Below are 72,089 nucleotides of genomic sequence, written 5' to 3'. Positions count from 1 at the left end.
CTTATTGAATTATATTTATGAAAGTAAATAACTCGTAATTTCTTGTAATTGTTAATTTTTCACAGAATAATAATTAAACGTTAATTTTTGCAAATTTCTTTAGATTTTTGAAAAAAAATTAAAAGGCCTCCTTATCCGTCTTGGACTCGGGAAATTAGAAAATTAGAATACGCGTTTTATGAGGTGAAAATTAGGTGTCAACATGGATAATATACTTTGTAACAGTAATCGTAGTTTTGAGTTTTTACATAGATTAATCTAATGATCTTACAAAAATATTAATAAATAATAATTAAAGTACATTAATAAAGTAAAAGATTTTAACACCATACCTAAAATTAATTTTAGGAGGGATCTTTATAAGCACATATGAACTCACTAAAAAGGCAAAATATTGGAGGTTTAATAAAAGATTTAGTAAGACCTAATAAAGGCTCCGGTTGTAAAAGACAGTTTGGCACCAAAGTAGGGATTTTAATAGCTCAGTTGGTTAACTACCTGAACTTTCACATTGTTGGTGAGGGTTCGAATTCCCACTTTGTAATCCCCTTCCCCCTTTTCCCTTCACCTACCCCCAAGTAATAAATGTTTTTATAAAGAAAAAAAAACGTTTGGCACTAAAGTTGCTTAAATTTTACCAGAACGTATAAGGACAAATAATATTTCCCTCCGTCTCAAAATATTTGTCACGTTTCGTTTGTGGTAAGGCAATTGACTAATCTTCAAAGCTAAATTTATTAGATTAACTCAATATTTTAAAATAAATTTCGATATTCAAAAATTATATGAAAAATACTATAAATTGAAATTCTCCTATTAATATAGGGAATCTTTTTTCTTTTCTTTTTTTTGAAAAAATCGGTAAATATTTATGATATTTGACCCTCGAGAAGTGAAACGTGATAAATATTTTGAAGTAAAACTTAATTTAATAAGGAACAAAAAAGATTAACAAAAAGTTACCAAGAAGTTACTACGATGATATCAATGCTAACTAATTACAAAGGCCCATAATTTCTTAAGACAGAGAAATTTACTGGGGAAAAGCTTCTTCTTTTTTAATTTGTTTTTTTCAAGGGAAAAACTAAGCAACAGCAAGTCAGCAAACAGAGAAATTTATTCCTGTGGGTCCCCATAAGGCTGTGAGGACGACAAAAGTTAAAGATCCTTAATTATATATAGTACTAATACTAATATACAAAAGATATATATAAGTAAGTATTAGGTAGAGATCAATCAGAAAATAATTTCAGAGAATTACCTTACCAGTTCACTCAAAAGCACTTAGGGTTTATTCGGTATCGAGGAAAATGTTTTCCTAGAAAATATGTTTTTCAAAAATAAGTGAATTTCTGCTTATTTTCTCATGTTCGGTTGGGTAGTGGAAAATAAGTGAATTTCTTATTCATTTTTTCATGTTCGGTTGGTTGGTAGAAAACATTTTTCGAAAAATACCACCGATGCCCCACCAACCTCACCCCAACCCCACTCCCTCCCAAATTTTCTATTTCATATATTTTATTTTACTTTTATAAAATATGGAATAAAAAATTCTTATCCACCCTACCACCAAGCACTATCTCTCACCACCACCCACCCCCACCCCCATCACTCACCCCACACCAAATTTAACCACGCAAACATTTCATTTTTATAAATTTTTTTATAAATGTAAAATTAATTATGAAGTAGAAAATTTGGGAGGGGGTGGGTGGGGTGGGCGTGGGTGTAGAAAATCAAAAAAGAAAAAAAATTCAAAACATCTTGAAAAAAAAAAATTTATTTTGGAGGGGGTGTTGAGTGGGGGGTGGGGATTAAAAAACAATTATCCCCTCTGTCCCAAAAAGATTGGTACTTTTCGAGAGTCAAACTTTTAAATTTTGACCATGAGATTTAACATAGAATCTTTTATTTTTTCGAAATAAAATTTATATATTTGAAACCTACGTAAAAAGTACTATAAGTCACCATAATTAATAATTTAAAATATTTAAAGACGTATGAAAAAATTACCGTCAAAGAACAACTCGTTTGACTCTCGAAAAGCGAAAAGTGTCAATCTTTTTGGGACGGAGGCAGTACTTTTTTCTGGGGGGGGGGGGGGGGGGGGGGGGGTTGTCGTAGAAAACCAAAAAAAAAAAAAAAATGCTTTCGTTTAAAAAAAATAATTTTTTTGGAGGGAGCTTGTTCAAAACCAAAATAAAAATAAAACTTTTCAAAACCTTTTTATTTAAAAAAAAATACTTTTTTTGGAGGGGGTGGTGGGGTGTTGGAGGGCGGGGGGATGGTGTCACGACCCAACCGGAGGGTCATGACGAGCACCCGGTACTAACCCACCCGGGCACCTCTTATCGTACATTCATATTCACATATAGGTGAGCCACATGGCTTACTCATGATTTCCATACACCAATAATACTAATCTCATTGGCAACGACGCATGTATATCATCATCGACAACAACGCCCATATCCATATACACAAGCCGACAAGGCCAACAAAATAATATACAAAATGTGGGCCGACAAGGCCAAAGGACATCTAGCTATACACAACTGTCTACGAGCCTCTAAAGAGAGTATGTAACATCATATAGACGGAACAGGACCCCGCCATGCCCATATGTATGTACACAAAAGAATAGTACCAACAGTTGTAGCTCCGGATGAAGTGGAGCTCCTCTATGCAGTCCCTGAACAGGTAATCTATGGGTCAAGTTTGTCTCCCTGTCCACCTGCGGGCATGACGTAGCGTCCACAAACAAAAGGACGTCAGTATGAATAATGTACTGAGTATGTAAAACATAATCAATAACATAATGAAAGCATAAGCAATATCATAAAATAGACGAGTCATGAAATGAAAGAGCTAGGTATACCTCTAGCGACGTTCATCATATTTACTTACCCTCTTTCTAATGGGAAACTTCCATTTCATACATCCATACATTTAGAAATATCATACCCGACCATGTAGGTTCGGTGTCTTACATACCCGACCATGATAAAGCTCGGTGTTATACATACCTGGCCCTACAAAGGCTCAGTGTTATCCGTACCCAACTGCAGTGGTGTGCGTGCGATAGGTATCGTACCCGGCCATGGAAGCTCGGTGTTACATAATAGCCATACATACTTATACACGTACACTTGCTAGTCCATAAGTATCATCAACGCATCATCACCATCGTTTTCGTTACATCTTTCCTTAGAGGATCGACTCTCATATAAAGGAGGCAATAGCATCGTGAAAATATCTAGAATCATGTGCTTTAGTAATTCCAGGGATGAAGTCATTTGGAAAACAATTTGGAACCCATGAGAAGGTATATAGCAAATTAATCATGCCTTACATACATCATCGTCTTCTTAACTACTTAATGTTCACTGTCGAAACTCGTGAAATCTATATTTAGAAGGATTCATACCATGGTTAAGCCTTAATGATACACTTAATTCCAAACTAGCATAATTCATGATCTAACTAAAATTTGGGCAGCATTTCCCCTATTTCATCAACTTCCACCATATTACAAAACAACTCCCAAACATCCATAATAACATCCACAATATCATAATCAAGTAATCACATTTCATTAAGTCTTCAAAATTCATTCTCATGTTCAACTTATACTAACAACTTCACACCCATACTTAGCACATTTTCATACAATGCTTCGTCATCACTATTATTACCTTCCATAACAAGATTATACCCATATCATACTAAGAATCATGATTCAAGTTGGCTTACTACTCAAAAACATCATCAAAACTATATTTAGATCTCCTTTTCTACTTTCTTTTTCTAGCCAAGTTGTTCAACAACTAAGCATTCTTAATAAAATGAAATAAGCATGAAAATTAACCTTTTATCTCATAATAATGAGCTTTGGAGCAGCTATCTACTCAAACCCTAGCTTCAATACCCAAGAATTTCTTGTAGTCTACTGACCCTAGCAAGAATTCTAACACATGGGTATCTTGATTCTTGCCTCTTGATCTTTGTTTTCTCTTGGGTTAGAGTGGGATATTCTTGGAGAAGGGTTTTGGAGCTCTCAAGACTTTTGGAAATGTGGGAAATGAAATAAAAGAACAAGGGTCATCTATTTATACAAAAATAAAAAAATTGCCCGATAGACTTATACGGACCACTTATACGATCCGTATAATATTATAAGGTCTATATAAGTGGACCGTATAATACCACCAAGAAATTACCCCTCTCTGTAAGGGTCATGTTATACGTAACCCCCTATACGGACCGTATAAGTGGTCGTATAACTCACAATTATCCGAAACCTTTTTTTTTTCTCGTTGATTCGTTTGACTTCCAATCCTTGTGGAACCTTCTTGGCACTTATATAACACTTCATTAACCATACAATAGGCCCTATAACAGCCCCTCAAGATATTTCTAAATAAATATTAGCTCAATTATAGCGGAAACCTTTCCGAACACAACTTACATTTCAATTCCTTCTACAAACTAAACTTCACATATTCGTATGACTCGAAACCTTAAGCTATCACCTTAATTTCACATTAGCCTACTCACAAGGCAACAAATCCTAAGTTTCCGAGATGTAACATTCTCCCCACCTTAGGAACATTCGTCCTCGAATGTTAGATTCTTAGGGATTCTATAAAAATTTCACCAGAGTTTTCCATATAATATAATACTGCCATCCTATCACAGCAACCCAAAATACATCGCCTCACAGGGCTACGACAACAACATCAATAACCATGGCCACAGATGACCAGAAAAACATCAAGGAAAGTACTACATACCTGAGGACAATGGCGTCTCTGCCTGAGTCTCCTCTGGAGGTGAAAATAAATGCGGGTACCGGAATTTCATTTCTTCCTCTGCTTCCCAAGTCATTTCCTCTCTAGTATTATTTCTCCATAAAACTTTAACTGAAGCTTTACATACTCAGTACATTATTCGTACTGACGTTCTTTTGTTTGGGGACGCTGCGTCATGCCCGCAGGTGGACAGGGAGACAGACTTGACCCATAGATTACCTGTTCAGGGACTGTATAGAGGAGCTGCACTTCATCCGGAGCTACAGCTGTTGGTACTATTCTTTTGGGTACATACATATAGGCATGGCGGGGTCCTGTCCCGTCTATATGATGTTACATACTCTCTTTAGAGGCTCGTAGACAGTTGTGTATAGCTAGATGTCCTTTGGCCTTGTCAGCCCACATTTTGTATATTATTTTGTTGGCCTCGTCGGCTTGTGTATATGAATATAGGCGTTGTTGTCGATGATGATATACATGCATCGTTGCCCAATGAGATTAGTATTATTGATGTATGGAAATCATGAGTAGGCCATGTGGCTCACCTATATGTGAATATGAATGTACGATAAGAGGTGCTCGGGTGGGTTAGTACCGGGTGCCCTTCATGACCCTCCGGTTGGTCGTGACAGATGGGTGGTGTAGAAAACGGGTTGGTGGTTAGGGGAGATGCTTGGGCTTGTGGGAGTTGTTGGGGTTTGGTGGTTGGGTGGTCGGTGAAATTCCAATTGTGGACTTGTTTTCCATACTTTGATTAGGAAAGTCATTTTCCCCATTTTTAAGGAATTTGTTTTCCTAAAGAAAATGTCTTCCAAAATTTTTGACCAAATGAACATGAGAAAATTGGAAAACATTTTCCGGAAAATGTTTTCCTTCGTACTGAACGCACCCTTAATATGAAATATTTTTAATTTCTTTTTAAAAAAATACTACAAACTTTGGTACAAGATTCGACAGAAAAGTTGTCAAGTATCTAAATGGAAAAGGGCAATTTGCAGGATTGTCCTTCGCTGGGGGTGGTCTTTAAGTTTTGCCCCTCAAATCAGTGGTCTTTAATTTTTGCTCTTCACTAAAAGCCTCTTGGTTCCGGGTTCGAACCCCCGCTCAGTTAAAAAATTTAAAAAAAAAATCGCAAGGCATGAGTTGGGATTCGCAGGGCATAAGTTGGACCCCAACTTATGCCTGGGTTTCAAACTCAAAAAATTTATTTTGCTGGAATTTTGTAAACCTCTGCATGCCTAATTTTGGGTAAAAGTTTGCTTTAAGGAAAACTTTGCCTTAAGACATAAGTTGGGCTGCTAATCTCAACTTCTGCCCTGCTAATCTCAACTTATGTCTTGCAATTATTTTTTTCTGAGTCTGGGTTCGAACAGACCACCCCAACGCAAGGACAATCCGCGCAAAAAAAAAATGAAGGGAAAAATTCAGAATGATCAAGCCCAATTCATCGCATTTCCTAAAAGTATCCGCCTTAATTTTTACTATTAAAGAAGCATCAGTTTTGAGAGTAGATCGTCGTTAACCTCCTATAAAAAAAATTGAAAAATAATAAGGTGGGGATCCACATGTGTGCTATGGGTCCTACCAAAACTTTCTCTCTCTAAAAATTCCTCACATTTTTTAGGCTCATTGTCACTTATGCCCTTATTTTGTGTTGCTGTTTAATTTTTGTCCCTCAAAAAAAAAATTGTGGGGTATAAATTTATATTTCTGCATCATAATATCTCACAAGTTATGTCCCGCACCATTAAAAACTTATGGACACTAGGCATAAAATTTGGAAAAAATAACAGCCTATGTCTATTTGGAAAAAATATTTACCCGAAATGACTCATATTTTTAATACCCAAAATGACCCTTTTATACATTATTATAACAAAGAAGAGAAATTCAAGAAAAAAGAAATAACGATTCAAATTGAACACAAAAACCGCTAAAGAAGTCATAAAACTAAAAGATTTAAAACTTATACCTTTGGGTAAGGATAAAAATGCACTAATTTTAGACACATACATCTCACACAAATAATGAGGAATAGCATCAAGATGACGAAATATAAACGGTCAAGAAACGTATACACATAATTTCTTAAAATGATGAAGTTGGTCTATACTTAAAAATTTAAGACTACAACAGATGCTAACACATGAAAGCGTTTTTCAGTGTTGTTAAGTAGAAAGAGATGATGGAATGAAACTCGATAGGAGAAGGTGTGTTTCAAATCTTTCAATTGGAGAACCAAACCAGGAAAGTCATATATGGGAGAAGCGGACTAAGTAAAATAATTTATTGATATTTTCAATTAATTGAATTATAATACTTTCTATAATAAAAATTCCATAATTATATTACTAAAAGGTACTCTCTCTGTCCTAATTTATGTAACATAGTTTGACTAGGCACAAAGTATAAAAAAAGAAATGAAAGATCTTTGAAACTTGTGGTCTAAAACAAGTCATAGATATTTATGTGAATTTAAATCATTTTATTAAAGGTAAAAGGGAAAGTTTCAAATTAAATGATTTCTAAACATAAAAATTTATCATTCTTTTTTAGACAGATTAAAAAGAAAAATGTGGCACTATTTTTTGTGTTAGGCCCGTGCTGGCGCGGGCTTTCGTCATCTAGTTATTTACTAAGCATGGCTACCTGATTGTTGGTGGTCACCATTTGAATAATCAATCTGCTCAGTATCATCTTGAACTAATAATGCAAATAAAAGCTTCCAATGAAGAAAAAGACTAAGTCGGCGTTTGGCCATGAATTTTGAAACCATGGTTTCAAACCAGCGTTTGGAAATGCGTTTGAAACCGTGGTTTCAAATTTTTAAAATATAAAATTTAACCCATAAGTTTATATTTTGTAAAAAAAAGACCTATAAGTTATAAAATTTAACCCATAAGTTTACATTTTGTAAAAAAAAAAAAAAAAAAAAAAAAAAAAAAAAAAAAAAAAAAACATAAGTTGGTAGATTTTTTTATTAATTACACCCAACAATCATTTACCAATCTCATTAACTTCCACCAAATTTTATTTATGTCTACCAACCTTTTAATTTTGTTAAAAAAGACCCATAGTTTAATTTTATTTATTGAACTAAAATTTGATCAATTAATGTTGTATTTTTAGAAAGGTCTTCTAGTATTAATTTTGAGCCGGTTGTTATGAATTAATGTATTAATTTTGTTATGAACTATGACTTACTCATTTGGTAAGATTGTATAAGAATTGAGAATACTTTGATAGTTTTCACAACTTGTGGGGTTTTATGTCTATAAGAGAAAATACTCCTTAAAATATTCAAATTACATGTCCAAACATGGTTTCAAACCATGTCCAAACGGGGCCTAAGAAGAAGCAATTAGTTTTTCCTCCAATAGTACATGCATTTCTCAACCTTCCTTAAGATGTTCAGCGGATGATTAGATAAGCACATAATATGCCAGTGCTACTAGGCCTATGAACATATTAGCACTATTGGCATTTCATGACCATATTGGCTCTGTTGTATCTCTCACAAAACTGGGAACTCTAACTATGCCTCCGTATAAGCAGGGGGCAATATCAAATCCAATGAGCTAATCATTTTTCACATAATTATGTGAAGAAACAGTGATATCAAGATAAGGAAAGAATTTCCCCTATCCATTTACTCAATTAGTAAAGTGAGACACACATATTGATTCACTTTATTACTTGGAGATAATATTATAAAAACCGTTGTCCACTCTGTTGGCAATATGGTGCTAATAATACTAAAGAAATATATATTTAAACGAAAAGTTCTGGATAAGAAGATCTATTGGTATCCACCAGGATGTTCTTACAAAGTGCTCGTATTACATCTGGACCGGGTGCAGATGCCGCGCCAAGTGCATTTTAAGTGGCATATGGGCAGCTTATAATGGTGCCTACTTTTCATATGTAAGTTTGAGTTATCCATTAGAAACAGTTAATTAAAGAATTTAACTTCTAAAAAAAGTTTACATACCCAAATTACCTAAAAAAGAGCTACTCTTCTGGTCCCAAAAAAATTGTCTTAGTTTAACTTGACATGGAGTTTAAGAAATAAAAGAACTTTTGAAATGTGTGATTCAAAATAAGTCTTAGATATTTATGTGACTATAAATATCTCATAAAGCTAAATTGTTTCTAAATATAGAAATGTGTCAATTTTTTTGGGACAAACTAATAAAGAAATTAAGACAAGTCTTTTTGGGACGGTGGGAGTACAAATTAAATTACATACTCGTTTCTTCTCAATTATTGTGGAGAGCAGTCATATTCGTAACCTAACTAACGAGAGTGACAACTCTTGAATGAAGATGGTGTTTTACACTCAGCTCCATTAATCTGTAGTACTTGATCATGTGTTATATTGTTCGGAGAGAGGTGTTGTATTGCATATTCTGACAGATGAAGCAATTCTGCAGATTAAAAAAAAACTCTATGCATGAGGTATTGCTAAGAAAGATAATTTTCCGTCTGCATGGCAGCAAAAAGCAGCGCAAACCACGTAGGAGTAATTTGCATAATCAAGCTAATCTTGAATGGATATTAACTTAAATACACTGTAAGTGTAACATTTTACATCACTAGTAGTGTCACTTTTTACATTACTAGTGCAATTTAGTACTCCCTCCGTCCCAATTTATGTGGCACCGTAGGTCCAAAGTTTAAAGAAAAAAGAAGACTTTTGAAATTTACTTAGACACTTGTGTGATTATAAATCATTTCATTAGGGGTAACAGAAAATTTCTAAAGTCAAGTTATTTCTATTTATAAAAAGGAACATTCTGTTTGGGCAGACTAAACAGAAAGTGTGCCACGTAAATTGGAACGCGAGGAGTAATTATTAATTGTAGGAGCCACGAGGATCATGCCATGCATGGTATGACCATTCTACTACCTAAAAGAGTTCGGCGACAAATTGATATCTGTTACTGATATAGTGGAGATATTCATTTGTTGATTGTGAACCCCACCAAAAGAAAATATAGCAATAATAAAGAAAAGAAACAACAAAAATTTGTGGGAGAAAAAGAAGAAATAGTTTGGCATGAATCATGCCGTATGTGTTGTGTGCATGTATATATAAGCATACAAGATTGCGACTCCTTAAGCAATATTCAACGGAAAAAAACCTTTAACATGTAAGCAACTAAGTATATTGGGGAGAAAATGGAAGATTTAGTAGTAGGCAATGCAGTAGACTACAAAGGCTTGCTAGCTATAAGGTCTAAAACTGGGGGTTAGCTCTCCAATGCTCTAATTGTAGGTATGCAGCCTATTAAATATGAGTAGATGAATTTGAAAATCCTTTATATGCCCTTACTTTTTTCAAAGTGCTAGTTAATTACTATATTCCAACTTAGTCTAGCATGCCCATGATGGCATGCATCAACATGCTAAACTACCTTCTACTCAGTGACACTAATAATATTGTTTACCCCAAATTTGGATAATCAATTAAATTTGTGAGTAGGTATAGGATATGTGGTTAAGCCTCAATCTATTTGGTGGAAAAAGATATGTATGGACATGATATGAAAAACGTAATAATGATCAGAGATTCGCTATAGATTTATGTATCTATTACTATATGAGTATTACTTAATTGAACAAATTTAAGAGATGAACACAATGAATCCGGACCAAAATCCGATATTGAGAGAGAGATTTGTATATATTTTCTAGTACAAAATGTTCTTGATATGAGGACGCCAACCCCTCAAAAGTGGGGAAATGACCCCTATTTATAGTATTGCCTCATGGGCTTCATACAACAAGAGGCCCTAAAAAATAAAGAAAAACTTCTGAAATGGATTAGGTTGGTCGTACGGTTTGACACCCGTACGATTGGCAGTTAAACATGGCAGGACGGTATCGATGCGTGGCAATCGCGTAACGGATCTCCCGGACCAACGGCCACGATCAAACGGACTAACGGCCACGATCAACTCGGCTATGGAGAAACCAGACCAAATAATGTTCTTCCCTTTCTTCCTTCGGTCTCTGGTCTTACCGGTTTAACATATATCCAGTTTTTACAGTATACAGATAGTCCCCACACTTTCCGGACCGTAGTTTTATCGGAGTAACGGGAAGTGGATGCATCAAGAAATCGGTGGCTCAATTTATCCGTTGTTATCTTTTCATTTTGGCGGGAACAGTTGTGTCACGTCCCTCCGTCATCGGCCACGTGTTCTCATCCCGGATGGTCAACTCTGACAACCGCCGTAATGCACGTCGCTTCAAGTCATTCCTCATTAATTATGGGACACGTGGCACTACCCGGTTGGCCGAGAACTGTAACCGCCTAGACCCCATGTCTATATAACGTCTTCCAACACTTCATTTTTTCATTTTACGATCCCTTTAATCTCATCTTCAATCCTTCACTTCATTTTCTTACGGCTTCAGTTCTTCATTTCTTCTTCATTTCATCTCCTCACTTACTATCTTCCAATTCACATCTCTCGTTGATTTGTTGCTTATAGTACGTAAAAAAGGAACGATTCTGCCAACTTCACCACCGGTCGTTCTTATGTGTTGCTGGTTCTTCCTTTCGTTCTTCACCATTTTTGAATTCATTGACTGTCCCCTTCACTTTTTAACTTCCTTTTCGAAATCACCCAATCTCTCTTTTCCATATTTTCAAATGTCTGCCAACACCGAAACCACTTCCCACGACGTCCCCTCGGTTTCTTCTCAAGGAACCGAGCCAACTTCTCCAGCCAAGGGGAAGGTCTCCTTCGAACCTACCGCTTCGGACATTGTACCGAACAAACCTAATTTCAACAAAGACTTCGAGGTTGAAAAACCTTCTCCGGTATCCGATAGAGGGTTCGATGTGAGACGATATCCCTCATCCATTACTGAGGATAAGCTTGACTTAGTCCGGGCTGATTGTGGATAGGACAGCCGTTCAGTCCAAGTTGTTTCCCCCGGGCCGGACGAATCAACCACCGACCATTGAGAAGGCTTCTTATACGTTTATACTTACCCTTTCACCCTCAAGCTCGACCCCCCGGTAGATCCGGTCATCTTAGACATGTGTCGGACTTACAACGTGACCTTGGCACAGATTGGTCCAATTGTTTAGAGGGCTGTGGCCTGCCTCCGGCTGTTGGCCAATAATGCAGAAAAGGAATTCACGCTGGCCCACTTAATACGGCTATATTCCCCGAGGTTGTTCCGGGGTGGTGTAAAAAAACTCGCAAAGCGTAGCCGGAATCCAATTTTTTCAAAAATGGACGAAGATAGAGACTGGGGCTGGTTGGAGCGATATGTCCGGGTGCGGACCTCGGACATCATTCCGGACAACTACATGCCTTTCCCGGAAAGGTGGAACAATAAGCGTAAGTCTGAACTCTTTTAATAATCGCTTTTGTATGTTTTGTCAAACTTCAGTCCCACTTTCTCACTAATTGTCCTCTTACTTATATTAGTCGTGGGTTGGATTCCTCCGGTCGTCCGGAATCTCAACGAATGGGTTACTGCTCTCCCCAGCCAACATGCCCACGACGATCGGACGTGGGGTCACCTATCACGTGGACGATGGGTCGCCCAGAACCACGGTAATACTTTGCTTCTATCCGTATTCATTGCATCTTCTACCCTTCTGTAACATCTTCGATTTTCAGGTTTACCTAAAGGCTCGGTGAATCCAAGGCCGGAGTCAGCAGCTGAACCCGCAACGTCGGTACCCGAGTTCGATTCAGCGGGTGCATCTTGCTGCCGCCGCCATGAGAAAAAGGCCCTCGGACAAATGGCAGAAACCGAAGAAAAAGGTGAGGAGTGTCGTTAGGACTTTAAGGGATGAAGCAGAGCCCGAGCTCCTCGGTCGGAGGATCAGTGTTGCCCCTTCCGTGGCATCCATTCCGGAGGGGGGCATTACCGTTTCACCACATCCTTCAGCTGGGGAAGGACCTTCAGCTCCGGCATTATACACAGGTTAGGAAGAAATTCATTACTCGACTCCTCTAAGGTCGATTGAATTCATTGATATTTCAGGCGATGTTTCTTCCGAAGAGACCCCTCTGCAAAGGACAAGAAGACCTGGGGAGGCACCCGCTGCCGAAGCCGGTCAAAGGACTGAGCCGGTCCCGGAGACCGAAGTCCCCATTGATGTGCATCCGATGCCCGACCACGAGGCTGCTGCAGCTTCAGAGATCCCTTCCTTTGGCAAAGCTGCTGAAGTCCTTCCAAGTTCTCCAGCCCCGGCTTCAAGATCGGATGAGTTTGAAGACATGTTTTCGGACACCCCTCCTACTACCGGCGAAGCTGCTGGTTGTGGACATTTCCCGATCCCTCGAGCCACGAGGGCGGCTAGTCGGACCACCGAGCTCGGTGCTAGGGATAGCTTGGTCCACACCTTTCCGGCCCCTAGTGTGGAACCGAGGAGGACAAGATTGGCTGTGATCACCGTTTCCGAGGATTGCAGTTTTCTTTCTCGCCTGGTGGGTGTGGCAAGCTACCTGAGGCTCTTTGTCTCGGACTCGGACAAACGAAAGATGAACGGAGTCCCTTGGCAGTGCCTCATTAACGAGGGTATGCACGCGGGCAATCGAGTAAGTATATCAGCCATCTTCGCATAATTTCATTGAGAATTTTAATCTCGTTTATTCAAGTTTTTGACTTCATTTGCAGAGTGTGATGCTTGTCAACGAAGCCTTTGTCCGTGCTCAGCAAGAGGTGGACGATCTTAAGGGCCAACTGGATGCCCAAGGCCGAGAAACGGAGAAATTTCAGCACCTTCTGCGGGTTAAGGAAGATGAGCTGAACCGAGCAGTTACTCTTTCCAACCTCCAACCCGAGCTCGATGCAACAAGGGCTGAAAACCGTCGATTAAAGGGTGAGCTGGCCGAGATGGTCGAATATAACCGGAGTCTCGAAGCGGACAAGATCGTCCTTAGCCGAGATAACACTCGTCTTTCTTCAAAGCTTGGTGAGCTCGAAACCACCATCTCTCAACTCCGGGAGGAGCTGGACTCTGTCAAGTCCGAAGCTACGAGCATGGCCGAGAGGCATCGGCTGCTCGAATCTGAAAGTGCCCGGTATAAAGAGCGTATGAGGGTGTTTGAGGAGAAAGCGGAGAAGAGGGCCTAGATATGTGATGATCTAAAAACCGAGCTCGCAGAGACGGTTGATGCTAACGATACTCTCAAGTCTGAGCTCGAGTCGGCCACTCAAATGCAAAATGTCCTCGAAGAGGCTCGGGATGTTCTGGTGGCAAAGCTAGCCCAGGCCGAGGCCGATTTGGAAGAAGCTCTAAAGAGCGTAGAGGTCGCCGAGGCTCATACTACTATTGCCGCTGAGTATGAAAAGTGGAAGTCTCGGAGGATCACTCTTGAGCAAGCCGAGCATGGCTTTGCGGATCTTCCGGCCCTGATACTCGAGGCTAAAAGAGTTGAGGAAGAGGCTAAGAGTACCCTCGGGGCTGACTCCGATGACTCCGAGCGGATAGTGTCCGAGCACTCCGGATCCAGCCATACCGGATAGATTAGGGCCTGTACTTAGCCTTTTATTTTTTGTCTTTGCAGTAATCTCTGATGTAAAATCCTTTGTATAAATAGAACGTGCATTTTTCTTGATTCTTTACTTTGTTTGAATGTTTGTTATGACTTCTGCCCGAATTCTCGGTCTGTTTTAATGAGTCATTATTTCTGACTGTGCCTGAATATCGGCTTTTCTCTTCATCCGGTACATTTTGTCCGGGAATTTCTCGGAGTTTTTGCCCGTGGGACTTATCTTATGCTTTGTGAATTCGGACGTCTCCGAATCACGATGGGCATTTTTAGGGCCGGTATTTTTCGGCTATTTTTTAGGGCCGGTATTTTTCGGACACCTGAATCTCAGCCTTAGCTAAATTTTGATGTAATAGTCCCCGTTTTAGGGATTAAAAAATTTGGCTCGGTTCACTATGACCTTGTTGCCTTTGTCGAATTTCGACCGTAGTGCCCGGAATAGGGTATATGAATGAAGTAATGCCGAAATACGGTGATAATAATCGGGGTAGTGTTTTAACAAGAAGACATCCGAGATATCGTTATCCGAACTTTCGATGATTTTTGTATTGCAAGTATTTGTACATACATTATGGGAGTTCTGTTTCCTTCTGCTTTTGCCGTAGCAAATACTAAATGGACAAAATTCATTCTGATCGTTTGGCCCTTACATCGAAACCTACTGCAGAAGGTTCGGTCTTGGTTTTGCCGTAGCAAATATTGAGTGGACACGATTCATTCTGATCGTTTGGTCCTTACATCGAAACCTACTACAGAAGGTCCGGTCTTGGTTTTGTCGTAGCAAATATTGAGTGGACACGATTCATTCTGATCGTTTGGTCCTTACATCGAAACCTATTGTAGAAGGTCCGATTTTGATATGTTGAGCTTCTCCGTTTTCCGTTGACCGGGGTAAACTTCGATATGGGCGTAATAGTCCCCTAGCGCTTATCCGAGCTGTAAGATCGGGTAAGCACTATTAAGTCCCCATTCGTAGGGTGTGACCCCGAGTTTCTGGGCGTTTATCCTTGTCTTCGTCGAGTAACACGTTGTACTTGTCGCCTCATCAAAAACCTTGTCGGAAAACCCATTTTGGGACAAAACCGTACTAAGGAAAAGAGTGCAACACGTGTTTTCAGACCTAGATTCTAACTTTATCCGGTACTTGACCTCCTGCAAAAGAGAAAGGTTAAAACAAAAACACGGGGAGTCCATACCTTAGCAGTAGTATCTTTTCAGATAAGCCACATTCCAGTTATTGCGCAACCGTTGCCCGTCCATGGATTCCAACTGGTACGATCCTTTGCCCGTTATCTCGGTTATCTTGTACGGTCCTTCCCAGTTCGGACCCAGTTTTCCTTCGTTGGGATTCTTAGTGTTCAAGGTAACTTTCCGAAGCACCAAGTCTCCAACGTGGAAATGCCGAAAATTGGCTCTCCGATTGTAGTGTCTTTCCATTCTCTGTTTCTGGGCTGCAATACGGACCAACGCGTTTTCGTGGAGTTCATCCGTGAGGTCGAGTTTTACGGCCATAGCCTCCTCGTTTGACTCCTCGGTGGTATAGCTGAACCAGAGAGTCGGTTCACCAACTTCTACGGGAATAAGGGCTTCGGCCCCGTAGACCAACGAGAAAGGAGTTTCCCCCGTGCTAGATTTTGATGTGGTTCTGTAAGCCCACAATACCTCCGATAATATTTCCCTCCAGTGATGCTTTGATGTTTCGAGTCTTTTCCTCAGATTTTCGATTATTGTTTTGTTCGTGGATTCCGTTGTCCGTTCGCACACTGGTGATATGAAGTTGATACAATTTTCTTGATCTTCAACCCTTCGAGGAAATCGTTAACTTTGCCGCCCACAAACTGGGGACCGTTATCACAAGTTATCTCGGCAGGGATGCCGAAACGACAGATGATGTGGTCCCATATGAAGTCAATGACCTCCTTTTCTCTAATTTTTTCGAAGGCCTGTGCTTCAACCCATTTGGAGAAATAGTCAGATAAACAAAATAAAGCGGGCTTTACCTGGTGCCCATGGCAATGCACCAACCATGTCCATTCCCCACTTCATGAAAGGCCACGGTGACACCACCGAATGCAGCAACTCCCCGGGCTGATGAATCATCGGTGCATGTCTCTGACACCCGTCACATTTCCGGACAAAATTCTTTGAATCTTCCTACATCCGGTTCCAGTAATAACCAGCTCTGATAATCTTTCGGACCAGAGCTTCAGCACCGGAGTGGTTGCCGCAGGTCCCCTCGTGCACCTCTCTCATCACATACTCCGTTTCTCCTGGACCAAACACTTGGCTAGGGGTCCGAAGAAAGACCGTCGATACAGTTGGCAGTCTACCAAGCAGAAACGCGCAGCTTTTGTCCTTAGTGACCGTGATTCTTTTGGATCACTCGGGAGCTTTCCATCTCGCAAGTAATCGATGTACTTGTTGCACCAATCCCAAGTTAAACCCATTGTGTTTATTTCGGCATGTCCGTTCTCTATCGTCGTATTCATCAAGTGCACCGTAGTCCCGGGGTTGATTTCTTCCCCTTCGACTGAAGATCCCAAATTGGCCAATGCATCGGCTTCGCTGTTCTGCTCCCTCGGTATATGCTGCATGGTCCATTCTTTAAACCGGTGTAGTATCACTTGGATTTTTTCCAGGTACCTTTGCATCTGTTCGTCCTTGACCTCGAAGACGCTGTTAACCTGGTTTACGACCAAGAGAGAATCGCACTTCGCCTCGATTATTTCGGCCCCCATACTCCGGGCTAATTCTAAACCTGCAATCATAGCCTCATACTCAGCTTCATTGTTAGTCAATTTAACAGTTCTAATGGACTGTCGAACAACATCCCCGGCTGGGGTCCTAAGGACGATTCCTAGCCCGGAACCTTTGAGGTTCGAGGCTCCGTCCGTGTGTAGCGACCAAATACCCGAGGCTTTCCGCGAGGTTAGCAGAATTTCTTTCTCAACCTCGGGGACCATAGCCGGGGTGAAATCCGCCACAAAATCGGCCAAGATCTGGGACTTGATGGTCGTTTGAGGTTTGTATTCGATATCATATCCGCTAATTTCTACGGCCCATTTAGTTAGTCTATCCGATAATTTCAGTTTATGCATGATGTTTTCTAGAAGCACTTACCAATGCCAATGCCAATTTTTCCAAGTGGGGATAAAGGGTCTCCGCATCCCCCAAAGTTCTACTTACATAATAAATAGGGAATTGCGTACCTGATTCTTCTCGGACCAAAACGCCACTTACCGCTACCTCGGAGACAGCAAGGTAGAGAAAAAGTTGCTCGTCCGCTTTTGGTGTGTGCAACAGCGGTGGGCTGGACAAGTACCGCTTTAATTCTTGTAAAGCTCTTTGACACTCCGGTGTCGAAACGAAATCGTTCTTCTTCCTCAGTAAAGAGAAGAAACGATGATTCTTATCCTAGGACCTCGATATGAAGAGACTCAACGCCGCTATCCTTCTGGTGAGCCTCTGCACTCCTTTGACGTTATTCACTACCTCGATGTCCTCAATAGCCTTGATCTTGTCCGGGTTGATTTCAATCCCCCGATTTGAGACCATGAAACCCAAAAATTTGCCAGACCGGACACCGAAGGCACATTTTTTCGGGTTGAGCTTCATGTTATACTTGCGGAGTACATCGAAGGTTTCCTGCAAATGTTTTAAATGGTCCTCTGTTTCCAGGGACTTGACCACCATGTCGTCAATATAAACTTCTATTGTTTTCCCTATTAGTTCTTCGAACATCCCATTAACTAGGTGTTGGTAAGTTGCACCGGCATTTTTAGTCCAAAAGGCATGACATTATAACAGTAAGTCCCATATCGGGTAATAAAGGATGTTTTCTGTTATATCCCGTATTTTGCGCATTCGGATAATTTAAGATAATTGCGGGAAGTTAAGAGCAAGCCTATATTTTTTATCTTGTTTGGCACATAAGTGGTTCACAAAATTTTTGAAGTGGAAATGTTAGGAAAGGCTAGGGGTAGAGAGGAAAATACGCAAGATGACTCATGGAAATATGGATGGAAGGCTAAGGGAAAATTCAGAATTTGGGAAATTAATTTTACATGGATTGCAAGACAAAAAAAAAAAAAGAGAAAGAAAGTCTTGAATAAAAAGGCAAGTGGGCCGTGTGGTATGGTGGGCCTTGGCCCATATGAATGTATAATATAGGTAGATAAATATGACTAATTAGTCATATTCTCCATCTCCCCAATTAGAATATTCAAGAGACTTCAAGAAAAAAAAAAAACATGGTTCGGCCATGGCTAGCAAAAATTTGTTCCATGGAATTGATCAAGAAAAATTGTTTTCTTCTAGATTTTCTACCAATTGGAAGGTCCTCTACAACATGAGATAGTTGTTGGAATCAACAAACCATTCGTTTTGTCGTTTGCAAACCCGAGCTAAGTTGTAAAGTAAGAAGAAAAGTTAAGGTTTAATCCTCTTTTTCATATGTTGTGAATGTTTTGTACATGTTGTAGTGTGTAGAAATTGATGGAATTCATGAAACCATGCATGTTGATGTTGGCCGAATAGGGGCTGTTTTGGTAGGATGTGATGAATTGATTTTATTTAATGTTTTGGTTGTTATTGTTATGAATTCTATGATGCCAAAGGAAGATTTAATGACTCAAGTTGGAGTTATGGTTGGTTATGGGCTGTTTTAGAAGTTAATGTGATATTAAGTTAGTTTCTTGTATTTATGAGAATGATGTTGCTAACGTGTGGATTGTTGGTGTAGTTAATGAATTTGGAAGAAAGAAATGTGTTGTTGTTGTTCTTATTGAAATTGGGAGGTTTCGGGTGGTGTTGCATATTGGTTGGGTTGTTTTGAATATTGCGCGGATTATTTGAAATGTTCTTGAATCTCGTTTGAATGATTACGGATTAGTACTTGAATATGTGAGTGTTGATGTTGGTTTGAATGTATGTAGTTGAATGGAATGAAATCGGAATGTTGCTGAATTATGTAGAAAGGAGCTACTAATGTGAGAATGTGTTTTGACTGAATCGTTAGAGATGGAATCATGATTGTTGGTATTATTGTTGATAATTTGGCCGAGTTGAATTCTCGGGTTTGTTGTTGTTAAATTGGCCGAGTTAGATTCTCGGGGATGTTGTATTTACAGGGGAAATGCTGCCGAAATTTCGATAGAATATAAATGAATTCATTTGAAAGAACAAGACGAGTATATGTCGATGAATCTAATGATTATGTCAACTTTCTTGAATGTAGACTAGCAAGTGTGGATAAATAAGCGTAGCTAATAAGGCGTGGCACAGGTATGTAAGGCTTACCCTTTCTTTCTTTGGCATGTCCTAGAGCCAAGTAAGGTATGATATTGATATGCACATTGGGGTTACTCTATTCTGTGATTCCGAGTTTGTCTATGATTCGTATCCCCCTTTTTGATATGTCTCTATGATTTCTGAAGCTCTATTTAATATGTATCCGAGTCTGCCTATGATTCTCATTCACTTCTGATATAAGTATGTCTGATATGATCGAGTTGTTATACGATTGAGTAATGAGATGAGTATAAAGAGTTATGTTTCTGAAGGAAGTCTGTAAGTTTTAATGTCCCTAACCTTCGAAAAAGATCTCGGATTTGCTTTGAAACATTCGCGAAGAGTTCTGTATGTTTCCGAATGGCATTCGAAAGATAATTGGTATGACTAAGGTTTTGATTTTCAAGTGATAGCATGTTTGATTATTCCATCGAGTTTTGATACATTTTGATACGTACATATGGTTCCAAAAACTCTATTCGATTTGATCCACAACGATATCCGAAAGGTACTTGATATGTTTGTTGCTTTGATTTTCCAAAAATAGCTTCTGAAACACTCGTAGGAGGTTTTGTACTTCAAACGCTCATAACTTTCTCATACTAAGTCGGATTGATCCGAAACTTGTTTCTGAGCCTTCAGATGTCGGTAAGTGTACGTATCTATCGAGTCTTGATTTGTGTGTATATGATTCCGCACTACTCTGTTCGTGCAAGCTTCAGTATGTATTTCACTGCGCCCCGGGCCAGGTTCTGTTATCGTGCATCTTCCTCTGCATTGTTCACCGCGTCCCTTTCCCTTGCGGGCCGGGTTCTGTTATATGTGTATCTGTATATGATGATATGGGGTGGCGGCCAGGATGGCATATGATGATCCTGTTCACCGCGTTCCGCAATAGAGGGCCGGGATATGTTATCTGCATATATGGTATATGATTCTGACATGCATTGATAATTTTGTTCACCGCGTCCCTCCCTAAAGGGCCGGGTTCTGTTACACGCATATATGATATATGATCTGGCATATGATAATTCTGTCCACCGTGTCCCTCACTAAAGGGTCGGGATCTGTTACATGATTTTGTTCACCGCGTCCCTCACTAAAGGGCCGGGATCTGTCATACGCATATACAATTTATGATTCTGACATGCATGATCTGTGTTTGGAAAGTAAACCTTCTGGCAATTCTGTACCTTCTGTACCCCTTCTGACATCGGACTTCGGCATATATGATCTGTGTCTGGAAGCCAAGTATTCTGATATTCTGGATCTGCATTTTTTTTCTGACATGTGATCTCTGCATACACGATTTGTGATTGGAAAGTAAGTGCTTTGGTAATCTGGATACTGTACTCACTCTTGTACTGTTTGTTTCGGTTACGGTTCTGTTTTCTGTATTTCATGCTTTACATACTCAGTACATATTCTGTACTGACCCCCTTTCTTCGGGGGCTGCGTTTCATGCCACGCAGGTACACCCAGATGAGTACAGGGCACTGTTAGAAGATGTTTCAGCTGGATTGGCAACTCCATTTGTTCCTGGAGTGTTGCCGAGTCAGAGTATATGTGCTGTGACGTTTGTTCGAAACTAGTGTTACACTCCATAATAATCCGTGCTACTTGTATTAAAACAAGAAAGAATGAGTTAAGAAGGTTCAAGGAAAGTTAATCGAGTTAGTAAGAATGTCGTTATATATATGGTTTCCTTAAGTATCCCAAGATGACACGGTTACCTAAAGGATTTGAAATCATGCTATGAGTATGTATATGAGGTAATGCGAGTGACCTTTTAAAAGTATTTGAGATTATTAGTAATGATATAGAGGATGGACAAAAGATATGAATATACTTTTGCGATTGGAGTTTCGTCGAAGCTTTGTGAGTTCTCTAGTTATGTTTAAGGTTATTGTGATTCTCCGGACCCTTCGAGACGCGTATATGGATTTTTATGGATGTATATGAGTGTGTATACGTATGTATAAGAGGTTACATGAGGTTGGAAGAGGATTAGAAGTTAAACGAAATGAATCGGAACAACCTCAGAAAAATCTCGGACCCGATTTTAGCCTATATTGTAGGAGGCATATCTCCTAGTATATAATGATTTTTAAGGTGTTTCAAAAGCCTAAAATTAAGTTCATCTAGTCTAGTTTGCAACGCAACAAACCGCTCGTCAAAATGATATTGGGGTAAGGAGATATGGACGATACAAGTTGGACTGAGTATTAAGACTTAAATGTTCACAAATTTTTCACTAGTGGCCGTGTGGGCCCCACAAACACATGACAAAATCAGATTTTTGCCCATGATTAGTTGGGGGAACGTGTGAGACCTTCTTGGGCAGCAAAATGGTCTCCTTGTTGACCAAAGTTGCATGCCACAACTCATTTCCCAATCCCACCAAGTGAACTTAGAGAGAGAGGCTCTCATCTTCACCAAGTGAAGGGAGAGAGAGAGCCACGGCCAGCCATGGCATTTCCACCACCATTGCACGTCCAGCCCTTCTATTTTTCTTACCATTAAACCCCCAAAGTGTTCTACACATTCACCATTAAGTTTCAAGTGAAGGAGAAACCATAAACATGCCATACAAGCTCTTATAAGCTCACGGCCAGATTTGAGCTCTCCATTTTTTATTCAAAAAAAATATTTTCCAAGGTGTTTCAACCCTTGAGAAGGTGCATAGCAACGTGGAGTATCCATTGGAGCAACAAGAACAAGTATTAGTTCATTTCACAAAATTCTAGCAAAGTTAAGAAGCCAACTTGTTAAGGTAAGAGTTGATCATTTTGTATGTGTTTGATGATGAAGTTGAACCGTGTGGACTGTTTTAGGACGAATTTTGAGGTGTTGTGAATATGTAAAAGTACATTGCATGTATGAAATTATGAATGTTGGTGTTGAAATATGGTTATAGCCTAAGGGGCTGTTTTAGAGGTGATTTGGATATGTTGTGCATGTGTAAATGTGAATTGCATGTATGAAATTGTGTGTGTGTTGATGTTGAGGCCTTGTAGAAGCCGTAGGGGACTGTTTGGTGTGGGATAATGGACTGATTTTATTTAGTAATCATGGTTATGGCTATCCTAGATTGCATGGCAAAAAGAATGAAAAGAATTGGAAGGTTAAAGGTGAAGTTGTGTTGATACGAACATGTTGTTGTTTTGTTGAATTATGGCCGTGTAGTGGACTGTTTTTGTGGAAGATAGTGAACTGATTTTATTTGGTATTTTGATGGTTGTTGTCATGAATTTTATGATGGGAATTAAGGTAATTAATGGTTAGAGTTGGAACTAAAATTGTTTATAGGTTGTTGTAAGGTTATAGTGTCGACAATGTAGCTATTTGCATACGAATTTGGTGATATATTTATCGTGTGACTGCTGGTCGTATTTTACTGAAATTTGCTGAAAATATTGCATGAAATAATGTATGAGAAGAGTATGTGGGCTGCTTGGTGTATTGTAGGTGTTCATTAGAATTTCGGGCATCTTTTATGTTGTATTTGGGACTGTTTTGATGATAGGAGTAAATTTGTGCGTTTTGAATGTTGAATGTTGTTACGAACGTATAGTGAAAGTGAAGTTTAATGATGCAAGTTGAAATTGAAATGGTTTGTGGGCTGTTGTAAGAATGAAAATGATGCTAAAACAGTTCCAAGAATTGTAAAGGTAATGTTGTTAAACGTGTTGTTGTCGTTGAAAGTTAAAGCTGGAAAATTGCTAAATGAGAATGGTAATATTGTGTGTGTTGTTTGGCCATGAGATGGGACTGTTTTGAATGATGTAAGGACTGTCCAAAGTTCCCTTAAGTCATGTTTAAACAAGTTCGGATTGGTACTTGAAAGTATGACTAGCAATGTTAGCTTGTAGCACTAGTTGGTTTGAATGCGAACGAAACGTCGTTTAAATGTTAGAAAGGGATTATTAACGTTAAAATACGTATTGAATTCCCTCGTAGACTAATCGTAGCTCTTGATATCTTGATATAGGATAAGTGTTTTTGGGCAGCAAGTACAAGTTATAATACGACTAAACGCTAAAGGTATGTAAAGCCTATTCCTTCTTTCTTTTGGCATGTCCTAGACGTAAGTATGAAACGATATGAACCTTGGGGTAAATTCTACTCTCTAGTTCCATGCATGACTTATGATTCTATATTTCCTTAATGCTATTGTCACCAGCCTACTATATGATTGACTAATGAATGATGTATAGAAGTTCCTACTCTTAAAGAATTGCACAAATAGAGGCATACTTGACTTTCAAAAGCTACACCATGTTAAGTTGATACATGTACACGAAATCTGAAACGTTTCTTGATATAGTTTGTTATGAGACTTAAAAAGAACTGAATATGAATATTATTTTGACACTTTAGAGCTGGTTAGTGCTTGTCCATTGAGTCTCAAAAGATGAATTGCATATATGTGGTTGCTATTTATTCTGCTCGTGCTTACCGCTATATCCTTCACTGAGTCCCGGGCCAGGACACGTTCTCGTGCGCATATTTACTATATTAATCACCGAGTCCCTCACTAGAGGGCCGGGACACGTTATATATATATATATATATATATATATATATATATATATATATATATATATATATATATATATGATATGATGATGTGATGATATGATGACATGATGATATGGAGATGGTGGCCAGGAGGGCATATTCCCTATTACCGAGTCCCTTATTAAAGGGCCGGGACACGTCTATGTTTATGTTTAAGATGCTATGATTTTAATTACCGAGTCCCTTATTAAAGGGCCGGGACACGTTATATATGTTATATACAGAATGATTATGCAGCTTTGATTACAAGACTCTATAACGATATTGATATGAGATTTATACAGATGAAATATGTCCAAAGGCAAGTTTTATGAATTTCTGATTGTTGCATTGGGTCCTACATACTTTGTCTCCTTATGAGTCTATTACTACATTTCATGTTTTACATGCTCAGTACATATTCCGTACTGACCCCCTTTCTTCGGGGGGCTGCGTTCATGCCCGCAGGTACAGATGCTTATATTGGTAACCCGCCAGCTTAGGAGTCCTATCCAGCTATCTTGGAGTGCTCCCTTGTCCTGGAGCCTAGCTTTTTGGTACAGATTCTCCTGTGGTATATATGTGGCTATTCAGGGGTACGGCGGGGCCCTGTCCCGTCATATGATACTGTTGTTATTCTTAGAGGTCTGTAGACATATGTGTGGGTTGTGTATCAATGTTGTTCAGTTGTGTCTATATTATGACTTATGTTTGGGGCGTACCCATTCGTGATGGCAGCCTTGTCGGCTTGCATATATATGTATGTTTGGTATGTTGCATATCGTGGCAGCCTTGTCGGCTTGCGTAGAAATATATATGTTGTTGTTTAAAAATTGTAACTCCTCAGGAGACGGGTGCCTACGACATACAAAATTTTGACAACTTTAAAACAACACCCTACCTTTTTATACAAATAAGTTCATGACATGCTAGTTATAAATGATTACAGTTAACAGGCAATATGAGTGTCCAACTCGGGCACTAGTCACGGCCTACGGGGTTGGGTCGTGACAACTAGAGACTTTGCAGACAAAGTCGTGGGTGTAGGATGTCAGTTTTGTCAGCGGCTCCATCAGCCGATGTGTCTTTATGTATTATGTTATGGATTTCATAAGACTACAAATTTTGTTTGATTCGAGAATGATAAAAGAAATATTTGAAAGCTTACTATGTATTTTACTTTTATTTGATTTCAGAGTCCGAACAGATTATGTATGTATTAAGAGTCTGTGGGTTCGCTCGGCTCCGGATGTGGGGTCGGGTGCCCATCACACCCTAGGAAGATTAGGGTGTGACAAAGTGGTATCAGAGCAGGTTTGTCCTAGGGGTTGTCTGCAAAGTCGTGTCCGGTAGAGTCCTGTTTATGGTGTGAAGCGCGCCACATTTATAAACAGGAGGCTACGGGGCATCTAGGGATTGTTGACCTTCTTTCTGTCATAGATCGTGCGATAGAGTCAAGTCATAGGAAAATGAAACTCTTTATGTGAGCCTTACATACGACGGAAGAAGGCAAGTGACGATATGGAAAGGTCATAAGGGTAAGTCTGGATATATTTGTTCTGTTATCCGAAACAGAAAGCTCTGGATAGTTGGAATGTGATATATAACCGTATGTTCTGTGAGATGTTGTCGATATTTTCTATGTACAGATTCTGAATAGTAGGAATGGTAAAGGAGACCCGGTCAGAATCCTTTCCAAAATCAGGATATTTGATCTGGAACACCTAACAGGAAGAGCGTGGAAGGAAAATATTGTAAATAGACGATAAGTGGGATGTGATATTTTAGAAAAGCTACGAATTTGGGCATGGCGTGAAAAATGATTGTGAGAAAGACGAATAGCAGTCTGAAGGATTAAAATGGATGGCGTTTGAGGCTTAGTAGGACCAAGGTCAGTTGACGGATTCAGAGAAAGTTGACAATCAGTTTGTTGTAGATTATCATGTAAGGATGGTGAGTGGAAATCTGAATAGGCTGATACCCGAAGCATTCATAAGTAACAGCGATAAAGGTATATGTGCTGCCATCGGGAATCTGGAAGCCCAGGACAGGCAGGAGTCTTACACACAGGTGGGAGGTGAATACTGAAGATCGAAAAGGGTAAAATAGTAATTGTAAAAGAAAGGACGTGTTACGAAAATGTCCCGGAATCTGTAAGACCTCGACTCGCTCCAAATCATGTAATAATGGTTATGCGAGGAAGCGGACACGATTATATCAGCATTAAGGCACTGTATTTCACCAAAGTTTCGAGGTTAAGCGTGCTAAGGTGGGAGCAATTTTAGGATGGGTGACCCCCTGGGAAGTATGCAAGAAATTCTATATATCCAGACATAAGAGACAAATGAGAAGTTAGAGTAACCTAAGGGAAACTAGAGTATACGGGATGGTTGGGAACCTTAAGAGGTCGCGCAGGACGAGGCGGACTAGACCGGTGAAGAGACAGAAAGTGCCTCCCAGCTCTGAAATCAGGACAGGCTTGAATAGCGTTTGGCAGTATTTTGTGGGCTAGCTGATAATAATTATATATATACATATATATATATATATATATATATATATATATATATACATATATATATATATATATATATATATATATATATATATATATATATATGAATGCGTATGATATCTCATATATGATCGTATCGGTAGACATGTGAGTCCCAGCAACTGGCGCTACGGTAGAGAAGACATCAATCGAGTAAGGGTACCCAAGCTCAAGTGACAACAGAAAAATAAATGGTGCAAGTGTTATTATTTTTACTACAGGTTAAGATTGGAAAGTCTAATACAACGATGTTTGGAAAAAGAAAGAAAGTGAATGAATGGAAGGCAAAAAGATCAAAATGTCGGAAGAAGGTAAAAGGGTAAGAAACCTCAGTGAATCAAGCCCCGAGAGAAAGTACCAGCAAAGCACGAGACTATTTGGGCTAGAACTTAAAAATAGGCATGTGAAAAAGGATAAAGTGTGGTAATACAGAACGAAAGAGGAATATGTGAGGCTCGAGAACCGATTCCAATAAGTGGGGCTAAAGGAATAGTGACTATGACGAGGGATGTGAAGTAAGAAAAAGAATGATAAAGCCTTGTGACAATGTTAGAAGATTTCGGCCCTTGAAAGGTATATAAAGGAATAAATGTATAGCCATATTAATGTGGTTGCCTCAGGTATGGAAGTGCCTTTCTGAAAAGATGACTTAAGAATAGAACGGGTCTGTAAGACCTCGACAGGACAGGACAGGCAGTAGTCTTACACACAGGTGGGAGGTGAATACTAAAGATCGAAAAGGGTAAAATAGTAATTGTAAAAGAAAGGACGTGTTACGAAAATGTCCCGGAATCTGTAAGACCTCGACTCGCTCCAAATCATGTAATAATGGTTATGCGAGGAAGCGGACGCGATTATATCAGCATTAAGGCACTGTATTTCACCAAAGTTTCTGAGCCTTCAGATGTCGGTAAGTGTACGTATCTATCGAGTCTTGATTTGTGTGTATATGATTCCGCACTACTCTGTTCGTGCAAGCTTCAGTATGTATTTCACTGCGCCCCAGGCCAGGTTCTGTTATCGTGCATCTTCCTCTGCATTGTTCACCGCGTCCCTCTCCCTTGCGGGTCGGGTTCTATTATATGTGTATATGTATATGATGATATGGGGTGGCGGCCAGGATGGCATATGATGATCCTGTTCACCGTGTTCCGCAATAGAGGGCCGGGATCTGTTATCTGCATATATGGTATATGATTCTGACATGCATTGATAATTCTGTTCACCGCGTCCCTCCCTAAAGGGTCGGGTTCTGTTACACGCATATATGATATATGATCTGTCATATGATAATTTTGTCTACCGCGTCCCTCACTAAAGAGCCGAGATCTGTTATATGATTCTGTTCACCGCGTCCCTCACTAAAGGGTCGGGATCTGTCATACGCATATACGATTTATGATTCTGACATGCATGATCTGTGTTTGGAAAGTAAACCTTCTGGCAATTCTGTACCTTCTGTACCCCTTCTGACATCGGACTTCGGCATATATGATCTGTGTCTGGAAGCCAAGTATTCTGATATTCTGGATCTGCATTTCTTTTCTGACATGTGATCTCTGCATACACGATTTATGATTGGAAAGTAAGTGCTTTGGTAATCTGGATAGTGTACTCACTCTTGTACTGTTTGTTTCGGTTACGGTTCTGTTTTCTGTATTTCATGTTTTACATACTCAGTACATATTCCGTACTGACCCCCTTTCTTCAGGGGCTGCGTTTCATGCCACGCAGGTACACCCAGATGAGTACAGGGCACTGTTAGAAGATGCTTCAGCTGGATTGGCAACTCCATTTGTTCCTGGAGTGTTGCCGAGTCATAGTATATGTGCTGTGACGTTTGTTCGAGACTAGAGACTTTGCAGACAGAGTCGTGGGTGTAGGATGTCAGTTTTGTCAGCGGCTCCATCAGCCGATGTGTCTTTATGTATTATGTTATGGATTTCATAAGACTACAAATTTGGTTTGATTCGAGAACGATAAAAGAAAGATTTGAAATCTTACTATGTATTTTACTTTTATTTGATTTCAGAGTCCGAACAGATTATGTATGTATTAAGAGTCTGTGGGTTCGCTCGGCTCCGGATGTGGGGTCAGGTGCCCATCACACCCTAGGGAGATTAGGGTGTGACATTTTCTCTTGATCCTCCAGGTGCATCCGAATTTGGTTATACCTGGAGTAGGCATCGAGAAAACTTAACACCTCATGTCTGGCAGTCGCATCGATCATTCTATCAATGTGAGGCAACGGAAATGAATCCTTCGGGCATGCTTTGTTTAGATCCTTGTAATCAACACACATTCGAAATTTATTACCTTTTTTCAGCACCACTACTACGTTAGCTAGCCAGTCCGGGTACTTTACCTCCCGGATAGAGCCTATGTTCAAAAGCTTTGTTACCTCGTCTTTTATGAAGGCGTGTTTTGCTTCTGCCATGGGCCTTCTCTTCTGCTTTACCGGGGGAAACCTCCCATCCAAATTGAGCTTGTGAGTTGTTACTTCCGGTGGTATACCTGTCATATCTATGTGGGACCATGCAAAGCAATCGACATTAGCTCGAAGAAATTCAATTAACTTGTTCCTGAGCTCCGAGGTTAACCCCGTGCCCAGGTATACCTTTCTGTCCGGTAAATATTCGAACAAGATGATCTGCTCCAGCTCCTCTACTGTTGACTTGGTTGCATCCGAGTCATCTGGCATGACGAATGATCTGGGTACACCAAAACCATCCTCTTCATACCCCGGATCTAACCCCGACTGCTTTGATTGCTATTTGGTGTCCTTTTCCCCGGTTGAATCTTCTTCCTTTTGATCCGATTTTTTGGGCTGAGGTGTCGCTTCCTCGACCGCGAACATCTCCCTTGCAGCGGGTTGTTCACCTCGGATGGTTTTTATCCCCTCCGGAGTCGGGAATTTTAGCAGCTGATGCAATGTCAACGGCACGGCCATCATACTATATATCCAGGGTCTACCCAGTAATGCATTATACTTCATATCTCCTTCGATTACATAGAACACCATTTGCTGGATAGTGCCATCGATGTTTACCGGCAATGATATCTCCCCCTTTGTGGTTTCGCTCGCCATGTTGAACCCGCTGAGTACCCGGGCTACCGGTACAATCTGATCGAGTAGCCTTAGCTGTTCGACCACTCTCCACCGGATGATGTTGGCCGAGCTATCTGGGTTAATCAAAATACGTTTAATTTGAGTTTTAAAGATAAGAATAGAGATTACCAATGCATCATTGTGCGGTTGAATGATTCCTTCTGCGTCCCCGTTGCTGAAAGAGATGGAATCCTCGGGTATGTAATCCCGGCCGCGTTTTTCACGCATAGCAAAGACCTTGGTTCGTTTCATCACCGGCCCTCGTGGGGTATCGGTGCCCCCAATTATCATGTTGATTATATGCTGGGGTTCTACTGGCTCGGCCCTTTTATGGGTCTCCCTTTCCTTGTAGTGACCTTTGGCTCTTTCACTCAGCAATTCTCGGAGATGGCCATTCTTCAGTAACTGGGCTACCTCCTCTCTTAACTGGCGACAATCCTCAGTTCTGTGTCCATAGGTTCCATGATATTCACACATCATGTTCGGGTCCCGTTGGCCCGGATCCGACCTTAGAGGTCTCGGCCATCTTACATCCGGAATACGGCCAATGGCCGATACGAGGTCCGAGGTGTTGACGTTGAAGTTGTACTCCGATATCCTCGGCGAATCTTTGTTGCCGGCAGAGCTTCCGGCATCACTCCTGAATGAGAGACCTCGACTGTTCGACGGGCGCTCGACCCGTTTATCACCCGGATTGGAGAAATGGCTCGGGCCAACCCTAGATTTCTCCGACCTGAAGCTTGGTTTCTCCGAATGAGAATATGGCCGATACCTTACACTCGATGACCTCGCCTCCGGTTCGTAATTTTTCCTTGGTCTCTCAAAACTTTTGTTCATGTTTATTGGCCCCGAGGGAAGCTCGAGTTGGTCATCCTCCACCCGAATCTTCGACTCGTATCGGTTATGGACATCTTCCCATGTCACAGCCTCGTATTCCAGCAAGCTTTCCTTTAATTTGAACGAAGCCGTCGAGCTCCGAACATTGAGCCCCTTTGTGAAAGCTTGTGCAGCCCATTCCTCCGGAACCGGGGGGAGCTCCATTCGTTCCCTTTGGAACCGGTTGACAAATTCACGCAGTAACTCATCGTCTCTTTGGGCTATACGGAAAATATCCTCCTTCCGAGCCTGCACCTTTTTGGCTCCGGCGTGTGCTTTTACGAACGCATCAGCGAGCATTTTGAAAGAAGTGATTGAATGCTCGGGCATATGGTCATACCAAGTCAATGCTCCTTTTGATAGAGTTTCCCCAAACTTTTTCAGCAACACGGATTCGATTTCATCTTCTTCCATATCATTGCCTTTTATAGCGCATGCGTATGAGGTCACGTGTTCGTGAGGGTCCGTTGTGCCATCATATTTTTGGATATCTGGCATTTTGAACCTTTTCGGGATCAATTTCGGAGCCGCACTCGGAGGAAAAGGCCTTTGGATGTACCTCTTTGAATCCGTCCCTTTCAAAATAAGCGGAGCCCCCGGGATTTGATCCACCCGAGAGTTGTATGTTTCCACCCTTTTTTCGATCGAGTCTACCCGCTTCGCCAACGTTTCGAGCATTCTCAGAACCTCGGTGGATGAACCAGATCCGGACCCATTACTTTCAACCATCCATGCCTCGTCTCTTCTGGGTTCAGCAACACCCTTCGCCTTCTCCGGGGTCGTTTTATCTCTTCCGTTTTGCAACTGGGCTATTGTGATTCCCTGTTCGGCAATCACCGCTCTCTATTCCTGCAACATTTCAAAAATTAAACGTAAGTCAATATTATCATTCGGGGTATCCAGTTCTTTCGGGCCCTGTGTCCGGGACAAAGTAATTGAATTGTGAGTATTTAAAGGGTCAGTGGCCTGGTGGGCGGCATTCTCCTGGTCCACGGTGTTTTGTCGGTTGAGGCCCTCCCTCGAATTAACGGGGTTAGGTTCAGCGGGGTTTGGTAATCCTCGTGGCCTGCTGTCTTCATTTTCGGCCACGATCTCGTTGTTGTTGACGTGACCAGATTGCCCACTGTTAGCCATTTGGTCCGTTTTTTTCAGAGACGAATAGAAGATGTTTTTGATTTTGATGGGTAAGATAGAGATCAAGATCAAAGACCACTATTATCCTAGCCCCACGGTGGGCGCCAAACTGTTTACCCCAAATTTGGATAATCAATTAAATTTGTGAGTAGGTATAGGATATGTGGTTAAGCCTCAATCTATTTGGTGGAAAAAGATATGTATGGATATGATATGAAGAAAGTAATAATGATCAGAGATTCTCTATAGATTTATGTATCTATTAATATATGAGTATTACTTAATTGAACAAATTTAAAAGATGAACAGAATGAATCCGGACCAAAATCCGATATTCAGAGAGAGATTTGTATATATTTTCTAGTACAAAATGTTCTTGATATGAGGAAGTCAACCCCTCAAAAGTGGGGCAATGACCTCTATTTATAGTATTGCCTCATGGGCTTCATACAACAAGAGGCCCTAAAAAATAAAGAAAAACTTCTGAAATGGATTAGGTTGGTCGTACGGTCTGACACTCGTACGATTGGCAGTTAAACATGGCAGGACGATATCGACGCGTGGCAATCACGTAACGGATCTCCCGGACCAACGGCCATGATCAACTCGGCTATGGAGAAACCGGACCAAATAATGTTCTTCCCTCTCTTCCTTCGGTCTCTGGTCTTACCGGTTTAACATATATCCGGTTTTTACCGTATACAAATATATTGGATGTTATATTTATAATTTCATGTTGAAATTGCAAACTTTAATTTCCAGGAATTGAAGTGTGTGAGAGGCTATCAACAATGGGCATAGCAGTAAACCTTGTAACTTATTTGATTGGAACCATGCATCTCCCAAGTGCTACTTCAGCCAAGATTGTCTCTGATTTCATGGGCACCTCATTCCTCCTCTGCTTGCTTGGTGGATTCATAGCGACTCTTTCTTGGGCAGATACAGAACCATTGCAATTTTCGCTATGATACAAACCCTTGTAAGTCCATGCTGCTCACAAGAGTGTTTTACTTTGGTACAATATAATGGAAGTCATCTCCGAGAAAAATGATTTTTCGGTGTTTAATTGGTGAGTGGAAAATATCTTTCCAAGAAAAAAATATATATATCTTGAAGAAATATACAACAACTACAACAACCCAATATAATCCCACAAGAGGGGTCTGAAGAGGGAAGGATGTACGCAAATCTTATCCCTAACTTTGTGGGGTAAGGATGATGTTTCCAAAAGACTCTCAGCTCATAAAGAAAAAATAAAAGAAAGGAAATTAAAGAGACATAAAGAAAGGAATTTGACACAGATACCAAAAATATGACAGCAAAGTAATAAGATATAAAGCAAAGACACAATAGATAGGAATAATAACATCGAAGAATAAAACTACGCGACTACTAAATAATACTACTACTAAGCCCCTATATCTACCTCTCCCTCCTAAAGTGCGACACCACTCGTCTACCCTAATCCTCGACCTCCACACCTTCCTATCTAGGGCTATGTCCTCTGTAAGTTGAACTTGTGTCATGTCCTGTCTAATCACCTCCACCAGTTCTTCTTCGGCCTATACCTATACCTCTACCTCTCCTAACTCCTGCGATAGCCAGCCTCTCACACCTCCTTATTGGCGCATTCTCGCACCTCCTCTTCACATACCCGAACCATCTCAGCCCCGCTTCTCTCATTTGTCCTCAAAGGAGGTCACTCCCACGTTTCTCCGTATAACCTCGTTCCTAATCATATCTCTCCTACTATTCCCACACATCCATCTGAGCATCTTCATATCTGCTACGTTCATCTTCTGGGCATAGGCGTTCTTAAATGACCAGCACTCTGCCCGGTACAACAATATGGTATATAATAGGCTTAATGCATATGCGGCCCCCTAAACTTGTCCATTTTTTCCATTTTGGCACCTCAACTAAGTGGTGTTCCTATTGAACTCCTGAACTCGTCCTCAAGTGTGTCTATCAAAGACAATCCAACTTACATAGTATTCCATCTTCAATGTAGCAACATGCTAATATATATTCTAACTTAATTATGTCATTTTTTAGCTAAGATTAGCAGCAATTGATAGGGGAAAAAGAGTAGTTATTAATTAAGCTAGTAATGGAAAAGCAGAACCAACAGAAACTGATACATCTATGACCTGAAGAATAGCTTACCACATGTCTAAATTATTATTCCACCTTAATTTCCCCAATTAAAATCTACTTCTAATAAAAATCAAATTTAGAGGGTTTGATAGACAAACTTGAGGATGACTTTAGGGGTTCAATAGGCACAACACTTAGTTGACGTGTCAAATGAAAAAAACCGCAAGTTTAGACTTTAGAGGGCCACATATGCATTAAGCCTATATGATAGATATTTGTTAGGAAAACTAACATTTGACCATAAGTAAGAGAAAAAAATATTTTTCCCATTATGATAGAAAATGTTTTCCTTAGGAATAGAGAACATTTTCCCCCTATTTCAAGAAGACGACTTACTCGTTAGGAACATTCATTTTCCCAGGAAAATGGAAACACTAGTAATATATATCTCACATAACTTTCTAACGAGTCATCTTTTTGTATTCTATATCCTTCTTAGTCACTGCTACAAGAAAATGATTATAGAGATGCTAATTTGTTGGAAATTAACAGGGAACTTGCATGTTAGCTATATCGACTAGGCTTCCACAGCTGCGACCGACTCCATGTGATGTCCATTATTCGATCAAACGTAATTATAATTGTGAACAAGCAAGTGCGTCTCAAATGGCAGTTCTATACTTATCTTTGTATCTGATGGCATTAGGGACTGGTGGCTTAAAATCAAGTATTTCAGGATTTTGCACTGACCCGTTTGATGAAAATGATGAAAAAGAAAAGGCTCAATTGAAGCTATTTTTCAATTGGTTCTTTTTCTTCATAACTCTTGGGACTTTGCTGGCTGTCACTGTCCTTGTGTATATCCAAGATGAAGTTGGTAGAAGCTGGGGTTATGGAATTTGTTCTCTCTCCATGTTTGTTGCTATTCTTATATTTCTCTCAGGGACTAAAAATTACAGATACAAGAAAACCATGGAAAGTCCTATTGCTCAGATTCTCTAGGTCCTTATTGCTGCAACTAGGAAAAGAAGACTTCAATTTCCTCAGAGTGACCGTTTTCTTTATGAAGATAATCCAGACTCTTCAAGAATCTTTCACACTGATCAATTCCCGCGGTATGCACTTTAATTATGTCTTTTCGTGTCTGCTCATGTTCTGATTTAATTTCTTTTTCATGAGTCGAGCACGTAAAAAGAATGAATAATGTGTAACCATAAGATTTTTCAATTTTATCACCGCTTTACTTGCTCTGAAGTCATGAAATGTGTGACATCTCTTCTAAATATTTAAGTGGTTAAGAAGACATACTTTTATTTATTTAAATATGTCTCACCACACAGCACAACCATTTTCAGCATCTAATAGCTTCAGTGGGTCTTTTTTGCAATCATAATTTATTAAAGCATGTTACCTTTTCTAGATTCTTGGACAAGGCTGCAATTCTCACAAAGGAAGATTATGAAAGTATTAGTTCTTTGGCTCAAAATCTTTGGAGAGTTTCCTCAGTGACAAAAGTGCAGGAAGTAAAAATGATGATTAGATTATTACCAATTTGGGCAACAACGATTCTATTCTGGACTGCGTATGCACAACTTGTCACCTTCTCAGTAGAACAAGCATCTACCATGGATAGATCTATTGAAAACTTTAGAATTCCTGCTGCCTCTCTCACTGCCTTCTTTGTATCAGCCATATTAATATCTCTGGCAACATATGACCGTTTAATTGCTCCTTTCTTGAAAAAATGGACAGGAAAATCAGGTAAGTTAGTTATACATAATGTCTGTGCTTTCTATGATGAAAATGTTTTCTGAAAATTGTTCTCCAAGGAAAAGCCATTTTTAATTTGTTGTTTCGTGATTTTTCTTAGTTTTGGCATGCAGTGTTACAATTATCTCAATTCTTAACTTATATCATTGTTTTAGGCAAACATGTAGACATTAATAATACCAATTTATAATACGAAAAAATTCATCATCCAAAACACTATCGGGTTTGCCAATACTATTATCAATCTTTAATACTAAGTAATTTTCCCGAATAATATGTTCCACTCTTCAATCAAACACCAAAAAATATTTTGAGTATAATATTTTAATCCAAAAAGTAAGTCATTGTAGTACCAGACACACCTAATTTCCGTGTTAGTTCAGATTCTGTTTTTGCATCCTTCTGTTAGATTTCTTTATTTTTAAATTTAATTTTATTTCTTGCAGGTTTCACAAGTTTACAAAAGATAGGAGTAGGTCTATTTTTATCCTCCTTGGGTATGGGTGTTGCAGCAATAACAGAAGTTAAACGACTATCAGTTGCAAGAGCAAATCAAGAGACATCTAACAATTTACCGATAAGTGTCTTCCTGTTGATCCCACAGTTCTTTTTGGTTGGTGCAGGAGTGGGATTCATGTATACAGGACAATGAGATTTGTTCATCACACAGTCACCTAAAGGGATGAAAACAATGAGCACTGGCCTCTTCCTTACTACAATCGCACTTGGTTTCTTCTTTAGTAGCTTGTTGATATCCATTGTTAAGAAGGTGACAACCACAAAGAATAGTGGTTGGGTAGGTGAGAGTATTAACAAGGGTAGACTCGATTGCTTCTACGGCCTTCTAGCCATACTTATCTTTCTAGACTTTGGATTGTATGTTCTTTGTGCTTCATGGTACACATCAAAAGCTATATTAGAACACAATGTTTGCACGAAAAATGCTGTTAGTAGTTTCTCTGTGGAAGAGAGATGCTAGTTTTGGAGCATAAAAATCATCTTTGCCATCTTGGAAAAATATGAAAATAAGCTTTATTGGTGTGATTGTATATGAGATTGGGCATGTCGTGTTGTAAAGTTAAGATCTCATTTGTATGCATAAATTACTTTAAACTTACATGTGAATGAGGAACCCTCTTTCCTTTTACCTTTTACCTTAAGAAAGTAATCTCCTATTAATTAGGTCGTCGTCTATAATCCTCTACCTTCATTCTGCTCCATTCAGATAAGTCATTTTTAGGTTGGTAAGTGAGTAGTTGAATTAAATTTGAGAGAATTAAAATGAGTGATCAAATTCAATAGTGAAAAAATTTTCACAAGTATATAATGTTAAACGAAACATTACATATTCTTAGCACAACGTTTAGTATATAAGCAAATAGCCAAAGTAAATCTTACTTTGTTATCAAATCCCATCAGATGATGATTCAGGTTACCAATGCACGGACTTTGGAAAAGATTTGGATGACAGTGATCTATGCTAAATGTAAACAACAACTAAGACTACCTCTTTGGGACAGTCTTAGATATTGTCGCACCACTATTAATGGGCCTTGGACTATTTGTGGAGACTTCAATGCTATAATGTATGCTGATGAGAAGAAAGGGGGTAAATCTCACGGAGTGGATAATACGGAATGGATAAAAGTTGGATTTTATGGAGTGTATGGAAGATTGTGCCGTGGTTAATGTAGGATTCACAGGACCTAGATTCACTTGGTGTAATGCGAGAGGAAGAATTCAAAGAATCTGGAAAAGATTGGATTGAGTTTTTATTAATCATCATTGGACTGATAAATACCCTAGAAATAATATAGAACATCTAAGTAGCACAGGTTCTGACCACACTCCCATGCTAGTCAGATGTTCTAATTCAGAACAAAAGGGAATCAGATACTTTAAATCTTGAGTTTTTTGTCTGACCAAGAAGATTTCATTGATGTAGTACAAGAGGCTTGGAACATAGAGGTGCAAGGAAACTGTATGTGGAGATTTCAGAGTAAGCTCAAACATCTCCAGAAACCAAATTGGCAATGTATTTGATCAGGTCAAGGAATGGAAAAGCAAGATGCATATGCTTGAAACTAAATATATTGAGAATGACAGGGAAGACCTCAGGGCAGAATTACATAAAGCTTAAGAGAACAGACCAAATGGTTGAAATATGAAGAATATATCCTAAGACAGAGGGCAAATATCAAAATAGCTTGAAAAGGGTGACTCCAATAGCAAGTATTCTCATGCTACGGTAAATGACAAAAGAAGAAGGGTCACTATACATAGAATTAAAAATGAGGAAGGCCGATGGATCAGTGGGGAGGAAGAGATAGCTTCCGAAGCTGTTCATCATTTTTCCAGCAGGTTCACAGTAGGCAACACCCCTGAACTTCAACATCTTAATTGTATAGAACGGAGAACCAATAAGGAAGATAACAACATGCTGACTGCTATCCCCACTGAAGAAGAAATAAGAGTATTGTTTTTTAAATGAATATCAAAAGTGCTGCTGGTCCGGATGGTTTTGGAGGACTTTTTTTTAATCAAAAGTGTTGGGATATAACAAACACGATTTGACAGGAGTGGTTCAAAGTTTTTTTCAAAAGGGGATAAATTAACCAAATTCTACACTAGCTCATGTCTTATTCTCATTCCTAAAGTCGATAATCCACGTACCTTTAATGAGATGAGACCTATCAATCTTAGCAATTGCTCCAACAAAATTATTTCCAAGATTATGGCTGTTAGACTCAATCTTTTACTTCCTAAAATCATTTCAGATAATCAGAGTGGATTCATCAAGGGCAGATCGCGAAAATGTTTTATTAGCTCAAAAGATTATTCACTCCATTGGTAAAAAGAATTTAGGAGGTAACGTCGCTATTAAACTTGATATGGTGAAGGAATATGATAGGGTAGAATGGCAATTCCTTCTAAATGCTCTTAGGAAGTTTTATTTTTCTGAAAGTTGGGTGGACTTAATTTGGAGATCTATTTCTAATGTCTGGTTTTCTGTTTTGATCAATGCTAACAGGAGATGTTTCTTTCACTCCTCTAGGGGTTTAAAACAAGGAGCAGCAATATCACTGGCTCTTTTTATCATTGGGGCTGAGATCCTTTCTATAATGCTCAACAAATTGCCCCATATTCGGAATTTCAGAGGCTTCGGAATGCCACGTCAAGGATCTCAAATTACACATTTAGCATATACAGATGATGTGATGATATTCTCTTCAGGGATTAAGAAATCACTTGAATTAATTCTTCATCAACTCCAGAATTACGAAAATCCTCAGGAACTCATCAACAAGGAGAACAGTTGTTTTTTGGTTGCTCCTAAAACAAGCAGTTTCAATATCTAGAGGATTAAGAGTATCACAGGTTTATAGACACTCAGAATTTCCAATGACATACATGGAATGCCCTTTATGTGTGCGTAGGCCAAAAATATGCTACTTTAATAATATGGTCACAAAAATTGTCAGAAAAACCACTGGTTGGCATGGTAAATTATTGTCGATTGGAGGCAGGAATATTCTGATAAAGCATGTTCTTCAATCACAACCTATTGCTTATTGTTATTACAACAACAACATATCCAATGTGATCCCACAAGTGGAGTCTGGAGAGGGTAGGTTATACGCAGACCTTATTCCTGCCTTTGTGGGGCTGAGAGATTATTTTCGAAAGACTCTCGGCTCAACGAAAGAAAAAAAAAAAGAGAAGAACAAAAAAAAATGAAAGGAACAGAAAAGTAAGATACAAAAAAGCCAATAACAAGAGGCAAAACATATGCACTGACAAATGGTAATACACATCGAAGAAATAAGAGTGCGACAACACTCCACTACCTACTAACCTTCTACCCTAATCATTGGCCTCCATATTTTTCTATCTAAGGTCACGTCCTCAGTCAGCTGAAGTTGTGTCATATCTTGTCTAATCACCTCCCCCAATTCTTGTCCGGCGTACCTCTACCTCTCCTAACTGCTGCTGCTGCTAACCTCTCCCACCTTCTTACTAGCGCATCCTCACACCTCCTTTCCACATGACCAAACCATCTCAGTCGCGCTTCCCTTATCTTATCTGCCACTGATGCCACTCCCACCTTGTCCTTTATAACTTCATTCCTTATCATATCTCTCCATTTATGCCCATACATCTATCTGAGCATCCCCATCTCTGCTACCTTCATCTTCTGCACGTAAGCGTTCTTAACTGGCCAACACTCCACCCCATACAAAAATGTTGGTCTAACCACCACTCTACAAAACTTACCTTTAAGCCTAAGCGACACATTCTTATCGCACATTACCCAAGAGGCGAGCCTCCATTTCACCCATCCCCCTCCATTCCTAATCATAGCAGTTGCTTGCTGCTATTGAACCTCCAAAATATAGTTTTCGAAGATATTGAGACCTATATGGCTAGGTTTTTCTAGGGTACTACTGAGGGTAAAAAGAGATACCATTGGAGCTTATGGCAGAAACTTTGTTATCCTATAGACGAAGGGGGTCTTGGTTTCAGATACTTACAAGATGTGAGCACCCATTTGAATATGAAAAGATGGTGGAGGTTTAGGACTTGCAAGTCCTTATGGGCTAACTTCTTGAATCATAAATACTGTATTAATTCTTCTCCAGTTTCCATCCAATGTAAAGCAACACAATCCCTTATTTGGAGAAATATGCTTAATATTCGAGATCAAGTAGAGGATAATCTTCTTTAGAAAATTAATACCGACACTTCGGATTTTTGGTGGGATAACTGGACTGAGATGAGAACCAATGCTCATATTATTTATACGGAGGTTACTCCTAACTATCAGAATGTCAGTAACTTTATTAGAGGTGGCAGATGGCATATTAATCACTTGAATCTCCGTGAATATCTCACCGATCATATTTTATCTATTAACATTGGGATGCATAATAAACCCAATCAACTTGTATGGATGTCAAATAGGTTCATTTACTACTTCATCAGCTTGGGCTATTGTCAGACAGAAAAATGTGAAATCAGAGTTTATGAGACGAATTTGGCATAAGTTTATTCCTTTTTAAATTGTCCTTTCTCATGTGGAGGATATTGAAAAGGAAACTTCCTATGAATGATAGTGTTATGAAATTTGGCCATGCTTATTTTTGTTACAGGAATTTCCAAAAAGAAACCATCCATCACACCTTCATGGAGGAGGAAATTGCTAATGCTACTTGGAATTTCTTTGGTAATCCGCTTATTATTAGGTGGGACAACATTCCATCGGAACTATGATTCTTAGATGGTGGAGCACTAAACCAGTCATTAACACTTATCAAAACATATAACAGATAGCCCTCATGATAATATGTTGGAAAATAAGGAAAGTTAGATGTGCGAATAGGTACAGAGATACTATCATATGCACTGGGAGGATTAAACAACGAATTCTTTGCCATCTGAAATGAATGGTGTCTTAGACTAGTAGTAGTGGAAGCTGGGGTAACGTTTGAAAAATCATATGTGACCAGATTATGAAACTTAATCCTTGGATTGAATGGAGAAAAGGACAAAAATGATCCCTTAACTATGATAGTAGGTTCAAAATAGTCCCTTAACTATGCACTTAACGGTTTTTGTCACGCCCCGAACCATGGCCTGGACGTAACACGGCACTCGGTGCCTGACTACATGTGACCGAGCGAACCACATGACTTGCTGAATCATCATGATGCATAACATAAGCGGAATATAACGTGAATGCATGATGAGCCTTTATAAAACATAATAAGTCATAATACTTAATAAAGTACTTGTTTAAACATGAGTGAGCCAAAATGGCTATGCGACTTCGATTATCTGACATGACATAACTGTCTGTTCTAGTCTATGAAACCTCTATCATGAGTCTGACTGAAAAACATACTTACTGGGACAAGGCCCCCAGCATACCTTTAGATGCATAACTAATCATAAGATAAAAGTTGACTAAACCCCGAATGAGATGGGGCTCACAAATAAGCTGATATGAATGCTGTCCTACTGAGCAGATGTGTCGTCCTGTATATCAGTACCTGCATCGTGAAATGCAGGCCCCCGGGCAATAAAAAGGGGACGTCAGCACATTGAATGTACTGGTATGTAAAGCAACCGGAAGAAACAACATGGAACATGGAATAACATAGTAAGAACTGAAACTGAAAACTTGGACATGAACATGAGCATGAGCATGAGTACAAAATCATGAAATTTAAAACTGAAACTGAGTACTGGAAGCATGAGATAGTCTGTAGTAATCTGTAATAATCTGTAATAATCTGTAATAATCTGTAATACCGACATAAACCACCACGGGGAGGAGCGTGGAGTCTGATCTCTGCCCGATCAGCTAAGCCATCTCGTACCTTGCCGGGGCACGAGACATGAACATAACATGAATGGATCCAAATCCCTCAATGGGGAACATATAAAGGAATCGTCCTACTGGGCGGAGCGATTCTTATCCTACGTTGGCATACGTAGTTTCAGGCTATCTGAGCCTTCTCGGTATTATTACGACTCCCGAACATGAAAATAATATAGTTGGCTAAGAAGCCCATGACTTTCGTGAATTAACTTGTACTTGTCTTGAAATCATGATTTCACGAAAGGACTTGTAAACATATTTTCATGAAATAACTTGTAAACTTGATCATGAGAAATACCATAATGCATAATCATACGTTTGTAGCTGACTTGAAAACATGCTTGTAATTTGTAAAATAACATTTTACAATTTCATATAAACATCATGAGAACACATGAGGAAGAATTCATGATTCATGGATTAAGCTAGGATTCCTAATGTCCGAAATGGAGGTTTCGGAACACAATAACGAACATATATACGGAATTCATGTACATACATACATACATAATTACGGGCTACCAATACATTGGGTTTAATGCCCTAGGAGTTGAACTTCATAGAATTTACTAAACGGATCATGGGGAAGAACATAGAAGTTCCCACATGTGGATGGAAGTTCTACATACCTTAACCTTTCCGCTTTTGGGCGTATCACAATGTCCTTCACCCCCTTCAACTTCAATCTATAGCATACAAGTCATAGTGATTCTATATTAGCAACAATATCCATGTTTTGTTCATCTAAGCATTTTATCAAACACTTAGTGGGCATGAAGCTCTATAACCCCCATTAATGGTATTTTCTTCACCAAATCTCCATTCTTTTACTTCTAACAATTTCTACAGTCTCAATTAGATGCAATTAACATCATTCTTCATAATCCATATGAATACAACAATCCCAAGTCATCAATCCAACAATTCTAACATAGTTCATATAATCATCTTCAACAAACCCAATTATTATACTCCCAAGAATTCATCAATTCATAACTATAAATGATTGGGGAGTAGAAATATTACCTTTTGGGTAGTCACCACGAAATCAACACCCCCAAGTCCGATCTTGGGCTTAAAATGACGACAACGACTTGTACTACACTTTTTCCTTCACGAGCTTTGGGATTCGGGGCCTTAAACTTGGTTGATTTTCTACTTTTTCTCTCTAATTTCCCTTCTCTCTCACTTCCTCTCTCTAAAATCTGAGTTTTGGAGGAAAAATGGGCTGTTAGGGTAATATTTTCTTTATATACCAAGGGGAAAATGGGTTGACCCAACTTGAAAACGGGTTGGGACCTTGCTGTCTTAAAACATCCATATCTCTGTATCCCGACGTCTCCTGTGAACCCACAACCTATGGTTGGAAAGGTTTTTCAATTATCTACAACTTTCGTTCTTTGAGTTTTCCCAAATTCCCAAGTTATGATAGGGTTATGGCCTCCCGAATTCAGGTGACCCGAAACGTATATACGGACCAAGATACGGTCACTGTTACGGTTCCGTAACACGAGATACGGACCGTAACTTGGTACCGTAACTTGGTGAAAATTTCCAGTGAGGTTCTGGAAATTTTCGGGACGTTACGGTCCACTGTTACGGACCGTAACACGAAATACGGCCCGTAACGTCACCGTTACGCTGGCAGAACTTCCAGCGAACAGGCTTCAGTAAAATGGGCATAACTCTTTGCACAGATGTCCGTTTGACCCCCGTAAGATACCGTTGGAAAGCTATTTCAAAGGGTTACAACTTTCATCAAGGAAGTTTTCTCAAATTCCCAACGGATTTTCATGAAATTTGACTGGAAGGCAAACGTATCAAAAACTTAGCCGATTCTATAGGATTTCAAGTGCCTTACTATTAGCCATATTGAGACGATCATATCTCCTTGCTCCGATCTCTGATTGGCTTGATCCTTATATCGTTAGAAAGGTATTTCTACATACTACAACTTAATTGATAGTACCTTCCAAAATTCCAAACCGATCAAGGAGTTATCGCTGCCCGAAATAGGCCTATCAACCATTTTCGCAAAACGTTCAAACCTTCCATGTTTCCACTAGAACTCTAATGATATGAGCTTAAACTCAGTCCCAAAATGCGGGGTGTTACAGTTTTAGTCCTTTAAGTTTGTTACAAGTTAACAAAAACAGTCCCTTAACTATGAGAGTAGGTTCAAAATAGTCCCTTAACTATGCACTTAACGGTTTTGGTCCTTTAAGTTTGCCATAAGCTGACAGTTTTAGTCTCGACAAAATATTCATCGAACTCTATTTGTTAGATTTGACGAGAACTATGAAAAAAAGGGAAAAATTAGTGAGAACTCTAGATCGATGAAATAACTCGGGACAAAACCGACGGACGTTAGTCGGTTATAGGATGGACTTCCGCGCATTTTTCCTCAAAAATAATTGATGGACTTCCGTTGGTTTTCATAAAAAACAATAAAAAAAATTAAAAAAATAATAATGTCCCTCGATTTTATCCATCGGTTTCCGTCCATCGTTTTTTTCGCTTGTTTTTGGTAGTGACAACTTTTTTAGTTTCTGCTATTTCTAATTTATTTCTAGAGTCTAGTGTATTTTATTTAGTCGATGGATTCCATCAGTTTTAATCGATAGAGTCCGTCGGTCTTTGTGTTTCGAGACACCATTTTCTGACATTATCAAACCGTTAAGTGCATACTTAAGGGACTATTTTTAACCAACCCCCATAGTTAAGGGACCATTTTGTCAACTTATGGCAAACTTAAAGGACCAAAACCGTTAAGTGTATAGTTAAGGGACTATTTTGAAACTACTCTCATAGTTAAGGGACCATTTTTATTAACTTGTAACAAACTTAAAGGACTAAAACCGTTAAGTGCATAGTTAAGGGACTATTTTAAACCTACTATCATAGTTAAGGGATCATTTTTGTCCTTTTCTCGATTGAATGCATAATTATTAAACGGAAAAAGGACCAAAATGTCCTGGACTATCAGAAAAGGGCTAAATACTCTTCTTCCGCCTATTTTGCTAAAAGTACCTCCTCCATTTATGTTTTTGGCTCACTTATGCCCTTAAAATTAATTGACCTCTATTTAATCAATTTTCTTATAATTATTTATTGGTAAACTTACATAAATAACTACCTTATTGTCTCTTTTAGCATCCGTAGTTACCTTTTCGAAATTACCATTTGTAGCTAACTTTTGTGTATTCGCGTGTATTTGACGATATGTAAGAAAAGTAATGTGGTTGGCTGGGTTCGAATCTTGGCGCGCAGGGGCAGAGTCACACTCAATAACTACTCCAGCCACCGAAGCTTGATGTATTTTGATATAACTACGAATGGTAATTTACAAATTCATTGTAGCTACTAAATATAAATAAATTCAAAGATCAATAATTACCTCTTAGAAATAGTTATGCCAAGTAATTATTCATTATTTATTACATGGATTACTTTTACCGGATGAAATTATAAACCCCACCCAAACCTTTTCATTGTATTTTACCGGACACCGGCCCATGACCCAAACCCCCTCTCTAATATTTAAAACACCGGTCTCTTTCATTTTGACACCTAAACAATACTACTCTTGCTCCCTCTTGCAATTTGGGTTCTGTTGTTCTGCAAATTCTCCCATCTCCCACCATAGTTTTTCTTTTATCTTCAAATGTCTGAATCTTCTTTTTTGGTCGAACAAACTATATTATTTACCACTCAAAAACCAGTAGAACAAACGTACAATGCAGCAACAGAAATAAGAAAGAGTAAACCAAAACTGAGCCTTTGCTCCACCATCAACCTATCTCAGCTAATTGACATCTCTAGCTAGGACATCCTCTATCCAGACTCTATCTTTGCAGTTTCTCCTCCTATATAAATTATGTACAATTCTATGTTGGCAGTCCTGTTTCACTTGTTGACACACCACCAGAGGTCTAGGGACTTTATGATTCCATAAGGCTTCATTTCTAGCCATCCAGATCAGATAAATAATCGCTGTTAGTATAGATGTTTGAATCTTCTTCTGCTTCGTCTCTTGACTTTGGGTCAATTGATTATGAATCGGTAGCTCTATTTTCTATGTTTGTAATATGCAGTATATGAACTCCTCCATTTTGTGTACAAGACAACACTTAGTCGTTGAAACTTTGTGCAATTTTGCAGTTGTTTTACCTACAAAGTTTCCAATAAGTAGCCTTGTGTATATAAAGCATTACATGCGGTGGGGAAGCTAAGAATTTTGTCAACGGTGTTCGAATTCATATAATTTATATATTAAAGGTGTTCAATATGTAATATATGTCTGTAATAATTAATAATTGACATGTCTACTTGGTATAATTTTTCGACAAAGGTGTTCAACGCTGTGGCTCCGCCACTGATTACAGGGAGTTAGTTTTTTCCTGTTGGTTTCTTGTCTTTTCTCGATAATGGAGAATTCAGCTTTGAAACTCGATGAAGAATAATTTAATAATTTATAGCTTCGAGATTCGATGATGTAATGACTCGCTTTACCCCCTCTATCTGTTTCCACTTAAATACTAGACCTTGGTTCACCGTGTTTTTTTTTTTTTCCTACTTGTCAAAGTTGTGTGAGCTAATTCTTAATCATTGCAAACATTACCTGCCAAGTCTTAACTATAATGAAAAACGAATTAGATAAATAAAATGATAAAGAAAATACCCCATCACAGGACTTTTGATTCAGTTCACTTCAATTGGAAATGAATGAAAAACACCACTCGTATGAACCAGCAAGAAACGTCAAAAAATTAAGACTTAAAGGTAAGAAAAACATGACAAGTTTAATTTATAGCAGAACTATATGACCACTAACATCAAGAAAAAAAAAAACGTCAAAAATTATTTTATTGGAAGAGAAGGCAACGGTGTATTTTTTAGGTTTCAAATTGAAAGGGAGGGTGTTTTAATTAGATGGGTTTTGGGTCATGGGTCGGTGGAGTTGGGTGTTTGGGGGGGTTGTAAAATAAAGGGAAAAGGTCTGGGTGGGGGTGGGATTTTAATACCATCTAATTAAAATAAGCTACGTAACAAATAATAAAAAATTAAATAGAGGCCCGTTAGTTTCAAGGGCATAAGTGAGCCAGAAACAAAAATGGAAGGGTATATTTAGCAAAATAGGTGGATGAAGGGTATTTTCAGATCTTTTCTGATAGTCCACGAGCATTTTTGGCTCTTTTCAGATTATTAAATGGACTAGCCCCCGGACACTTGGCTTAAAATGAACACAGATGGGAGCAAGAACATGGATGGAGCATGTGGAATTGGAGGCGTTTGCAGAGATAAGAATGGAGTAATGGTCATTTCTTTCCATGGGCTCTACTGGATACGCCAGCAGCAACTTAGCAGAAGCCAAGGCTGCTCTTTTTGGTCTGAATTGGTGCAGGGGCAATGGTATGACTCATATCATTCTGGAATGCGACTCTCTTTTGGTCGTGAATATATTGCTTGGAAAGAGCATTCCTCCATGGCAAATGAATGACACCATACAAGAGACTAAGAAACTAATTAAACCAGGCAATTTCAAAGTTCAACATTGCTACAAAGAAGCTAATCAGGTTGCAGATGCATTGTCTAAATGGTTTATAGGAAGACCTAATGAAATCATCTCATCTATCAATGACTACCTGATCTGGCAAAAGGATCTCATAAGCTGGACTTGGTTCACATGGCGACTGTTTGACACCTACACAGGAAGAACCAGTTCCTGTAACTGGCCATGTATTTTCCCATGTTCTATTGTAGTATTTTTGCCCTATAGGAAGATACAATTTTATAGTTTCCTTATATATATACACACACACCACCATCTAGCATAATTGCATTTAAAAAAATATATCAAACCCCATAAAAAATTAATGGGGAAAAGTATTTTTAGTCGCCCGCTATATAAATGCCTGCGGCCGGGTGGTTACAATTTTGTATTTACCCAAAATGGCCATACAAATATAATATCTAGCTAAAAAATTCGTCCCCCACAGAAAATCGTGCTTATATAACTCTATCCATTTACTTCATCTCCTTTCATCTATGCCCAAAACCACGTCTGCAATTATCAAAATTAGACTCAATTATCATCTCTCCTTAAGGCCACTAGTGTTTAAAAAGGCAGAATTAGAGCTCGTCTCGGGCAAGGCAGTAAAAAAACACCCTTAGGTTTAATTATGGGGCTTATATCCACGAAGCTTACACCCTGGGCACCGGGACGTACATCTGGATGCAACTTATGCCTTGCACACGATACTCGACCCACAATTCTTATGTAATCGTGTGTAATTAGCCTTGTATATCCTCAAATATTTATTAACCGACCTTTGACTCTTCAAAATCCCTCTTCACATATCACATCTGAAAAGTTAGTTATACTACGAATAGAAACAGGAGACCAATATCGTGTCATGAAAGTGAACTTGGTGCAACCACTCTTATGAAATTCTTCATGATTTTAACTTTTGTTAGTTCTCCATTATTAACTTCTCTATATTTGTTTTCTTCAAATATTAGTCTACTTTTTGTCGTTTGATAACAATATTATCCCTTCTCGTGAAATACAAAACTAACTTTTTAATATTAAGTACTAGAAAAATAAAAGCTTATAAATAACTTTATCCATAAATAAATAAAAATGGTATTGAATTAGAGTATTGAATTGTTTGCTAAATATTACTAGTAATTTATTGGAAGCACACAATTCTAAATAGTAAAATATACTTGTGAATTATATCTCTAAGAATAAATGTCGTTTACTAATTATTTGTAGCTCCATTGCGTCTCAAAGAAAACAAAATAAATAAAAAATGTATCTTACAAAAACAAAATTAATTTATACTATTAAAATATTCCTTTTCATTTATTTATTTGAGGTATAGATGGTATTTTCTTCCCAAGATGATATTCTTTTTCTTATTATAATTGGTTTGTTAGGATATTGTAGTGGGGCGTATTATTTCTTATAGTATTTGGGTTGTCAGGATATTGTAGTGGGGCATATTATTTCTTACAGTATTTGGGTTGTCAGGATATTGTAGTGGGGCATATTATTTCTTACAGTATTTGGGTTGTTAGGATATTGTAGTGAGCTGTATTATGATACTTTAATTCACACTTTTTTGTATTATTTGTTAGAACTCCTAGTATTTATCTCAATACTTATTTAACTTTAGAATTTTATAGTTTTAAAGTTTTTTCTTTTGTATTATTTTTTTCTAATATATAAAAGCTAGCATAATTGAAGGATTCATGGAGCTTATGCCCTATGTCCCGGGGCTTATGCATCGCCCAAACCTAACTAAGACGTGTGTCTCGACCTTTTAAAACATTGAAGGTCACCACAATAATATATGTTATTTTAGAGTTTATCTAATACAGAAAGGTGGGGTTTGGGGGGGGGGGGGGGGGGGGGGGGGGAATTGTGTATGCTCGATTTTCAGCTTGTTCTTCAAATACAGAATCAGGTGACACAATCACACTAATAACATAAAGTAAAAACACACGATTTTACATGAAAAATGTCCTTGCTCAAGAGAGTAAAAACTGCGATCTACGACCTATAGGATTTGCCTCAAAACTTCAGTAAACAACAACGACGGTTTTACATTATAACTCAATAACCAAAGGGACTAACTCTAGTACCTCAACCCCCACAATCAAATCTGAGTGTAGCTACACACTTTCAAGACTGCAAACTCTAGCCTAGCAAGCAAAACAACTTCCCTGAATTGTTTACCTACACACTTTCTACCCAATAGCAAAATAGGTTATAACTTTAGAACAATGGATCAAAGACAACAATTAAAGAACTAGATAAGATCCTACTCAGACCAGTTTCTTTAGTTCAGCAACTTGATTCTTCCAAGAGCACTTTCTTGTAGTAAGGGCTATTGGTGTGGGTAGATCTGAATCATTGCTTAAAATAACATAAGTCTAAAAGCCAACAATGATGTGCTTTACATATGCACGAAGTAGGGCCTAAATTACTCTTTAATTTGTTGCTCCAAACCCTATAATAAATCGATTAAGAAAGGCAATCCGAACAGGACTTGATTTCCTTAATTAGTTCCTTGTTCATACAATTTAATTGCAAGTCTTTCCATAATTTCAGACCTTGTTGAACACTGAATGCTTTAGCAAAAAGATTTCATATCTCATAAATTTCTCTTGCCCTAAATATTTGACAGTCAATCCCACTTACATACAAGCACTCAGTGCTTGCAGCCTCTGATCAACGACATGTATAAAGACCTGCTTCTTCAACATCCGTGTATACCTCGTACTTTTATACGTTGAGTTTCATGGCTAGTTAATTGACATAGATTGAGAAAGCAAAATTTTCGTCGAGGTCGTAAGAGATTCTACATGATCATCCTATGTATATGAGAGTTTATAATCATGTTTGGTAAGTGTTGGGAAGGTTGGACGCCAAATGAATCGGAAAGAATAACTTTCGTCGAAAGTCGGCAAGTTTGAAAATGTTATAACCCATACTTCGGAGTCAAACTAGGAGTGCTTAATATACTAAGGAGGTCATGTTTTAAGGTACTTGAATCATATAACATTCGTGTCTTAAGTTTCGAAGTCAAGCAAGTTGCAAAATAAAAGTTGGCGAAAAGTATCGCAAGTTACGTTCATAAATTTTGCTGAAATTTGGGTCTAATGTCACTGAGCTTTTCTCCCAATATACTTGGAGTTACGGGGTGATCCACCTATAAAATTGAAGGTCTACAAGTCTAGTTTCTAATGCATCAAACCGTTCATCCATACGACGTCGGAATAGAGAGATAGTTGCGTTTTTGCGAGACTACATAGTTAGCCAGTTTGGGGCCCCACTATGACGGTGGCCGACCTTTCTCGTTTGAAATGAAGTGTAGACCTCATTTCTACCTCATTTTCGACCCAACTCAGACCAAAAACTCTCTCTAGACCTCCTAAACATATCCTTATGGTTTGAAAGCCAAATCAAAGGTAGAAAAGGTGAAACAAGTGGGTTCAAGCCTTAGGAACCCGAACTAGTCGATAGTTTGCCTCTTTCTATCTCTTGGTGGCTGTTTGAGGAAGACTTAGCAACGAAGTAAGCTCTGTAAATTGGGGATTCGTGTGCTTTTAGGTATGTTCTTCACCCCTCTACTGGGGCTGAGTCATTTTTAGGCCATAGCAAGCCTAGATGTTGAAGGAAAACATAGTAAACTTGAAGTTGGAAGTATGTTTGAGGTGGTTGTGCGTGTGTACTGTTTTGGAAGTGTTTTGAGCTAAGTTTTAATCTGATTTTGTGGGAGTATCTTGGATATGTTATTTTTTATGTTGTTCCTATTGTTTTTGTGTTGGTTTGAATTGGATGGAAGTGAAAGATATAGGGGAAGTGCTGCCCAATTATCTAAAAACCGTAGTCATGTTGTCATCTTTTAGTGGACTGTTTTGAAGGTCGTTTTTTAGGATGTTTTGAGCTGTAAATGATATGGTAAGCATATTCTAATGTTATGAATGTTGTTGACTGATTCATGGGAAAGAAATGGGATTCAAATTATATTTTGTAATTGTAAATCAAGCTTGCTGCTCAATATGGTTGTTGAAGTAATCGGAAAGCTTATATCGAATTGTATTGTTGTTATTGGGCTGTTTGGTGACCCTTAGTGGTCTATTGGATGTAGTATAATCAAGGGAGGTGCTGCCCATTTTCTTGTAGAAAATATGGTTAGCAAAATGTGATGGTTACAACATTTATAACGATGACAGTATCGTTTTACTTATTGTAGACACGAGAAGATTTTGTGAGCTTGGTAGTTGATTGAAGAGGAGATTAAAAGGTATGTTAAGGCTATTCCTTTTATTCTTTTGGCATGAATCATATGAGAAAGAACGAACGAACAAGCGTTACCCATAATAATTCCATTCTTAGAAAGCTAGAAAGCTTATGTTTCTTTGGACTCCTGATAGTGATATTGTTTCATGCTTATGATTCTTTGAATTGATCTCATGACCATTAATCCAGTAGAGGTAAGAGATGTTGATGATATTAGATCCATAGTAATATTCGGAGGTTACCGATTCTACATCACTCCGAAAGATTCAGATGCTATCTTTATGAGTCCTTCATGCATTTATATATATATGTACAACTATTTTCTTACACCGCGTCGCACTATAGTCGGTCGGGTAGGCATGTAGATGTGCACACCACTGCAGTGGACAGGTTATGATGATACCCCGGACGCGGGATGATATATGGATCGGACTGCACGTTCCGCAGCACTGACATTTATGAATAGGGTTGTACCTTCCTCAGCACTAACAGTTATGATATATGTATATGATTTTTGAAAGAAAGCATACATATCATACGCCTTCAGAGGCACTTTCAGTTACACAGAGTTATACAGATACTTTCAGATATTCAGTCATGCAGATACATTCAGATATACAGATTGGCTCTCATGTCACAGATTCCTTCCATGATTCTTGTGTATATGCTATTTTCATGCCTTACATACTCAGTAAATTATTCTTATTGACTCCCCTATTGCCTGGGGCCTGCGTTTCATGCCCGTAGGTCTGCAGATGTAGGTTGGTGATCCATCTATTAGGATGTCAGCTCAGTGGATGAGTTGGTACACTCTGTTTGTTCCGGAGATGCTAGGAGTCAGCATGGTCTTATGTATATATAGATATGTACGCACATATGTTGGGTATGGCGGGGCCCTGTCCCGGCCACGTTATGTTTTTCAATAGAGGCTTGTAGACAGTTTTGTACAGTCAGATGAGGTCTAGACTTGAGCTTTCATATGTCATCGCAGTTGGTTATGATGGCCTTATCAGCTTATACAGTATTTTCACATAGATGAGTCTTTCAGAACAGTTGAAGTTGATGCATGCATGTTCCTTATAAGTTATTGAGAGTCATATGATGGCCCTATCGGCCCACCTATGTTTATGTTGATGTCACAAATGTATGTCAGGTGGTACTTGACTAGTACAGTCAGGTGCCCGTCATGGCCCTCCAGTTTGGGTCGTGACAATCCGCTTCATAGGATAACATTTCATAGCAGTGGAACGATCTTTACTCCAAGGGACCTAGTTCTTCGGTCAATTTTTGTTAATAATCAAAATTAATTTCAGCACGTCTTAACAAATTCTCTTTTTTTATGATGACAAATAATGCACAACAATCCTACACAAACACAAAACAAACATACATTAACTAGGTTCGTTTATCAGTGTTTGTGTGTGCATATCTCAAAATATTCCCCTTTTGGTATCATCAAAAAAACAAAACATCAGATCATAAAAATCAAGAGTGTGCAATACCTAGCTCATGGTAGTTAGGGATACAGTGACATGCACATAAACATAAGAATTTAAACACTGTAATCTATATGAAAGAAAATGATTGAATGTGTAAAACTTTAGGCTTTGGAATATAGCCTCGGTAGGGAAGCTTATTTGGACCTTAGTTGAGAAAATATATGTGTTTGTGGGTGAGGTGGGTCCATGAAGTCTATATGATGGAAGGTAATTTATGGACTCACAATACCGTAGCTGATCGCAACTGGCATTGGAAAAGATTGAACAAGCTTAAATTGTTAATGATGAACTAGTATCAAAGGGAAAGGTACAGTTTCACCTCCAATGGAAAGTACAATGTGTCGGCAAGCTATCTAGCCTTGCTAGGAAATAGAAGACTCATGTGAGAGGCATCTTTTTATGGAGTTCATGTCACGCCCCCAAACTTACCCTAGACGCACCAGGCATCCGATGCTCGGGAGTCACATCGGAAGCACCTTATAAAGTCAATAAGCGTCTATACTTTCATTATTAGGTCATATAACATTAATTAGAAATATACTAAAGGGATAATCAAAACATGCCTATACTTATAACAAATCAGCGAAAGTCAGTAAGTAATTAAATAATCATAAGCTTGGCGAAACGCCCAACAAGTCATACGAGACTTCAACATCTACCCACAATTCTGACAACTATATATGGAGCTTCTAAGAGACATAACAATAATCTAACTTCAAGACGCAACCTGGAAACTAAAAGCAATAACTAAAGATCGAGAGGTGTCCCACAAACAAGGATGTGGGCTCACCAATAATGTAACAATCCGCTTGGTCGTTATAGTCTTTCCAGCACTTTCAGTCCTTTTCCCGAGCTTGGTTAGCTCACTTTTGACCCGAGGGGACCGTTGACATGCTTCCCGAGGTGTTTATATTTGATTCAGGTGATTTTTTGTGAAATTTAGGCTTAAAGCGAAAAAGAGTTGACTCAAAGTTGACTTTTGGATAAACAGACCTTTTTCGAAAATTCGTCGATTCCTAGATGTTCGGATAGTCTTTTAGAACTTTTGTGTATATCTAGTTTAGTTCCTAATGCACTCGGGTGCATTTTGGGGCTTGGGTTGGAAAGTTGGAATTGAGGTATCGGGGGTTGACTCGGTCAAAGAGACCTCCGTTGAGAATTCCGAGGCCACGAGTGCGTTCGTAGCGTGTTTTTATGTGTGTCTGTGTTTGTGGTTTGTGAGCAGATGGACTCGGGTATTAGTCGGGATTTCGGATTGAGATTGTGTTTATTTCAGGAAAAATCTGTGCTGGTGTCCGCCCTGGCGGCACCGGTACCCCCGCCAGAGCTACGGCGGCCTAGTTCTTTTGTGGCTCGACCATCTCGGTGGTCTGAGTGGACGTGGGGGCGGTACCGCCATAGTGGTCCCGATGTCGCCGTATCGGTATCGGGCCTGTTATATTTATTAAGTGTGCAATAAAAGCCCTTAGTCTCTCATTTATTACTATTCCCAAAATTGAGCTTTGGGAAGAAATTCTGGAGGATTCTTGATGGTAAGTCCTTCTAATCTCTTTGCTATTTCATTATCCCTATCATCTTAGAATCTCTTTTCCTTGTTAGTTCATTAGTAATAGAAGATTAAAGTAGGTTAATGAATATTCTATCTAGGTTTCTAAATCATGATTTGCTGGTTAGGTTAGCTTCATTAAGCATTGAATTGATGATTAGAACCCTTATTTCATAACTTCTTCCTAATTAGAAGCTAATTTGTGGATTTAGAAGTTCGGGTTTATACCCAAATTTGGGGGTTTTGCCTAGAATCCGAATTAGGGTAAATTGTTGATTATTCTAGCTTGCTATTGATGGGAATTGATCAGCTAGATGTTTAATTTCATGTTGGGACCTTTAGATTCTTAATTTCACCCTTCATGTTCATAAACCCTATTCCATAGGTTGGGGGTTTGGGTCTTGATAAAAGTAGGGTTGGTTTTGATGTTCTTCTCGATTCTAATTCCAGGATTCGAATATGCTTAGACTTTCTTGATCTCGAGGCTCAGCGAAAAGGAAAGTCTAAGGAGTGATTGTTGGTGTTATTGTTGTTCGGCCTTCTAGGTAGGTTACGGTTTACCCTATGGTGAGACTTCGTTTAGCGAAGCATATATTTAGATGATATTGTCGGAGAAAGCATGTAAACCTTCGGGTATGAAGTTTGGTTGGATATTGTCTTAGGTTGGGCCCTGTTGTGTGGTTGGGGCTAGCCACCTCATTGTGTTGCGACTTGGTCTGTTCTATTGTTGCTGGCATGATGCCACGTGGTGATAGTAGATATTAGAGACTATTGATATATCTTGTTCATGATATTCTTGTATCTTACTTGTTGATGTTTGATACGCAGATAGTGTTCTATATGGCTTGGGTAGCCTTTTCATAATATTGTTGGTGTACCCTTACTTGGTATTTGTGACATTGATCTGATTATTGACATTGAACTCATACATTGCACGCATTCTCATCCTTCATGATATGCTGTGGTACATTGATGACACTTGAGGAAACACTGTGAGGAGTTGGGCTCTATTTGGATGAGAGTGAGGTGAGGTCCAATATCCGATGGTTGTCCAGAAATCGTGGTTGTGTGGTAGCGGTATCCAGGTTGTTGTCGGACTGTGAGGCACATGGACTCTGCGGGTCCCCCATGGGTTGTGCTGATAAATATCCTCCGTGGGCAAAGATCCGAAGTCTCGTTACCGTTGGGCAAAGATTCGGAACGAGTGGTACATAGACTTCGCGGGGTCCCCATAGGTTGTGCTACCAAGACGTCGATACTTTCGTCCGAAGCACATATGTACACAACATTGCATTGCATTTGCATTCATACATTATTGCACTACATTGCATTATGGCTTATATTGTGATGATCTGGTGATTTACTGGTGTTATTTGGACTCGGATTGGATACATTGAGACTTGGCACATTTGGGTTTATGTTATATCCCGTATTTTTGAACCTCGGAGCATCTGCTGGGGTGGGGCCCACATACTGAGATTTTTTTTGGAACATCTGAAAAGTCATATGAATCACATATGTAAAGTTAAACACAACTCATGAAGTACCTTTGGACCAAATCAAAGTGGAAACCCTCCAAACGAATATTTTTAAGAAAACGTTTTCGGGTGACCTGACTTTGGGGGGCAAAAACTGTATTGTAAGTTTGGAATTTCGAAAATACCTTGAAATAGAAGTTGTAGATAATTGAATTAGCTTTCCATCCATAGGTCGTGGGTTCCCAGGTGACGTCGGTACAAGGAGATATGAACGTTTTAAGGTCGAAAGGTCAGTGGGCTAGGCCCAACTCGGGACCAACCGAGTTGGCCCAAAAAAAATTCAGGCCCAAGTGAGGAGCCATTCGGCCATGGTCCATAAAAAGGATCCAAGCCCATGGAATTAAGTCATGTGGTCAATGAATAAAAGACCACTTAATCATCCAAATTCCATAGAACTTTCAAGAGAAAGAATAGGAGGAAAAACAAGAGAAAAACAAGAACAAAAAGAGGGCATTTCGGGTTTGGCCATAGAAAAATCACCCCTCAAAATCTTGCCTCTAAAATTATTTTCTTGTTGAATTCCTACTAAATTAAGTGTCCTCAACAACTTGGTGTAATTGTTTTGGAAGAAGGAGCACTTATTTCTTCAAGTTGACAACTTGTTCAAGTGAAGAAGTTTGTAGAAAAAGGTAAGAATCAATTCCTTTTTCTTATGTTATGAAGGTTTGTTTATGTTGTGGTATGTGGAAATGAGTAGAAATTATGGAAATAAGGAAGTTTGCAAAGTGGGTTTGTATATATATATGTAGCCATGGGTGTATATATGTTGTATACATATATGAGTTGAATTTTATGTTGCATTCTAGTTGTGGTTATGATGGAAATTATATTGGGAATGAAAGTTGAATGAATTTTGGTTGAAGTTGGAATATAGATGATTATGTCACTTTAGAATAATTTTGTGATATTATGGAAATGAAGTTGTTAAGATGTGAATTATGATTATGGTTGATGAATTTGGAAGTTGGAAATTTGTTATGAAGTTGTATGCCAAAGATTTGATGTATATCGAGTGTATATCTTAAGGAAAACGATATGAAATGTTTCTAGAACTATATGGTGATGATCATGATGGTTGTTGAATATGAAATTATTGATCTTAGTTGAAAGTTGGGTTGAATTGAAGATTATGTCAACTTGTGAGAAAAATGACTAGTTGAAGGATATTTGTGTTTTTAATGTTCATTGTTGATATTGTTGTTGTCGTTTGGGTTGTTGTTGATGATTTATAGCCGAGTTGAATTCTCGGGGTGTCATATGTATAGGGGAAGTGCTGCCGAAATTTCGGTAGCCAAATATGCTTAAAGTTGAAATAATGGCATTAATAATTCACAATTGGTAAACTTGACCAATTGCAGTTTTTCGACGAAACGGGAAGTGAGTTTGGAAAGGCTTAAGGAGCGCGAAAGGTATGTAAAGCAACCCCAATTCTTCCCTTGGCATGCCCCTAGTGTGTTAGGGTCGGATCCGGGCCTCGAAGGACCTCTTGGCCCTCGGAATCCGCAAGACAAAATTTCAGTTTTTCCTTCAGTAGAATTGAACCATTTTGATACGCTTTTTCTGAAATTATGCAATTTTGCTCTAAATTATTCAGAAAGTCATAGAATGTTTGTATAACCTTTTTAGGTGATACTATATGCTTAGAGAGCACAATTTGAGCCCGCCGCCTTGTTTGTCCCAAGGCGGGCCCGCTATTTACGGTTTTGCCCCTAATGTGTTAAAGCTTCCTTTTTAAGCGATTTTTGAAAGAAATGTTTTAATTACCCTACTAATCGCTTAACGAATATTATTTTAAATATTCTGTTAAATATTATAAATTATTTTGACACTCGGAATGACTTCGGGAAAGTTATACTTCTGTAATTTATTATGATATCCGAAATACATTTATTATGATTCCGTCCGACCCCATTGGATTTGTTTGTCTTTGATACGCTTCATCGAGTCTTTGAAAACATTTATTATATTTTTAAATTGCATTAGTCTCTCACTACTCCATTCGTGGATGTCCCAATGTTTCCCACACTGAGCCCGGGCCAGGATATGTTGTCAAGCGTAATTCTCTGCATTGTTCGCCGCGCCCCGATGTGAGGGGGCAGGTATACGCGTACATGGGTCTGTGGAGTATGATGTGCCATGTCCGCCTATTCTGATCTGATCTGTCATGGCCATTCTGATATGACATTTTATGATACGGGGCCACGCCCCTTTTTCTGATTCCTCTGTATAATGGCACCAGCGTCGGGAGGCTGGCCACATTCTGTCTGCCGAGTCCCGTGTCAGGGACCGGATATGATATGATATGATATGACATATGTTTCTGTACGCATTCTGTCTGTTTTGGAAATATGCATTTGACACTCTGGATTCTGTACTCATTTTCTGTAACCATTATGATTTGACTCATGTGATTCCGCTTTACATATTCAGTACATATTTCGTACTGACCCCCTTTCTTCGGGGGCTGCGTTTTCATGCCGCGCAGGTACTGACGACAGGTTCGCTGATCCACACGTTTAGGATCCTATTTCTGCTATTTGGGGTGCTCTCTTCTACAGAGCCCATCTTTTGGTACAGTCTGTCACTGCTATCTGGATATGTACTTTGTTCAGGGTATGACGGGGCCCTGTCCCGTCTTATGATTATGATATGTTCTGTAGAGGTCTGTGGATACATCTGTGTGGGTTCTGTACATATGTTTGGGATATTCTGTTCTGTGATGGCCTTATCGGCCTATGTGTGCCAAGTCTGTTTTTCTGCTAAATTCTGTAGCGACCACTAATATTATTATTATATTATTATTCTGTTAATATGCTAATTTGGGGTATCGGGTACGTATAGGTGCCCAGCTCGGGCACTGGTCGCGGCCCACGGGGTTGGGTCGTGACAGTTTAGATGCTACAACCTAGGTGATGACGTGTACTTGATTCTGGCTTGTGTTTGACTTATACTTGTCGATTTATCTGCTTATCTTACTTTATTGTCTGGATTATGTAAGCTAAACTTAGTCGGCCTATGATATCTACCAGTATTGTGGTTTTGTACTGACCTGCACTTGCTGCATTCTTTTATGAATGTAGAATTCCAGGTTGGGTCTACTTCTGTTTCTCGTGGCTGATAGTCGCTCCGAGATTTGCTTAGAGTCTACAAGGTGAGTATGAGACGTCCGCTACCTTGAAGATTCTTCTTTATTTATGTCTTATTTTCCATTTTGAGACATATTCAGACTTGATGTATTATTGATATTCCATACTTGTATGTTTCTAGTTAGATGCTCTTGTATGGATTAGACCAGACTCTAGGGTGTATTTCCTTATTTCCTCACTGTTTCTATATTATTATTGTCAGACTTACGTCATTTATTCTCTTCCGCTTATTGAATTATTTATTTACATTTTTACTATCGTTGGGTTGAGGGTTCGCTTACCGAGGTGGAAAAGGTAAGTGCCCGCACGACTTAGCTAAATTGGGTTGTGACAAATAAGTCTAGAAAGGAGCAAGATCACCTACTCCGTATGATTATCACGACGCTGCTCTTCTTCGTTACCTAACATATCATCAAAAACAACAATCGTATGTATGAGTAATGGGTACTCAATGAGTGTCTAAGGGGAAATAGTTAATAAATAAAAATAAGATAGTTTATATCAAAACTTATGAATCAATAGTAGTAAAGCAATTCAAAACTAAGAAATAGAGCAAAATCATCAACCTTAGTAGAACTTTCTGTGGACAACCAAACAAGCAGGAAATATAATAATTTCAGTCCATCAATCTGTTCATCACATTAAGTCTTTCAATCAGGAACTCAAGATCATCAACAAGTCACTCACAGGGAATTAAAGTACAACTCATGCCAACTCATGGGAAAACAAATGTAGGATGCACATACTGATCATTAGGCTCTGAGCATAAATGTGGCTTATGCACCGGAGTACAACTCACGGTGGTTACTCATCCTCCAGAATAACTAGACTTGCACACAAATGCAGATTATGCATCGGAGCGCGAGTCACGACGGTTATTTATCCTCCGAATAAGTAGTCACTGTGCACAAGTACGGCTTACACCAGAGTACAATTCACGTGTTACTCATCCTCCCGAATAACTAGGCTTGCGAATAAATGCGGCTTACAAGCCGGAGAGCGACTCACGGTGGTTACTCATCCTTCCAAATGACTTGGCCATACAAAACAAATCAGAAATCATGGCAAGTTAGCCGAATCATCAATCACATCATCTTCTCATAATAGAGGTATTCCAAACCAATCGATTTACGGCATATACAATTCAAGTGTTTAACTTCAAGTTCAAGAAAACCCATTTTACGAGCAAAATCACTTGTAAAGTTTCAATTTTTTGAAAACAAGCACAATCCTCCGTAATAGGCAATACATGTTTTAACAGTTGTATATTCATTTAAGGTTATATGCAGGCTTGACCCTACACGCGCATGACCTTGTTCAAATATTATCTTTAGTTTGAAAATGAATCCAACAGATAACGACTACCAAACTAGGGTTCAACTTGTACAAGCAATCCAAGAGGATTCTCAAAATCAGTGATGCTTTCGAAAACATTCATAAAAGTAGACATGTTTCAAACGATGTATTCAAAGCATATATATATATATATATATATATATATATATATATATATATATATATATATATATATATATAACATAACGTTTGAAAACATAGACATACCTTAAATCCCGTTAAACTATTCCAATGTAACCTGCATGCTTCAAACAATCACTATATATCCAATTGAAGTTTGTACGATCAAAAATCTATAAGTATTCACCAAATTTGCAGCTACTGATCATAGCTCAAACCATACTGCTCTGGACCTTCAAATCAGATCTCCACCATTTACATTTATATATATATATATATATATATATATATATATATATTAACATAACGTTTGAAAACATAGACATACCTTAAATACCATTAAACTATTCCAATGTAACCTGCATGCTTCAAACAATAACTATATATCCAATTGAAGTTTGTACGATCAAAAATCTATAAGTATTCACCAAATTCGCAGTTACTGACCATTTCTCAAACCATACTACTCCGGACCTTCAAACCAGATCTCCACCATTTACATTTAAGACCTATATGTTATGATCACTCAGTTAAAATTTGAGCTCGATCCAACAAATTTGAAGTTTCTATGATCAAAAAATCTATAAGTATTCACCAAAAGTCCTTTATAGAGTGCATCTAAATCAATCCTATTTCATGATTCTACCAACCATTAAATATCTAAAACATAATAACAACTCCATATAATCCATCAATGAGTGACGGGCTTACCTTTTTGAAGCCCAAAGCTTCACCCCAAAATCGACCTTGAATGAATTTTCCAAAATCTAGCGATTCCAAATAATGATTCGGTGTTAATCCGGTGTTAACTTAATATAATTGGCATATATATTTAAGTAAAAACTCACCTTAGGGGATTGGTAGAAGCCTCTGGTCGAAAACACCCTCTCCTGAGATGTTTTTGGATTGTATTTATAGGTTATCATAAAGGTTTGAGCTATACTTGCTTAAAGTCAGCCCTTATGCAAACTCTATTGGAACTTTTGATTTCTATTCACTTTTCAACTTGTCATATCCTTAGGAACTTATTTACACCCAAATTACTTCAAAAACACTTTGTATTACTAATGAATCACATTATCACTCCCTTCGGGACTAACCACAGACATTTAATGAGTTTAATCTAACCCGGATTTACGGAGTGTTATAGTTCAATTCTAGCCAAAACATAGAGTGATAATGTGGCTGGCTATGCAACATAAATGCTAACTAGGGTAAGACTAATAAATAGGGAACACTACAAGAAAAAAGCTTATTAAAGACCAACTTTTAGCGACGAGGTGGCTATCTGGTCCCCAAAAGCCTACTTATAAGGACGACATATTTTTCTGGCCTTAATTCTTCGTAAGTTAACCAAAGGCCTAAGTCTGGTCTCAAAAAAGATGAATAACTCTTCGCAATAGACAAATTCCTGAGTGAGAGGCATCAATTTAAAGATAAAACTTTCCACTCATTAATTAACCCTCCCCCCCCCCCCCCCCCCCGCCGCGCCACACACACACATCCTCCAAAACCCTTCACCCACCCCACTCCTCACCCCTTCTCATTTTTACCCAAAATTAAATCGTATCATATGACTCTTCCAACTGCTCTCTCAAAGACTGAATACTCATGGCGGAATCAACGTGGGCATCTATTTGAGGTGGCTGAGATGGGTGAATCAAGATCCAGCAACGATAAGAGTTGTGAATCATTACATATTTATCTTTTTTCTTTTTCTCTTTGGTTTAAAACCAGAAATTTTGTTTTTATTACATATCGACTGTTAAGAATCTGATTCCTTGATATTAATAATGGTGAATACTATTTTTTGGGGTGTGAGGGCTAATATGAGTATTGGAATTGATGTGGGTATGGTGGCTAGGGTTAGGTTTAAAGTTGGGACTTGGAGGTTAAGGAGGGCATGGAAAATTTGCCTTTCAATTTCTTGGTCTGTCAAAGGAATGAAATGCAGGGAATATGCATTTTTCTTCTTTATGTCCTTATGAATGTAAGTGTGAACACTGCTTTTTGGGATTTTGAGTAAGAATCCTTTGAAAGTTGAGTAAATTAGTTGTTATATTATCAAAAAATATTGTCATTTTTATTTTGATACATAGATAAAAAAGAAAGATTTTTTATCAAAATCGGTTGTTTGCTTTATGACATTTTTTTGGAAAATGGCAGTTTCAAGTAGTTTGTATACAAAGCAGTCACTAGTTCATGTGCAAGGATTGCACAAAACTTTGCTAGCTTTTCTTTTTAACAGTATAATGTGACAGAGAATTGAACAGTTCCTTTGCCAAAGCAGTAAACTAGTTATATTTGAGCATTCTGATAATTTTAGTTAGTTTTGATGTTTGATACTATCTTCATTAATATTTCTTAGGGTAAACAACAAAACAATATAAATTGATTGTTGAACTACTAGCCTTTGGTATACCTCTCATTTTGCATGCTATTGTTTTAGATAAAATCCAGAGAGTTGATTGACACAAATCCAAGATGATTAATCTTTACTTGTAACATTATCTAAGCCTCCCAATGAGCCAAACCAGCCATCTGGACAAGTTCTTGTTTCCTCTTTGCCACAAAATACTAAAGAAGAAGAAAAGTTACCAGTTTCCGGGAAAAAAAAACAACTAAAGAAGAAAAAAATGGTTGACATTCGTTGTCTTATACATCTTTGTTTCTACTTCTAGGTACATTAATTCCTGTCACCCATTTAAAGTCAAGTTCTTGAATTCTTTGCCTCTTCGACTTTTTCCTCCTTTATTTAGGATATGTATATCTGATTATACTGGTTGCTTCAAGATTTAGTGAATATAATTTTGAAATATCCCCTTGAGAGATATATTCGAAAAAATAATTTGGTGACTAAGTATGTGAAATTGCTATGTAGTCTAACATCAATGAAAAAGATTTTCTGCAACTTCGAAAGCAATATTTGACATTGCATGTCATCTTTGACTAAACTTACTTGGAAGTTGTGGATCAATCATTAGCTAGTAAAGGTCACTTGAGTGATCTTGCAAATCTATCTCTTGGAAAGATTTTCGTCTCCTTTATTTACATCCTGAGATATTTTTCTCACTTCCCCTTGGTGAAATGAGACGCTCTTACACCATTTGGGCCTGAACTATATATATCTCTGCCCAATTAATTTCTTGACTTGTATTTCACAAGTATTCTCAACTAAATGAGAGTGATGTATGCATATTAATCATACTTTATCGCCTCCCAGCATTTTAAGGCCTAATTTTCTTTTCATTTGTGGCTACACCTACCTAGCATAAGTTTTTTCTGCTAAAGATTTGATATGCCAAGCAAAAAGCTTCTTTTTTCCTTTCGTAGAATATGGTTCCCTTTAGAAAATTTGTTTGTGGGTTACATATATCCTCAGTGTTTGCTAGGGTATAAAAGGTGACATGTGATAATCATATAAAATGTCTAGAATAGGGTACGAGGATAATGTTTTGCTGATATTTTATTAGGTAGATTCTCCTCATTCATCTGGACAAGATGTTTCCTCTTTTCCACAAAATACCAACAGTTCTAGGTGCTTTAATTTCCGTCACCCATTTAAAGCCAAATTCTTGAATTCTTTGCCTCTTCTACTTTTTCCTCCTTTATTTAGGATATATATATATATATATATATATATATATATAAGTATACTGGTCGCTTCAAGATCTAGTGAATATAATTTTGATATATCCCCTTGAGAGATATATTCGGAAAAATGATTCGGTAACTAATTCTGTGATTCTGCTATGTTGTCTAACATCAATGAGAAAGATTTTCTGCAACTGTGAAAGCAATATTTGACATTGCATGTCGTCTTTGACTGAACTTATATGAAAGAAAAGAGAAGACATGGACAAGCTTTAACTTTGTTGTATATGTTTTGGGAAAAGAAAATAGAGGTTAGAGTTTATTATGAACTTTAGAATTGCACAATGTCTTATAAAGCATTCAAGAGATTACTTGGAAGCTTGAAATTACCCGTCCATTAAGCTGTTTCGATAACATCTTGGCAAGGTTAAGCTTGTTCATGCTTTAAAGGGGAGGTATAACAGACTTAGACATATGAGAAGGTAGCTAATTTCTTATGTACTAATAAACTACAATTTTTTATATATTCTTGAAAACTTTTATGAAATCTTACTTTACCAAATGGAAAAAAGTCCAACTCATGCTTGATGTTGATAAAAAAGCTAAATTCACAATTGAAGATTATCTCTTTTTCTTTTGCGAAATTATGAATCTACAGGATGCAATCTTAATGAAAATTGATAGTTATGACCGTAACTTATTTTCATAGTAATGCCGTAACTTATTTTATTTTGATGATTTGACAAAAATGTATAAAGAACCAAATGCACTAACAAGGAAACTGAGGGGATATTTGTGCTTAGTTATTTCAGACTATGGGAGAGATCAAGTCCTTATTCGTACAAAGGTCAACATTACAGCTGTAAAGTTGCTGATACAACATACACCGTTACAGCAGAGCAACAGTGGACTTGTTGTGTCCTGATGCGTCCTGTCACTCTCCTCTTAACTCTCCTCTTATATAAGCAACTGATTCCAAGGAGAAGAACTACACTTGCACAAAAATATTGATCTAAAGTGCAAATCTCCACTCTCCCAAGGGTGTACAAGAACAAGGCGGTAGCAGATCCAAGGACCTGTTCTCTACAACTGAAGATGTTTGAGTTCTAGGATTGTTAGATCTTTTGTTTTTTTGTGCTTAAATTGTAAACCTACTCTTCCCAAAAAGGAAGCTGCTTGTAGGTGTTCCAAATTCTCAAGGTTGCTTCCACAAGCTCTTGAGTGGTACACTAGACTAGAGTTAGCTTAGTTGTATTAGTTGAATTCTCAAAAGTTGTTAGTCTAGGTGTATTAGGTTCCTTGGCTAGAGTTAGTCAAGTGGAGGTGTTGCAATCGGTGTGTTGCAAAGGTGGAGGGACTATGAGAGTTAGTTCCTAGCTTGCAACTATTGTAAGGGTGAGGGATTATGGGAATTAATTCCTAGTTTGCAATAGGTTGTAATCGGCAGTTGCTTGGTTAGTGGAGTTGAAATCCTATTGGGGTAGGTCGTGATTTTTAATCCCTGCGCAAGTAGTTTTCCACGGTAAAATCGTGTCGTCTTTACTTACTACATTGTCTCAGGGAACTGGTAGATAACCAGGTCCCTCCATAAATTGTGTTTGGTGGACACACAACCTACAACAAAAATATTACCTTACCTGATGGAAAATCTATGTCTTGCTTGATTTTGATAAAGAAACTATGTTCATTTTTAGTTATCTTTCCTAATTTTGTATATGTTCTGGTTTTTGCTCAATTGTGATCATCATGAATACTTTGATCATTCAATGGAGTTCTTAAAATAAGAATGGGTTTAGCATAGATATCAATTATTTTATCTAACATGAGACATTTACGGAGAATGCTTGTTTTTTTTAATTTCATCCTTCCGGATTGTGTAATAGTCTTTGTGCTTGGATCTTATTTACGTATTTTGCTCGATAGCTTTCAAAATTGCTGATTATGAAAGTTAACAGTGAGTTTACTCTTGTTATTCAGATTCTTGAAGCGCCAAATCAGAAGTCTCTGTCCTCCTTGAACTGTTTGGGTGAGTGTAGTTACTATCAAGGCTGCCATGAGTTGTGCTTTTGTATTTAGTATGTTCTGGCTTATAATTTATTTTTTGCTACGAGCTGATTGCCAAGATCTATGTTGTATTTGATTACTTGCAGATTGGTCATATTTGAGGAGAAAAGGATCAATGAGTTTACATTTTTAAAATTTGTGGAAGTTGTGACGATTCACATTTTAGCGAGCGGGGTTAGCGCTCGGAAAAAATTACTTCAAAATCGTTGGTGCTCTTTCGGACTTTGTTTAAAAAGAGTCGCCACCTAATTTTTAGGAAAACCAAATTTGAAGAGTTTATTCATACACCGTGAAAAATCCTTCTTAATCCAAAGATCTAGGTAGGGGTTCTGGTGATCCCCTAGGGAAGGCGTTAGGCACTCTAGTATTAAGGATTTGTACTATACGGTTGATCTTCGAATTCTAATGTGTGAGTATTTGCATGACCTGTTTATTTGGTGTTTATTTTCCGAAAAAAGTCTTTCATTTTGCATATCATTTTTTAAAAAGAATTGAATATATTCCCTTTACATATAGGGTATTTAGGTTCATATTTATAATATCCGAGTAAAAATAATTCCTTACATATATAAGGATAGTAGTAGTTTTTGTAAAGATAAAAAGTCTTTCAAAAGTGTGAGATGAATAAATTTTTTCATGTTCGACTCATACATGATCTGGGTTAATCCGTTTACATTTACAAATAGTTTACACGGATTAAATTTATAAGAGTCTGATTATATAACCAACTAACTTTTGATCTTTGAATTTTATCTTTAAAATCAAATTGTTTATTACCTAAGAAATAACGTTTTTGACATTGGCTTTGACCTAAACTTGTGCTCCCTTTTTTCTGAAAAATGATTTCGATCTGTTAGATTTTTGACTCAAGTCTTATTTCTTTTTAATTATTAGGCTCAGCCCGAAACATGTTTTTCTCTAATCCTTTTTCTGAAAAAAATTGGTTAAATTAAGCCTAAAAATGTGATTTTAGATTGGGCCTTAGCCCTCAAAAAACCTCTACCTTTCATCTGAATCTAACCCAAAAAATATGTGATTTGGTACGCAAATACACTTCATATGCATAAATCTAGATATTGTTTTGTGTCTAATTTTTAGTCCAAAAGAACTTATTTCTGGTATTTTAAAAAGCCTATCATTTACACCTTTTTTTGAAACCTACTATTCTGCCTGGACTGAAAAAGAGCTTTTGAAAACTGAATTTACAACTGGAAAAAACGTTCTTTCTAGTTTAAAATGTCAAGCCTGATTTTCTTAAATTAGGAAAAATGATAACATCCTATACATATTTAGAAAAATGAAACTTAATCCTTTTCATTCCTTCACTGATTTTAGCCACTTTTTATTCTTTTTAGGGAAAATAACGTTTATAGTAATTCAGGTTTTGAAAAAATCACGTTGGGGGCCTAAGGTCGAACTAAACGGCATATGTACCCTTTACCTAAGATGTCTAGTCCAAACCATAAATAATTCCAATAATAATGTGAGTTTTGTTTTACATCATACAAATACAACACTTTAAATAAAGGAAACATCGTAATGAAATTTAAAGAAAGAGGAATAAGTTAGGGGTGTACCAGACCCCTAATGGACCATTTTTACCCATGGTTAGGCCTTCATGTCATTTTCACCCATGACTGGGCCTTCAAATATATATACTAGCTTCCCTTCCTTTTTCTCAGACTCAATAATTTCGTAAGAATTTTCTAATTAGGCCTTTGGCCCAATATAGTGGCTGAACCTTGGCCTAAATGGCCATGCAGTGAAGAAGGAAAGAAATAAAGACCCCGGTTAGTTTAATATTTTACTGATCTTATCACATGTATAGCTATACACACATATGTACACAGCATCCTACTTATTCACAAGTCCTATCATATGCATAACTGTACGCACATACAAACATAATGCCCTATTTATCCCAAATCCATGTAGTATGCATATACACTTCCATGCCCCTTAAAATCCTCTCAACAACTTGGGTGGTGGGGAGGCAAAGTCATCACCCCCCCTTATTCTTGATGCCGCACAAGTCCCAAGAGGTTTCATGAACCTCCGGCATGGCTGGTCACCGGGGGAATATTCAAACCAAGCCCCCCCCCCCCCCCCAAGCTGCCTCTCCCAAACAAGACAACCGTGAAGGGCATAGACTTACGTATCCACATACATGTTTGGAATAAATAAGACAAGTCTAATGCATATATTATAGGAGGCCATAAACTGGTAAGAACAAGTGAAGAGTATGGAGAGAAGGAATTAACGATCCCAGATGGTATAATACTTTGATAAACCAAGACCAAAACAAATTAGACATGACTGAGGCAGAAATGAAGTAGTACATGTATACACCATGTGACCAAATATAAGATGAACCAAACAATCATAACAGAAATAAGTAGGGAAGTGTCTTCAAACAGTCCTAAACTAAGTAAACATGATGCAGATGGAAGCTAGCTGCAGGCCTCTAAGTTCATGGGAGAGCCCAGGGCAGCTCACATGAATGGCAACCAACAAAACACATATGAAGTCCTCATACATAACTAAGCAAGTTTATCTATACAGCTAAACCAAAGCACTTATTTTTTCTTACAAAAAGGGCATATGCAGGATCACATTATAGTGTAGCATAACCAATTAAGAATTTGGGCAAACATGGTAAAGTTGAACAGAACCAAAACCTTTTGGATATAATTATCTATTTCAGGATGTAGTAGTATTCAAGAAAATGAAAACAAACAACCCATGATGGCAGTAAAACAAGAGCATGTCAATCTAAGCATATCCCTGAATAGTTCCCACATTCTTTTGAATTGAGTTTAGACTTGGGTCAACTTCTTGCTAGAAGGTTCATTGAGTCATTTTTATCTTCATAAAGTCCTTATGCACTAGCTTGAATACCCAGTTGGTCATGTCATTATGTAGGCTCTATCTAACCAAGTCACGGAGATTTCCATGAAGCAAAACAGTCAAGTAGTGGCCACCTAAACACTTGACCAAATATTAAGACTCAGACCAACACTTGAGGGTTTCAAGAAAAAGACATGACAAACAGGTTCCCTTCCTAAGCCCTGAACCAGCCTGCTTTAAATAAGATCATACAGAAGTCTTAAGGACTTAAGCACAAATCCAGGTTAATGACTTTGGTTCACTTTCTTTTTACTCTCTTTCAGACCTGGACATGAGATAACCACACTTATTGATTAAGACAAATATCAACTTCACTTAAATGCATTAAAGATCTTTAAACAAGATTCAGAGACAACTCATAAGAACAGGTGATCAAACAGACTTAGACTGATGGTAATCTTTTAAATACTTGGTCACTCTTTAAGACTTTGACATTACTGGACTCTATGATAGGACTGTAGGATCAAATGTATTCATATGGCAAACATACCTCCATAGACTTATAGAGTGTTGCCATGGCATCTTTTATTTGAAAGAGGGCACTATGGACCAAGTTGGACTTGGTCCTACCCAGTCCGCTCTCTAAGATGCCTTTAAAAAAGCTCCTCTATTGTCATGTGGCTCACAGCTTGCCTATGAACACTTTTGTCCCCATCAGCACCATTATTGAATCAATTCCCAACCAAATACTTGACTAACATGGACTCAGATGAAATGTTTTTTTTAGTTATTTGCCCTAGACTTCTAGTTATGGTATGACCTTAGTCCTTTTTTAATGCCGGTAGAGTTTCAAACAGACCTGCACATCTCACTTTAAGTTTGTTTTGACACAACAAACCAAAACAAGACCAATCACAACATATTTCAGCCTCAAAGAGAAAAAGAGCTAAACGTCATTGTCAACCTTATTCTTATCATGATTACCACAAACCTATCATTTGGACCCTAACACTTAAAATGATGCAGACAGCCTAACAAAGAAAGGTCTAGACAGATTTCCCACCAAACTTCCCTTTTTGCACTTCTTGATCCTTTAAGACTAATGACTGGTTTTAGTGAGGCACCATTAACATAAATGTCATATCAATGCCTCATATTAGCTTATTTTAGACCTTAATCACATGTTTAAAATCATTAAGGAACTCTGATATCCTAAAATCCTAGTTCAGACCAATATTTTTACTGATTAAACAAGATCATTTAAACCCATTTTACCTTTCATTTATGTAAAAATTGGTGTCATCATACATCAAGCAACAAACAAACACATCTTAGGGGCAAATTGTCACACACAGACTTCATATGTTCTGAATAGAGGATACCCAATGCACCACAACACAGTAATTCACAAGAAGGAAAACAACAAAATCAAATAGATGAATCTACAAATCACTCACAGGATCTTAGAGCAAAGTCATGATACCTAGCACCTAGGAATCTACATGAGTTTTCAGATAACTTTACACAAGTCATGAAAATAATTTATTAGGCAGTAGTTTCATGATTGACCATACTAGCACTTAGGACTTAGTGACTTCATTGATAATTCTTATTATTCAAACTAGTGTTTGGACAGTCATATAAGAAACTCTGGTGAATCCCATAGATATAGAAAAATGATTTAGAAAGAGAAGAAAGTTCCCAGGTCCTGAAGAAAAGACAAGTGCAAGGTGAGGTCACCACCCCCCACCCTTTCCTAATCTTTCCTTTCGGTAAAAAGGAAGCAAAGGCTCCACTGGTCATCACTTTCAGTTCATACCTAAGCTCACCCTTTACTCCCCAGGAACAAACTCTCCTTCTCCATCCCCCATCCTAAACCAAGTGACACCACCAGGGCTTTCCTAATGGTTAGGTAATTAATCTTCTATTTTTTTTTAATACAACACCTCAAGTACATGACTCTTATTTTATGGACTAAGTGGTATGTAAACAAACAAAGATAGAAGTGGACAGACATATGTGTTGAAATCCCCAAAGGTCCAGACTGCTTTTCTACTACATCTAATTCTAGTTATGACCATGACACTACACAAGTAAACTCATACACAAAGGACTTTGATAAACTAGAAAGCAGATTTGGCATTTTTTAATTCCTTCTTACCCTGCCCTTTTATCTTTTAGGATTAAAGAACTATTCTCATGAAAACAATCAAGGCAAGGCAGGGTCATTAATTGTATATCAAAGGGATGCGTGATTAATTCACACTTATCCTTGGTGAGGATGACACACAACTATTTAAAATCGGGCAAACTTCACAAACACACTCAATCCCACCAGTTTAGGAGACCACATAGAGAGATCATTCATGGTTAGGTATGTTAACACTTGGTGTTAGGCCAATTACTGTAATTCAAACAAGTTTAGCTTATTCCTGATTAGTGACTGACAAACA

The 72,089-nt window shown here is 38.3% G+C and overlaps 2 long non-coding RNA genes and 1 pseudogene across 3 annotated transcripts in view; 2 read left to right on the top strand and 1 right to left on the bottom strand.

Annotated features, from left to right (window-relative positions):
* The first annotated feature begins 34,284 nt into the window (after positions 1 to 34,284).
* LOC132638509 (protein NRT1/ PTR FAMILY 6.2-like) lies at positions 34,285 to 36,845 on the top strand (annotated as a pseudogene).
* Positions 36,846 to 51,002: 14,157 nt separating this feature from the next.
* LOC132638507 (uncharacterized) lies at positions 51,003 to 53,232 on the top strand. Its single transcript, XR_009581776.1, has 3 exons — positions 51,003 to 51,233; positions 51,880 to 51,930; positions 52,674 to 53,232. It is a non-coding gene; the product is annotated as an uncharacterized LOC132638507 (long non-coding RNA).
* A 15,006-nt stretch (positions 53,233 to 68,238) lies between these two features.
* Positions 68,239 to 72,089, bottom strand: part of LOC132636227 (uncharacterized) — a 7,046-nt gene continuing 3,195 nt past the window's right edge. For both annotated transcript variants that reach the window (XR_009581107.1, XR_009581108.1), the window contains exon 4: positions 68,239 to 68,536. This is a non-coding gene — a long non-coding RNA (uncharacterized LOC132636227). The remainder of the gene's footprint in view (positions 68,537 to 72,089) is intronic.

Source organism: Lycium barbarum, chromosome 4 (genome assembly GCF_019175385.1).
Source record: "Lycium barbarum isolate Lr01 chromosome 4, ASM1917538v2, whole genome shotgun sequence".
NCBI classification, from domain to species: Eukaryota; Viridiplantae; Streptophyta; class Magnoliopsida; order Solanales; family Solanaceae; genus Lycium; species Lycium barbarum.
The sequence above is the reverse complement of the archived record's forward strand: the minus strand, read 5'-3'. Positions and strand labels throughout refer to the sequence as shown.